Source organism: Misgurnus anguillicaudatus, chromosome 8 (assembly GCF_027580225.2).
Source record: "Misgurnus anguillicaudatus chromosome 8, ASM2758022v2, whole genome shotgun sequence".
Taxonomy (NCBI): domain Eukaryota; kingdom Metazoa; phylum Chordata; class Actinopteri; order Cypriniformes; family Cobitidae; genus Misgurnus; species Misgurnus anguillicaudatus.
In genome coordinates, this window is record NC_073344.2 from 45,044,472 (window position 1) to 45,116,560 (window position 72,089).

The 72,089-nt window shown below is 39.9% G+C and overlaps 1 protein-coding gene and 1 long non-coding RNA gene across 2 annotated transcripts; one reads left to right on the top strand and one right to left on the bottom strand.

Moving 5' to 3' along the window:
- Positions 1-7,155: 7,155 nt before the first annotated feature.
- Positions 7,156-26,478, bottom strand: LOC129451269 (uncharacterized). Its single transcript, XM_073870094.1, has 3 exons — positions 24,798-26,478; positions 16,727-17,728; positions 7,156-7,279 (listed from the first exon to the last, which is right to left on the bottom strand). Exons 1-3 carry the CDS (start codon positions 24,866-24,868, stop codon positions 7,156-7,158), a joined length of 1,197 nt encoding a protein of 398 aa, XP_073726195.1. The 5' UTR covers positions 24,869-26,478.
- A 2,021-nt stretch (positions 26,479-28,499) lies between these two features.
- LOC141365936 (uncharacterized) lies at positions 28,500-47,971 on the top strand. The gene is made up of 2 exons (XR_012370902.1): positions 28,500-28,837; positions 45,934-47,971. It is a non-coding gene; the product is annotated as an uncharacterized lncRNA (long non-coding RNA).
- Positions 47,972-72,089: the final 24,118 nt, after the last annotated feature.

Genomic DNA, 72,089 nt, shown 5'->3' on the forward strand with positions numbered 1-72,089 from the left:
TCTACTTTTTCCTTTATATATGTTGATTTTACTGTTCTCCTTTAAGACTACATACACATTTATGATATGTAGATAGACATCATAGATACATTTTGAAGAAAATAAATGAAACAAATTAGTAAAGATAATACTTGAATGAATGAATGAATGAATGAACGAATGAATAAATGAATGAACGAATGACACAAATAAAAAGTAATGAATAATTTAAAAAAGAGAAAATAATACATTGAACAATAATTCAATGCTTGATTAAATGTTAAGGTTATTTAATAAACTACCTTATTAAATTAAAGTGAAAAAATATGTCTACATGGCCTTAACAACCAGTAATCATAGAAACAATAAAAAACCCATGCTGCCTTCACATGCTACCAGAAATGTGCTAATTTAGCTGCATTTTCACTGCACATGTTAAACAAAAAAGAAGTAATAATATTTTTTAGTTCACATGATTATTTGATTGGAGTAAAGGATAATACTTTACTTCTGGGCAGCAGATCGTATGCAGTAAAGTTACTTAAGTTCTGTTTTTTATAAAGGCTACATCCAAACACCAGATCAAATCCAATAAAGTCAGTTATCACACAAAAGCTGTATGTGATTTTTATAATGAATGACTTTTGTTCTATCTGTTGTAGTTTCTCATGTGCAGTGAAAAGATTTTAAATGGATATTCACAATTCATGTCTTTAAGCAATGAAGTTCATTATTTTAAATGCAGATGAAGATGCAGACACAGATGATCAAATATTAAATAAATCAACAAAATTATTATCAGATTTACATATTCTTATTCACAGCAAATGTAACTTATGGTTGTTTAGCAACAACAGGGGTTTGATATAAAAGAAACTGGCAGCATAATCTCAGTTGAAGGGAAAAAGTTAATGAATGCTCTGCAGAAGCTGTGTAATTGATGTCATCTGACACGGATACACAAATGATTTTAAATGATAATTATGAGGGAATATGAATTATAAAAAAACTCATAGTACATATTAAATATTGTACCATTCCATAAAAATTGGGCATTACATTTAAATAATTAAATAAATAAATAAATAAATATATTAATACTAACAGTAATTCAGATTACATGTGAAAAATAAGAAAATAAATAAATAAATTCATACTCACAATAATTCTGATAACATGTGAAGGCAGCAAAAACTCACACAGGGGCCGTCCATATTTTAAACCCTACCCCTGTATCCCCCTCCCCCCCATTCTGCTGGACGATTCTTTTGCAATGATTCTAGTGCAATTGTATGATGTATGATTGGTCCAAAACAAAGTTTTCAGATTTCTACATTATCTACATAAACTTCATTAGTGGCATAAATGTGTACAGTCTAACAGCATCATAACCTGTTTCATTTAAGATTAAGATTAGTAAAATTTTCTTAAACTGTTTCATGGCCTTTAGCTTTATATGATTTCATATGTCTTTGTCTTTCTGGAACATTAAAATAGCCACTTTAGCACAATGCAGTCATGGTCACTAAAGTATGTGGGCATTAAGTAAACCTTTATTGTATCCAGCTCAATATCTTTTATGTAAACATGGTCAATCAATGTGCCGTTTTCAGTTGTTACACTTTTAACAATTTGTGTAAACCCAAACTGTTGCATGACATCATGAATACTTGATTTATTGAGAAGGTTTTCATTGAAATCTCCAAGAATTATTTTGCCACCTGGTAATCTGTTGATTTCATTGATCAAATTAGTCAAATTCTCTTTAAACAATGGCACATTATATGATGGAGGTCTGTACATGACTGCCACAGTTGTGTTTAAATGTTCAATCCTGCACATTACACATTCAATGTTAATACATGGTAAATCAACTACAGTAACATTTACATTTTCTCTGTGATATACACCCACACCACCATGATTTTCTTTTTTAAGTTTAGCAAAAACATCTTGACTTGTGTCATATGCAACACTTCGTGCTTTGTCATGAAAATAGTATCCAGCAAGACTGATATCATTCGGAAAATGGTTTGGTTTTAGCCATGTTTCTGTCACACAAAACATATCTGCTTGAAAGTATCTATTGTCATGTCGAATATCTGAGATATGTGGAATGAGCCCTTGCACATTGTGTAACATCATTTGAAATATTAAACTTTCTGTTGTTTCACATGGAACAATAAATGGTGGCATACTCTGCAAAGTTTGTTGAATGTTATCCTTTGCAAAAATAACTTTCTCTTTGAAATCTTCTATTATCAGTCCATCAAGAGAAGTCACACGACTTAATGCAACATAAGCTTGTCCTGGAGCAAATATCTTTTTCATTGACACAACAGCTTTGTTCATTGTCAAACCTTGTACTTTGTGAACTGTACATGCGTAAGCGAGTTTCAGTGGATACTGTATTCTCATGCCCCCAGCACTAGTGACTTTTTCTTCTGCAGGTTCAATTGCTGTACTTTTCTCCAGTTCCGGTTTTAAGCATATGTTTTTACCTCTGGCTTCTTTACCAATTCTTTTATCATCAAATTCAATATATATTTTTGATGGAAATGTTTCATCATCCTCATAACAGAATTCTTTAATTGTCCCAAATATTCCATTCACAAGACCATCAGAAACATTAATATTCTTCAACAGCATTACTCGAGCATCAACAGCTAATTCAAGAGATTTCTCTAATGAACTATTTTGAATTCTGACATGAAACCCATCTTTTCTTTCCATTCGGACAGTTTTAGCATTTCTGTCAAAGTCTTGAGCATTTACAGTAACTGTGTCAGGGCACAATTTACACAACATCTTTATGTTATGAACATCAACTTCATTGTTAGTGGCATAAATGTGGATATCTGAGCTATCATCTCCATCACCAGTTTCACATTGTTTAAGCATAGCAACGTCTTCTTCAAGCAGTGGTTCACCTTTTTTATGTACTCTCAAACGATTTAATAATTCTGCAAAGCCTTTGTCCTTCTGTCTCATAATCTCTGTAAGCTCAACGAAACTGAAGTTAGTTTCCCAAAGATTGACACTGTTCACTGGTTCATTGTAAAGTGGTTTTCCTTTAACAGGAGACAGCTGATAAAAATCTCCTACTGCTATGACACAGACTTTACCAAATGCAGAATAATCCCTAGTTTGTTTGATTTGTCTTAGTCTTCCATGAATGTATGCTAGAAGTTTATGATCAACCATTGATATTTCATCAATTATTAATATTTGCAACTCTCCAAATTTAGCTCGCAAAGTATTAATTTTTTCATCTCCAAGAGGTTGATACGGCAGTGAAACGTTTGTTCCGATAGAGAAAGTGTTATGTATTGTAGCAGCATTGATATTGTATGCAGCAACACCAGTCGGAGCTGTTAACAGCACGTGTGTCTCATCTGGATTATCTGACAGCTTTGAGAGGATTCGACAAGTTTCATAATACATCGCTTTAATCAAAACTGACTTTCCAACACCTCCTGGACCAGATATGAAAACATGAAATGGATCTGGATTTTCACCTTGTACTTTTGCTAAACACCATTGACGTACTTTATAAAAGATTTCTGACTGTTTTTCATTTAAAGAACGTAACAAAGGCATTGCATCTTGTTTTGTCATAGCAGATGGATTTTTTTCTATTCTGGAAACACCTTCATTTGGCAATAGATCAGGTATGACATTATCACCTTCATCTGTTTCTGTTTGTTGTTTATGCTCGAGACATTCTAAATGTTCAAGTTCTGTTTCAGGACAGATTTCAGCCCAAGCATCTTCCATTGGTCCATGTTGTTGTAAATCATCTTGTGCTCTTTGTAGTGTGTCTGCTTTTTCAAATTTTGCCATGTTTGTGTCCACTATCAGTTTTACAGAATGAAGCTCATCATTAATGCTTACAAATCCAGTCTCATAAAAATCCTTATGGGAACTGAAATTTTGTGGTTTCAATTGGTTTTGGAAAAAATGAGGCAAAAACAACTCCAAAATACTTTGATAATAATTTTCTGGATTCTTTGTAGGTGAAAAGCGAGCATAACGTACAACAGCAAAGTCTGAGCGAGTTCTTTTTCTCACAAATCCCATGTCATTTTCCAGTCTTACTCTCTCTAAACACGAGCTTTCAGATTTACACAAAACTCTGTATTCTGATACAAATGTTGCTAAACACATTTCAGTAAATTATTTTGTATTTGGTCGTGCTCTGTATCTGTCAGCGATGCTTTTCATCCATATGTCATCACAGTCATTTTCTGCACATTCAGCTTTTTTCTGTATGACGCTTAAGGGTAAACTCATTTTTACTGTATTAGGACCAGTTGGAATAAAGACAACTTTCCTTGATGCTTGTTGTAATTTCATGTTTGTCAATCGATAAACACTCTCTTGTGCGGAGACTTCACGATTATGTAAAAACACACTTCCAAGTTTCCTTAAAGCCTGTTTTGCATCCATATTGTCCTGATTGTATGCTTCTTTTTGAGCATTAGCCAGCAGCAATCCCATTTCTCTCTCAGCTTTGGAAATGTAGGAAATTATATAAACAACACAAGAGTAAGCATCAACAACAAACTGTATGTCCATGTTTGCATTCCAGCATCGTAAAAGATCTGGATTATATTGATTTACCCATACATCACTTGGCTTTCTCTTCAACAGAACATTTGTTTTTTTTTGTCAGTTTGCTGTACGCTGCTTCAAATATTTTTTGATTTATACCAAGCGAATCAAACATAGAGTCAACTGAACCAAATACAGCATCACTATTCAACAAACATTCTTTTACTTGTTTTAATATAGCTTCAGCTAACTCATGAGATATTTCATTACAGTTGTTTGTATTTTTGCATTTGCTTTCATGTTGTTTATCATCAGCTTTCTTTTTATCTGTATCAGTGCATCTGCTCCTTGTAATGAAAGTATTTTTGCTTGGCGGACGTGGAAAGTTAAATCTACACACAGTTCCTTTCTTTTTACATGTTTTTGAATGTCTTTTGCTGTGCTGTTGAACACTGCTCACAATTTCATACATCTCATCTTCCTCAGATGGCATTTCACAAGTGATATACTTATCAACAAATGCTACAACATCTTTATCATCATCTCTGTCCACTTGAGGTGCATTTTCAATCCAAAACAGACAATGTGTATGAGGAGATCCACGTTGCTGAAATTCTACACGATAGAAATAATCAACAACTTTTCCGATTGGTTGAGCTGGTGACATAATCACATCTTTAAGAAAGCAATGAAACCGATGATCAAACATACGAGCAGCAATTACTGGATTACGTTTCAGCATTCCGCATCTCTCAGACCAGTCCAGTTCATCAATAGGAGTTTCACATCCCTCATGTCTAGCAATAGTCTGCAATAACTCTGGCCATCTCAAATCAGCTGATGAGAATGATGCAAAAAAAGAAGGCAATCCACATTGTCTCAAAATCGCAAATAAATTTTTCTGTATTGAAGACCAGAATACAGGGCTTCCTCTAATTGGCTTCAAAAATGTGTAACCCTGATCAAAATTCAAAATCTTTTGAAGTGATTCTTTATTTGTCAAAGTTTCTGGAGCAATTTGTGTTTTGTTCTTGCTATCATAGCCTTTCCTTAAAGCAATAGATACATTTGAAATAACTTGATTCAGCTCAGATAAATATTGCCCATAAAATATATAGTCTAGGTTTTGAGCAAAACGACCATCTGCATTTAGAATTCTATTTTTCAAGTATTTACAAAGTGTTATTTTTTCCTGTCTTGATTCATGAAATGTTCCTGTTCCTTTTGGGAAGAGAACTGGAAAACATTTGGCTTCATTAGTTTCATCCATTAACATTCTCACAGGACTGCTGCCCTCTGCTGGTGCAAGTGACATAATGCCTTCAAAATGCTGATCACACATTTCCTGTGCAATATCAACTGGTTCAAGACATGTGTCCATATATAAACCATGCTGTTGTCTATCATGAAGTGTCTCATCAGTCATCTCATCATCTTCATTTTCAGTTTTGTTCTCTGTATCAACACACATCTCTTGACAATTATCTAAATGTTGTTCATTATTGTCAATTTCACCAATGATCTCTTCATCTGTTTTACTCAGAGGATTAATCCAACTTTCATTGAAATTCACATCTTCATACCACTTGTTATTATCCTTCAAGTATGCCAGTGCTGTCTTTATCTTATCAGTATGTACATATTTATACTCATAATGTCCTTTATATGTTAATTTCCTCTTCAACTTTACACGAATCATCAAATCATCATTTTCCGATCTTGGTAACATATTTACCACATCTGTAACATTAGATGGAATACAAGTCACAGGTCCATGAACACCATTCTGGCCCCCTCGTGGTAATGCCAACATTTTCATGAATGGTATGTGCTTTGCTATCAGATGTTCTTCGAGAGAATTTAAACAGCTCAGTTCAGGAGGAATAGGATCCAGAGCAAGATTATTTGCTACACTTTCAGCAGGCATTTTACCATTAGAAATCTTTCTATCACACGTGTGACAAATCCACAGAGATGAAGCAGGGCTGTTTTTATAAACACAGTCTTCACAACATTGTTTGTTACACTCATGCAGATAATTAAGTGTTATGCATTTTTCTGCAATATTGCCAGCATGGACAGATTTTTGAAAATAAGTGTTTATTTTGCAATGTTTAACCTGCATTTTAAAGCAACAGCGGTGGCATACTGAACAAACATATTCAGGACCTGTAGATATTTTTTCTTTAAATTGTTCAATCACAAAATCAATCTCTTTCCTTTGGATCTGTACCTTTTTATATTTCTGTATGTTATATTCAATTACCATTTTTTGGTGTATTTCATTGTCATGGTATTTGCTGCAGCTAAATTCTTTTACAGCCTGTTTGTGTTTTGCATTGTCATGGTATTTGCTGCAGCTAAATTCTTTTACAGCCTGTTTGTGTTCTGCATTGTCACGGTATTTGCTGCAGCTAAATTCTTTTACAGCCTGTTTGTGTTTTGCATTGTCACGGTATTTGCTGCAGCTAAATTCTTTTACAGCCTGTTTGTGTTTTGCATTGTGTTGGACTTTAAGGCGTCCATCTGCATGTTCATAATTGGAGGAAAGACACAAATATCTAAATTGAATATTTATTGATCAGATATGAAAAAGTTTACAGCGCCGGGTTGTCTCAAGTCTTAACAGCAAGATTCGACCAACAACCAGCTCAGGACAAAAACATGGGTATTTATCGTCGTTCTTTCTTCAACATTCTCCTCCCCCAGATGGCTGTTTTCCTTATCAGATTCCATCACCACATACCTGTGGGGGGTTGCATAGCAAACAGACAGAAAGACATACACAGACCATTCTGTTCCCTGGGGCATTATGTCCTTATTTGGACATCTTTGTAACTTTGTAAAACATAATTATTCAACAACACAACAATACTCCATTGTTCATAAATTGGTTAAAGTGACACCATGTAATTTTTCAACCTTCATAATACATTTTCAAGACCCTTGTGATAGTACATCGACTTTAAATAGGTTGAATGACATGTCTACCATAGCCTGACGGGGTCTGTATCACTTTTACTCGTATTTTAAAACATAGGGTTTGTGGTAGTAACCAGAGCACAAAAAAACTACAAAATTCGACTGCTTTACGGCATACGTCACTTCCTCCACACAATTTGTTTTTAACGTGAATTTTGCTGGGGGCTACTTAAGGAGTGTAGAGAGCAGTTTCTATTACGTGACTCTGTGGCACAGTCTTTAGTGACACGGACCTATGACACGGGCGACCCGGGTTCGATTCCCCTTTAAGGCAATTTTTTATATAAACTGTTGATTCATACATAAATGCGATGTTCTTTATAAATTACGGCGATTATATTGCATATAGTTCCCTGTATTCAGATGCTGTGTTCACGTATTTACCTTTCTTTTTACTGTGTCTATGATATTTACATTACAATCCAGGATGCTATAGCACTCAAACTTGCTCACAGTGTAAAACCAAACCCTATTCATTCACCAATCAGATCCGAGCGTTTCTCTCTTCTCTCTTCCTCATTTGCTGCGTTCCGCTGTCACTCGCGTGACGTATTACAAAGCGGCAGACCTAAACGCATCGGTTTACTTGGATTTGGAGCGATTTTCACACAAAAAAGAGGAATAACGAGCGCCATTGCGGAAAATCCTGGTGGCGAGGGAGAGAGAGAGGATGCAACAATATTTGTTTGGAAAAAGGCAAAGAAATACGTCTGGTCGTTTCTCAATTGGAAGGCTGCAGCCTCCGGAGGTCAAATATGCAGGCTGCACACGTCATCAAGCCTGGGTTATTAAGGTAAACTGAGCATTACATTCGCAAGTCATAAGCATACTGCAACAATTTACGATTAACTAAGTATAATAGTCAACTTTGTAATTGTTAATATTGTGAAATAAGACAGTCTTGATGACGTATTAGAAATATGACATCCGGAGGCTGCAACCTTCAGATTGAGAAATGGCTTCTGCCACGACGAGTTCCTCATCAGAAAGTTGTAACATGACTGCGTTTCTCCTGTTGTCTCAAAATGTTGATCGTTTAGCATTTTAAATGTTTAGTTTTTAGTTTAGTTTTAAGGTTGGCCAGTTCCTTTCCTTTGCGACAGTGCTGCGGCGCTTGTGGGCTCTAGGGGCGCTAGAAGTGAAAAATACGTGTCTAGCACCCCCTAGTGGCCAAAAGTTTCATGGTGTCCCTTTAAATGAATTCATTAGTTAAACATACTAATTTTCACTTTCTCTAAATGTAACATAGTTATAAAGCAAGCAACTTGTTTATTGAAACCATCTGTTCTGTGTGTTTTCCCTTCAGGGCTTTTTCTATAGCCCCCCTGGCTCCCACACACACATCAGCCACTTTGTGCCCTCGAGCATTTCATCCCTACATGTCAATGTCTTATTACAGGGCAATCTTCTACATTAGTCATGGGCACAAAGGCATAATCATTTATATATTTTAACACATTAATATTCATAGCAACATGTAATTTTATAAATCCAAACACCTCTACATGTAACAATCTGGAAATGAATGATTGCCAGTGAACTAATATCAAAAGCATGCACTTCTTTGTCTGTGTGTTTTCTCCTTAAAGCTTTGCTCTTATCTCGGCCATCACCAGCTGGAAATTCCTTCACTCAAGCTACCTCCCCCCAATAACCCTCCACACACAGACAGCTCTCTTGTACTCAGCACAGTAATCATTGTTTTAAAAATACACATGAATTAAGATTATAAACAGCACGACTAATAAAATAAAATCAAATCCCACAATTGTCACGGTATTTGCTGCAGCTAAATTCTTTTACAGCCTGTTTGTGTTCTGCATTGTCACGGTATTTGGTGCAGCTAAATTCTTTTACAGCCTGTTTGTGTTTTGCATTGTCACGGTATTTGCTGCAGCTAAATTCTTTTACAGCCTGTTTGTGTTCTGCATTGTCACGGTATTTGCGGCAGCTAAATTCTTTTACAGCCTGTTTGTGTTCTGCATTGTCACGGTATTTGCGGCAGCTAAATTCTTTTACAGCCTGTTTGTGTTCGGCATTGTCACGGTATTTGCGGCAGCTAAATTCTTTTACAGCCTGTTTGTGTTCTGCATTGTCACGGTATTTGCGGCAGCTAAATTCTTTTACAGCCTGTTTGTGTTTTGCATTGTCACGGTATTTGCGGCAGCTAAATTCTTTTACATCCTGTTTATGTTTTGCATTGTTATGGTATTTCAGACAGCTAATTTTTTTCACAGCCTGTTTGTGCGTTTCGTTCTCACTGTACTTCTGCCTGCTGTATTGTTTAACAAATTGTTTGTGCAGTTCATCATTAGCATACTTCTCTGTGCTAAACTTTTTCACATTGTCACGATGCAAATCATTAAATTTGTATCTATCTTTACTGTATTGTTTGATCTTTTGTTGATGCTGTTCATTTTTGTTGTATTTCTCAGTGCTGGATTTAATAATTTTGTCTCTGTAACTTTTATCCTCATGATATCTTTTCTTAGCAATGCTGTTTTTCTTTTGTTGCAAGTCATTATTAGTTATGTATTGTAATTTCTCCCTATACTGCTTACGTGAGCATGGTGTATGTTTTAATGATCCATCTTCAGATAGCGATTTACAAAAGGAGGGACAACAACCATCTTTATCTTTTACACACATGACAACTTCATAATGACAGCTTTTGACATGTTTCAGGTAAATGCCATTGCTTTGAGATTCACGTCTACTTGATGAGAGATTTGAAGATGAATATTTAATCAATTTATTATCACTGTATGTAAATATGTCAACACCGATTAAATCACTTGTGGCCTGAATCTCAAGTTCTGTTGCCCAAACACCGAGATATTTCATTCTTGATGTGGAAATATAATCCGCTACAGAACTGTGTCCTTCTCGGAGATACTGAGTGTACTTTGATTCATTCTGCAGTATGTGTGTAACAACAGCTCGTCCTACGATGTTCCCTTTCAGTCGGTCACTACGACGTCACGTCGTGACCGACGAATTGGGAACTCGCTTAGAGAGACCAATCTGCTTCGAATACTACTAAAACGCCAATGAACTTGGCATTGAGATATTTGCATAATGCTGGCGCCGCCCCGCCAGGTGCGTATATAAGCCCCAGGTGCAAATATAGAAATCAGCTTTTTATCGCTTCGAAAGCCGGCTTTATCTGACTGAGAAGCTACTATCTGCTCTTCTGGGAACGGTTGCTGAAGTTGATTGACAAGCAGTACTAACACAGCGGACGCTCGCAGTATTCCACTGCTCTGCATATTTTTTGTTTTGAGTTTAGTGTGTGCGTTGCCTCTCCCTGTGCGCATCATCAGCTGAGCACCAAAAGAGTGATTTCCCTAAAGAGTGATACGTGAGAGCTCTGTGTCTTTTTAAAGACAGCCACTCTCTCGTATATTCGGAGATCAGCGTCCTTTTCAGGATAGCTTTTCCTCCGTGCGATCTTGGGTGCGAGATGTACAGGATTCCAGTGACGGTCACGAGCGCTGTCTTCGTGCTTGCGCATCGAGCACTCCGAGGCTGCGTTCGTGGGGAGCTTTTGTTCTCTCTGTGAGAGCATAACTCTCTTGGATTGCGGAGCCGACTGTCGTTTCTATGGGAACGACGTCCGCGCCTTTGCAGTGCTGAACGCCGCCATGGTGCGGCTGTCAAGCGCTCGCAGGACGCTCTTCGCATCACTACGCGGAGTAGGACGGAGGATGCGTCCTTCACCTACCGGCCTTCTCATCCTCAGCCGGTTGAGGCTCCGGTGGAGACTGCAGAGTCGTGTTCTGCGATTTCTGCCGAATCCACTGGGCCTCCTTCTGGTCCCGTCACTTCTGCAGCATCAGAGGGGTGCCCATCTTTTCCCTCCGAGGCGGAGTCGTCCCGGAGATGGCGGCCGTGCCCGCTCGAGCGGCGGAAACGGTAGAGTTGGAGGGGTTAATCCCTCTCCGCCCGAACCGTCCCGCCCATGTGATTGGTGTTTCGGAGCTGCTCGGGCCTATACGGTCCTCACCTCCTGCCTTTCCCGACGGCACGAAGAGCTGACGTGATTTGCGGCCGTCTCGGCCGTTCAGCTTTCACCCCTCACCTCCCTCACCAACGGAGCCGATAAGGTCGGGGATCCCTTCAGTTGAGCGGGGGGTTGCGATGCAGCTGCGTTCCTGGAGGGACCACCCAACCCTTCCCTCCCGTGTTTGTATAGACAGTCGTCCGGTTACGGGCGCTGCCCATCAGGCATGCGGAGACGCGGCTTCAGCCCTGCACGTAATAACGTCACTGCAGGTTCACCAAGCGAAGGCTCTAGAGGTTTACGAGGGAAACCGCGACCTTCAGTCGTGCGATGTCCACCACAGTGTTCAAGATCGCTACCTTTGGCTATGTCTGGCTTACATGACGGACGCAGACGAGAACAACTTCTTGAATGCTCCTGTCTCACAGACCGGCCCCTTCGGCGAGCCCGTGGAGTCGTACAGCTCCGCTGTGCAGACTGAGGCGATCTCCTAGGTCATGCCGGCGAAAGAGAGCTGCCCTTGGTCCACCACGCCGGCTCCTCAGTCTGCCTCTCGCCGTCGGCGTCCTGCGGCGGCCACCTCTGTTCCCCTCCTCGGACCCCATCTCGGCAGCGCATGGGAACCGGTCGTCAGCAGCTCGCCCCGCCCGCTTAGCCGCTTCCCGTGAAAATCGGGAGCTTAAGTGGCCAGTAACGGGCGACCCGGATTGGCAGAGGATCACTCTTCAGGAGACGGTGATTCGCTCCTTCCCCCGGTAGAGGGTCGGGTGGAAAAATTCTTGGATCTGTTCCACCGGCTGTCCAGCCGGTACCCACTTAACCACACTTAAGAGTGCATTCCTCTTCCCTCTCCAGGTCTCCAGAGGATCGAAAGAGCCGTGAGCGGGCACACCAGCTCACCCTATCTCTCCTCTATCGCCAGCGGGTGTTTTTCCGGAGTCTGCGCTCTCCGCGCAGGAGACCAGACGACCGCCACCCTCAGCGGGCTCAGGTCAGTGTCACACACACACATACTGTAGATGTTTATGCTGTCACAGCAGACGCACCGGCAGTTTCACCTGTCTCGCTTCGCTGCCCCACCGCGGGTACTTCGGTAGTGTCGTTAATTCTCCTCGTACGGTCCCTGGATGCTTCGCTTCAGTTCCCAGCCCGTCTCGTTGAGTTTTACGCACTGTCCGCCTCGGTTACGAAATACAATTACCGGCACTCCCCCAAATTCTACGGGCTTTCGTTTCACTATAGTGAAAGCGTCCGATGCACATGTACTGCGTGCAAAAGTCGATGTCCTGCTGGCGAAGGACATTTCGAGCCGGTCCCTCTTACCGAGAATGATGATAAGGTTTTTTTTCCAGCCTTTATCTCATATTACCCAAAATACGCGGTGGGTTACGACCGATTTATTTACGCACCGGCTCTACAAATGTGATCCTTTAGGATGATACGCCGAGGCTCGTATTTCAATATTCAGATCGGTTTGCAGCCTTAAACCTGTAGACGTGTACTTCATGTGTCCATCTCCCCTCGCCTTAGACCGTTTATTCGCTCTGCGTCATGGGGTGGGCATATTAATACCAAGTACACCATTCGAGCTGTCTCTCTCTCCCCGTGTCTCCATGAAAATGCTAGTCACGGCATTAAAATCTCCGAGAGAGAGCGTTGTTCGCATTCTGCTTATATTTACGTCAACTATAATGGCTCGTTCTTGGCAGACGTGCGCGAACACAGAGATTTAATGCTTCAGCATCTCGCTCGTTTAAGTCATCAGGTCAGCTGGGAAAGGAGCAACTTTGCCCCGTGCAGAGGATCTTTTTCTCAGTATGGAAATAGACTCGGTCGATTTATTGGCGTGTTTTACAAGAGCGCGCAATCAGTCAGTTCTGACTTGCCTCGGTTTAATTCGAGGGAAGTACGCGGTCTCTCTGAAACAATTTCAGAAGCTCCTGGCATATGACAGCATGCTGCAGCTGTGACACTGCTCGAGCTGCGTCATATGAGACCGCTTCAGCATTGGTTTTACGATCGAGTCTCGAGGAGAGCGTGGCGCAACGGCATACACTGTGTAACCATTACACCTGCGTGTCATTTCAATTTTACCCCGTGGCAGACCCAGCATTTCTTATAGCAAGATATGCCCCTGAGTCGGGTCTCCTGGCATTCTGTAGCACATACGATGCCCCCAGCACGGGATGAGCAGCCACGTATGACGGGCTTGCAGTCTCAGGGGTGTGCATAGCACCCCAACTGCCGCGAGCGGTGCGCTGTATATCTGGGACTTGTACGCTCCGCTGTGGAGATGCGAGGGAAGGATGTATTAGCCGACACCGACAACATTGCGACTGTTGCGTTATTTACCGTTAAGGCGGTTTTTGCGCTCTCGTCACCTGTCGCATCTCGCTCGTCATCTCCTCCTTTGGAGTCAGAAGCATCTGAGGTCCCTTCGTGCCATTCACATCCCGGGTACGCTCAATACAGCGGCAGACGCGCTTTCCCGAGCTGCGCGCACCGGCGAATGGCGACTCCACCCCCAGACGGTTCAGCTAATTTCGAAGAAGTTCGGTCGTGCGCAGATATATCTATTTGCGTCACCGGACGATACCCACTGTCGCCTGTTTTATTCACTAACCGAGGGCAGCCTCGGCGTGGTTGGCACACAGCTGGCCGCGGGGGACGCGCAAATACGCATTCACTCCAGTGAGCTTAATCGCACAGACACTGTGTAAAGTCAGGCAGGACGAGTAGAGCCTTTTATTAGTCGCCCCGTACTGGACGACCAGGAATTGGTTTTCAGAGTTAATGCTCCTCGCGACAGCCCCTCCCTGGCGAATTCCCCGGAGGAAGGACTTTTCTTTCTCAAGGAAGGGGCACATTATGGCACCCGCACCCCGACCTGTGGGATTTCCATGTATGGTCGTTGAGTGCGCGCAAGGTTTGGGTGATTTATCGCAAGCGGTATCTAACACCATCGACGCGGTACGAGCACCGTCCACAAGACGGGCTTACGCGCTTAAATGAAACCCTTTTCGTCACCTGGTGCTCTTCGCAACGCGAGGACCCCAGAGAATGCTTAACATTGTGCTTTTATATATCTTCAACATAGGTTAGATGGTAGGCTGTCACCCTCCACCATTAAAGTTGATATCGCCGCTATTCTGCTCATCACTCACTTATTAACGGCAGAACAGTTGGCCAGCATGATTTGGTTATTAGATTTTAAGAGGCGCTCGCAGGCTAAACCCCTCGCGCCCTCCCTCTATTCCTCCTGAGACCTGTCCATGGTGCTGAAGCCCTACTACAGGTTCCGCGTTCGAGCCTTTGCAGTCTGCGAGTCTGAAGTTTTTGTCAATGAAAACTCTGACCCTGCTAGCATTGGCCTCCGTGAAGAGAGTAAGGGATTTATATGCATTCTCTGTTGACGATTCGTGCCTTCAGTTTGGTCCTGCTGTCTCACTGAGACCCAGACCAGGCTACGTGCCCAAAGTTCCCACCACTCCCTTCAGAGATAAGGTGGTGAGCTTGCAAGCGCTGCCCCCCGGAGGAGGGCAGACCCAACCATGGCTTTGTTATGCCCCGTACGAGCGTTACGCATCTACGTGGTTCGCACACAAAGCCTTAGGACCTCAGATCAGCTCTTTGTTTGTTATGGTGGTCAGCAGAGAGGGAAAGCTGTCACTAAGCAGAGGATGTCTCATTGGATAGTTGATACTATCGCCCTTGCTTATAATCTGCAGGGCATTCCTTGTCCATTTAATTTGGGAGCTCACTCTACTAGAAGTGTTGCCTCATCTTGGGCATTCGCTCGTGGTTCCTCGCTAACAGACATCTGCAGAGCTGCTGGTTGGGCGACACCTAATACGTTCATTAGATTTTACAGTGTTCGTGTCGAGCCTGTCTCCTCTCGTGTTCTTTCCTCGTTAGGGGAAGCACAGAGAACAGGCTCGCAGGTCGGCTTGCAGCCTCCGACTGCTGCTCCAAACTGAGCTCAGTATGGAAGGCCATCGAGGCAAAAACGCGTAATAATTTGTTTTGCCTTCCTCCGCTGCCTTGGCAGCCTGATGTTGCGGAGCATCCGCTGCCAGCCTCTCACTAGCTGTATCCTCGCGAACCTGTGTTTGGCTCGGGCATCCACATTGCGTCCCACCGGGTTCCTTTGTGAGTATTTTTCCGTGGGGTTAATCCTACTAGCCCACGTTTCCCTCAGCAGAGCACTGCTTTGCTTACACAGCCACGGCTGTCATTTATACCTCAACTATGGTTGACTTTCGCCCACCAATAGCCCTTAACGGGGCGGTGGCTTCCGCAGCGTCCCTATACCGCTCAGATAGGGCGCTTCCCAGTCGCTGGCACTACTGTGGGTTAAAGGAACATCTAGTGCCCGGCCTTCTGCCTTAAAACCTAATTCTCCTTATCCTTAAGTGGAACCGGAGGGCTTTACGCAGACACTGGAAGAGGTCAGCCCTCAGTGGCGTTTTGGTAGGGATTCCCAATTCGTCGGTCACGACGTGACGTCGTAGTGACCGACTGAAAGGGAACGTCTCGGTTACGTATGTAACCCTCGTTCCCTGAAGGAGGGAACGGAGACGTCACGTCCCGTCGCCACAGGGCTGCTCCCTGCTGTTTATCGGCCGGTCACACTTTCCGGCTTTCTCAGCGAAAAAGAAGCTGATTTCTATATTTGCACCTGGGGCTTATATACGCACCTGGCGGGGCGGCGCCAGCATTATGCAAATATCTCAATGCCAAGTTCATTGGCGTTTTAGTAGTATTCGAAGCAGATTGGTCTCTCTAAGCGAGTTCCCAATTCGTCGGTCACGACGTGACGTCTCCGTTCCCTCCTTCAGGGAACGAGGGTTACATACGTAACCGAGACGTTCCCGGTCATCCTGAGATACAGCATAGGTTACTCCTCGAAAAAAACAATTTCCATCTCCAACAATACTTTTAGTTTCACAAGGCTCAGCGATTTCAACAGCCACACTTGCGTTGTTCTGTTCTTTCACAATGTTTACAATGTTCAATTTTAAACAAATGCTTTTTTGTTGCTGCACAGTTAAAGGACTAAACTGAAAAGTTTCATTGACAGTTTGTGAAATAAATTCAACATCAGTGGTACATTCATTTGTTATCTCCTCATAAAGTACATCTGGTGTCTGTTGAACATGCGATTCATTTAATGATTGTGTATCTGTGCATGGGACATTTATGGCACACTGTTTGCAGCTTAGATCAATTTCCATTTCAACTTTTATCTCTTGTTCAGCTTCAGCATTTGTCTGGGTTACTGGACTGCACACAGAGACAGAAGGCATGTCAGTCATGTTTGCATTTACCCCAGTTACTTCAAAGGGAGTACCGTCAGCTTTCATTGATACTCCAAGGTTCTTAAAATGCTTGCACAGAGACCTCATGTTACGATGAAAAACCACTACACTCTTACCGTCACATGCTAAAGTTCCATCAGGATTTCGTGAATGTGGATCAAACACTGCATACCAGGAACCTTGTTTCACTGCTGCACATATGTTTCTCTTAACATTCACTAAACATGCATCACAATTCTGAAATACTCGTGTCAGTGCTTTATCTAGAGACATGTAAACTTCACACACAGATTTCTCATATCTAGACACACCAAAGAAGCCACTTAACGTTGTACCATAGTTTATTGTAAAAGTACAGTCATTCAGTGTGTGTGTGTCAGGCAGCTCCTCGACGTACATGTAGCCATTGATGAGGTCACTGATCTTTCCAGCAGCTTTCATGTCTGAATAAAACTGATCACCATGCAATAACACAGAATTAATGTCACTAGTGGTTAACTGAGACACACTTTTCATTTTACACATGAGAATTGCAGTTAAACTATTAACAGCACATTGCTTCCCATAATTGTCAACATAACGAGGATCTCCTTGATGAAAAGAGCCACTGATGTACGATTTCTGTGGAAACAAATCAAAAATAGCATTCATGTTTACGTTAGAATCATGCAAAGACGAGGTTTGTTCAGAGGTTTGTTCAAAATCATTAGCACAACCATTAGTACAAGCATTTGAAAAAAGTTTTGTATTCCCGCTGCGATACACGCAGCGTTCTGTTAGTTGTGCCATTTTTTTAAGAGGTGGCACAACCTCCGCAGCAACAGCAGCCATCTGCTCCGCCATCCTCTTTTTGGCTACCTGCGACCGCACACTCTTCTTGGTACGGGGCATTCTGCGAACAAAAACAAACAAATACAATACATTACTATAAGAATAAAAAAACAATACACGAGTACACTATAAAAAAACTATCACAACACCACTTCAACTTTATTTCACGTAGTTTCATTTGGTCTTTAGCATAAAGTGCCCAGACATGCCTATTCCTGAGGAAACTGCCTGCACAGGATTTCATCTGTAGGTTACATTTCCACTAGAGCTGTCAAAAAATAGTATTCTAAATTCGAATATATATTCGAATCGTTTAAAAAAATGAATTTCGAAGGTGAAAATTAATATTTGATTTTTTTAATGTGAAAAACGCCTGTGGTAGTAGAGGCATGGATGTCTGCTTTGTGAGTTGGCGCCCTAGTGTGCCTGGTTCAGGGACAGATCACAGGAGTCACACTGTCTGCATATTAATTTGGTTGTCACTTCACCTTTTAATGCTTGATCCTGTTCTGTACTATACACACACAGTTCAGTATTTTACGTGACTACCAATCACATTATACAACCGAATTAACTCCTGCAAAATGCAGGTAGTAAACTGCATTTACAGAAACTGAACAACTATAGTTAATAAAGTGTGTAAACATCCATCATGGACATGACAGGTCTCTCTTCTGATAAAATAAATTACTAGAAGGGGAAAAAGTCTTCGGACAGAGGTACGAGCATTTGCTGCCCAGTGTTGCCAAATTTTGCACAAAAAACAGCGAACAAGAAAAATCAGTTAAAAACAGTTAAGCGCCAAAACGGTGTGTAAGTACAAAAGACGAGGACCTGGCAACAGTACAAGACAGCGCGCTATGAAGCAGCCTAACAAAAACGTTCAATACACAACACCAAGATGGAGATTTATTGCGAAACATAATGCTGTTCAATTTCTGTCAAAGCTGTGAGTGAGAAGCATGCAAGAACGTTACGTTGCCATGGTTATCTTTGTGTCAATCATCACATTTAAATGCGGTTATCATCTCGAAAGTTTGCAGTGTGTACGAGACCACAATGTGTGGAACTTCAACTAAACAGTTACGTCTTGACACTTACTTTGCATCGTCCACCACAAGCTCTTTGTCTGCAACACGACAAGAGGCCAATACAGAGAAATTAATTTTGTTCATTTGTAAGGACATGAGATCAATCAATGTTGTGGATGGGACAAGCTTCAGGGAGTTCTGTCAAGCAATGTAACCAAGGTAGTACATCCCTTTACTGTCTCTTAATTTACTTGTTTTTGTTTAGTTAATACGTTGTAAAAATATGTTTAAACTTAATGGACTACCTATACAAGTAGTTATGTCTCTTTGTATTAATGTGTCCTGTTTTTGATGTAATGCACATCATTGACAAAATCCGCAACCAGATAGAATTGTTTTAATATTGGGGGTTGTTTTTGTGGGAATATTCAAACGTCATTTTTGACAGCCCTAATTTCCACATATGAAGAAAGGCAACATACATGTTTAGCACATTACATGCCATCCTATGTGCATTGTGTCGAGATATGTACCTGATGCTATCATGTCAAAGGTGTTTATGATAAAATAGATAATCGTGTTCAAAAGGTAATAGTAAAACAGTCACTTAGCACATCTCTGATTATACACAAGACTAATCACATATGTAGTAGGGATGGGACGATTACCAGATTTCACGATTAACCATGATAAAATGTCCTAATGGTTACTATTATCATTTAAAATGTAATTATCATTACAACCGTATTTGATTACCGTGATTTTGAAAACTCGTGGTAAATCCTGTCCAGTCAGAATCAGCTTGACGCAGGCGTGTGCATGCAACATTGGGTGTTGCACGAGAAGGCGTAGCGGAAGACAGTAACGGGTGCACTGTGTTTTAATGCGTTGCTTATGTGTGCATTTGATGTTCTTATTTAAGCTACTGTTCATTAAAACAGGTTCATACATCTCAAGGATCCATGTTAATGTTCATTTAATGCAGGGGTGTCCAATAGAGATGAGCCGGATACTCGGCTGAAACGAGTATCCGGTACGGATAAAGCACTTCTGCCGAGTACGAGTATTATACGAGTAATACGAGTCAATATCTGTGCTCGGATTAAATGAAAATCATCATTGGATAGCTGATTGTGTCAGCGTTCTGTGATAGGCTAGTAGTAACAGCGCCGCCCCTCCCCTACACAAATACAGATGTATTGTGTTGCTGTGTGTCCCGCTGCTCATTCACACACAGAAAAGCTCTCTGTCTCTCTCCCTCAGTCACTCGGGTTCGCGGTTCTTTTCCGTTAACGTTTAGGGTTTCTTTAGCTTTTTACTTCGGGTTGTAACGTTCAAATACGTACTAACCAGCAGAGTTCTGGTAAACGTGGGTTCGTTCAGACGTGAATGCGACGCGCATCGCGTCTCTGCTTGTCGGATAATTTTTTTCTTTTTTTAAACCTTCAGCTGGGAGCTGTCTGTGTCCCGCTCTGCACACTCATATACACAGAACAGCTTTCTGTCTCTCTCTCCCTCAGTCTCTCGGGTTCACGGTTCTTTTCCATTAATGTTTAGGGTTTCTTCAGCTTTTTACTTCGGGTTGTAACGTTCAAATACGTACTAACCAGCAGAGTTCTGGTAAACGTGTGTTCGTTCAGACGTGAATGCAACTCGCATCGCGTCTCTGCCTCTCGGAGAATTTTTTTCTTTTTTAAACCTTCAGCTGTCTCTAACCAGTAACCAGACACTGAGTGTCTGGCACGTTTTTGCTGTATTTCATACAAAAATAAAGGTATTAAGCTAGTGTACTCTCTCTCGCTATCTCTCTCTCTCTCTCTCTCGTCAGTTTTTTCTCTCTGACACTTTTTTGCTGTATTTCATAAAAAGTAAAGGCAGTAAGTTAGTGTTATAAATATTATAAATTAATTAAGCTACACACACTCTCCCTCTCTCTGCCAGTCATCTGAGTTTTTTTCGTTTTAACCATCAGCTGGCTCTAACCAGTTTTTTTTTAAGTGTCTGACACTTTTTGCTGTATTTCATAAAATATAAAGGTAGTAGTGGTATAAATAATACATAATATTACAAATTAAGCTACACACACAAACAAACACTCCCTCTCTCCCTCTTATGATCAGTGATACAGAAATATAACAATTTCTGATCAACCCATATATTAACTGCATGCTTAAAATAACATACAGGTTAAAGCCCCGCCCATTCCAAGACAACCCCCGCCTACTTCCGGGTTAGGCCACACCCACTCCGAGTACAGATACAGATACAGATAATTCATATGGTTAACAGATACAGATACAGATACAGATAATGCTGTACTCGCTCATCCCTAGTGTCCAATACGACCAGTCGTAATCGCAAATGCAATGCCGGTAGATCGCACATTAGTTAATAACTGTGTATGCTGCTCCACGCCTCCACGAGCTTCGGAAAACAAAGCGCCAAATTGGAATTATGGTCTTAGAAACAACTCTTTTTGAGTTGCTGCGCATTTCTTCTCAAGTGTGTTTTTATAAATCTTATGCCTGCTGCTGCAGCTGAGTCGTCTAACTTCCGAAATTTAAATGCACATTCTTGCCTTCATGCAGGAGTTGATCCACACACATGGTGTATGTGCGCGCGATCGACCAAACGCGCGAGAGAGAGAGAGAGAGAGTTCTGATAATGTTGTCATTTTCTAGTTTATTTCATCAAAACCGCATCTCCGCTATTCCGCTATAAGGAGTACTTGGCATGTACTCAAGGATTTTTTTAACTCCTCAAAAAGAATGGAGTAGTGGCGACAGCCCTAAATTCAACGTAGAGATAGTCCTCTAACAGCCATTTAGAGTATTATTAAAAAATGTAACAGTGTTTTGTTAAAAAATGTTTTTTAGCAGGTAGGTCTTGTCAGCTTTATCATTTTAACTCTTTCCCCGCCCTTGACGAGATATCTCGTCAATCAAGAGAAAACGCTTCCCCGCCAATGACGAGTATTTCCGTCTTTCCGCAACTTTTTAAAACCGGAAGTATCGCCCTATGGCAAGCTGCTGCATGTCCGTGTCTGTTTTAAAGATCGCTCTGAATGGGATCTCTATGAAAAGTCCGTCACAAAAATGGAATTACCTCTGCTTTTTGCTCAAAATGTGGTGTTTTTGCAGAAACCTACCCATATTCAAAAGCTGATTACAAAAGTGCCAAGTGTGTTTTAAACAGTAATGACTTGGAGAAATTTAACAGAAAGCAATTAAATATTTAAAAAACACACTGTTGCCAGACTGCACTGTCACTCTGCCCAGCATAAATGAAATCCTCTATCTATCATTATCTTAATAATCTTCAGAGAAACAGATTTGTGCCTTGGGCTTTTAATGTCTATAATTGTGTCTATATCTGTCGTTGCACGGACCAGAACAGCACGAAAACAATGTGGATTAAAAAGCGTCTTGAAGAGGTTTTGCTCATAAATGCATGTAAAATAAAGTAATGCAAACTTGAGATTTTTATACTGTTATTAAACTGCGCCATATGCGCTGCAAACGCATCCGTTGTAAAAGCACAATGGCCACGTGCGGCAAACATTCTCCGCATACGCGCATTTGAATAAACTAAACACTGATTAGCTACTTGCTCTACGTTTATTTACAATTAACAGCAAGACAACTAGCAGTGAATGTGCTTTCAGGAGAGTTAGTAGATTAACATGGGAGGATTTGAACTTGAAAAGCGGGCCGAGCCTTTCCGCGGTTAAAACATTACGGTCATTCATGTTTATTTCATTCTATAAATTAAATAGAAGGAAGAGATGATTTGAAAGGTGAGACTTTGTTTAATATGTTTAATCTCAAAAGTAACCAAAAAGTGCCCTGGTCTCTCCTGTATGTAAGCACGTTGTCAGTGTCTGCTCCGCTCTGTATTTTTCATTGCGTGCCGTGATAACATGGTGGGGCGTGTAACACAGACTGTTGACAATTGTTTTTAATTAGTATTTAAACATTCTTTATGATATATATTTTTTTATATTTTAATAACACGGTTTTGTCGGTTATAGAGTTCTAATGACGGTGTTCAACTATAACCGTCGGTCTCAGGGTTATATAATAACCGTCACACACCTATTGTAAACAACTCCAACTGAACTTGTTTTTAAAACATCTACAATAATGCACAAACACTCCTATTAAAGTAACAGAGTGAAAGTGTAGAGATAGACCAATATATCTGTTTTCCGATATTTTCCCACGATATTTCAGCATTTTCCAATTATCGGATATCGGTTTTGTAATACCGGATTAACCGATAAACAAGAGAATTGCGCGCTGGACGCATCTGAGGAGAGGAGCACAGAGTGACGCGACTTCATTAAAAGGACTTTGAGTATACTTACTTTGCATATGAGGCATTTATAACACATCTTATTTGTGCATTAATGTATGTTATGTTAAATAAGTTGATATTAAAAGCAATGTATGCAGCTTGTCCAAGAATAGAGACTAACTCACAGAGTCACGCTGGCTGATCCATAAAATCCGGTCCCAATAATGACATAGCTTTGCATGAATAAAACAGCCATGAATTAATGCTTGGTGGAATTAAAAACGCTAAATTAAATTAGTTTTTCTGTTATTTATGCTTATCATTAGCATCGTAAAATCACGTTCATATTGCTGATCACTTACCGAGGTTGAAGGCTAAAGCACATCTACCACTTTTAACAAGATTTACCCTAAGTTATATTAACATTTACCAGATAAACCTTATTTTGCTAAAATATCTAAATAAATGTCTGTGGATATTAATTAATTATTACCTCCGCAAGCGGTCACAGTTTGATACAGTTAATGCGTGAGTAAATGCATAGATAAACAGCGCTGTCAACAGCCATTTCATAAGCTAAAACAACTAAATATGAATTATTCTGACATCAAATAACATTACCAGTTAAGAAATTTAATGATATATAAGCCGTTTTGTTTGTTGCTTTCCTGAAAGTATTATTCCAGTCAGTGATATTATTTGTAAAATCTCTTTGCTAACTACTGGTTGGATTGCTGAAGGCTACATGTTGCTGGTCAAAACAACGATATTATATCCCAAAAAAGGCACTTAATCCACCTGTTTTACTCCATAAACTATGTATAACAAGCAGCCAACTCTGCTATACTTTTCTCTCTCTCCCGCTGCGTTACCTGGAAACCACAGCGCGAACTTTGGATCAGTCCATTTCTGACGAAGTGATGGGGTGTTTGGAATAGTCCATGTATTGGTAATATAGTTTCTACATTATTCATTAAATTAATATTATTCTTCACTCTTAATTATTATTATTCTTCACTCTTTCAGACCCCTTTATTTATGACTTTGTATGCAAAGAGGGAGTGATTGTGATGAAGATGATGATTATTATTATAAGGGTTTGTTCAGTTCAGTAGTGTTGTAGTAACTATTATGTCAAAAACAGAAGTATAACAATAAATAAAAATCGGTTCAGCATATCGGTTATCGGGCACATAAGCATCCAAATATTTGTTATGGGCATCGGTTTAAAAAAAATGAGTATCGGTAGATCTCTATGAAAGTGCCAAACATATGCAAACACTAAACTACATAATTTCCCTTAATCAAATTCCCGCCATTTTAACAAACTCTTGGTGCAAAACTAACACTGATTCAATTAAATGAAAATTGACAAAACAATGTTTTTTTTATTAGGGCTGCACGATAAATCGCATGTGTTTTCAGGCGCATCTCCGCAGTAATTACGGTTCCTTGATTAGTATTAAATCGCCATCAGCTGGTTTCAAGTGGAGCAGCTTTAACTACACAGAGCCGTAGTTCACTGACAATCGGGGCAATTTCGCCTTAATTATCGCGGACGTATCGCCTGCGATATGGCCCAGCTTGTCAGGGAACTATGGCCCTGTGTAGTTAAAGCTGCTCTATCTGAAAACAGCTGAAAGCGATTTACTACTAATCAAGGAACCGGCATTACTGACGTGATGCGCGTGGTATCGCATGCGATTTATCGTGCAGCCCTATTTTTAATTGATTAAATAAATGTTTACTAAAAGTCAGGACTTGACGATTACTTACATTATCTTTACAAAGATTAACTCTTACCTCAAATCCACTTTCACTGAATTCTGCAACATAACAGAATTTTTTTTTAGAACCAACACATAACATAACATTTAACAGAACTTATTTTTAAACTATTGTTTTCCAGTTAAACATGTTTTAAAATTAAGTGTGCCCATTACCAGAATTTGTTTTAATTAACGTGAAAAACCGACACACCCTATACAGCGACTAATTATGACATGCCCTATACATAAGCTTTAAATCTGATGTAAAACAACCCCAGGTTAACTTGTTGTTAAACATCTCTTCTGCATTAATGCACAAGCACTCTTACCAAAGAACCATAGAGTATAGAGTACAACTAAAGCAATCATAAAGCTCTCATAAAATTTCATAATTTTAAAGTAATACCGATTACAATACATTTTTAGGGCTGTAACGATATATCGCAATCGCATGTCACATTAAAAAGACCTGTCTAAAATCAAAACGGCATTGCTGCATCGCGAATCTGTGTTTCATGTGCAGCTTGTGTGTGTACTATGGCGTTTTGGTCAGCAAGAAGTCCGTTATCAATCTAAAATCATTATTAGTCGGAGTCGTTTATAATGTGCATTTAAAAAAGCAACACTTCTTAAACAAAATCATTCAAAATATTCTTTATTATCATGAAAATACCTGAAACAATCTGAAGAACAGAGATATAAATATTCCTGTAGACATTTCCTGGAATAGTGTTTGTAATACTACTTCTTCTGTGGCACAAAGGGTGTTTCTGCACGAGAGCACCCTCTGGCTTTTGGATGTGACGACATTTCACCGTTATTTATTCAAATTCATCCATTGAGAAAACGCGCATTTGCACGATAAATCGTTACAGCCCTATTTTTTTTGCCACAATAGGCAGAACAGTCAATTGGTTACAATATGAAACTATCTACAAACACAGCAAATACAAGCATTAAATGTTACCTCAAAATCCGCTTTCACTGTCTTCTGCAATACAAGAAAACAAAGTTTGATAAACAAGCAAACACTGTTATGAGCTCCCTTATCACCACACGTGTTTAAAACGCATCTAATAGCCTACAAATCGCACGTAAAGTTACTTGTGCACGCGTGTGATCCTCCGCCGCCAAAACGTCTTAATATATTTGCTTCTATAACAATCAGCTTTATAATTACAGGAATTAAAAAACATAATGAGTCGTTCAAAACGCTGCAGTAAAACAAAGCAAGCAGATAAGCGTTAAGCAACACAATTCATGCGCCACGCTGAAGACGAATTTAGGCACTATGGAAAATTACATTCCAACACGGAGCAGAGGGTGTAAACAATTAAACAATTAAATATAACTTTATTTTTAAAAATTACATTCCAACAAACTTTGCAAATACTCAGCCCGTGTCTTTGTATGTTTTAAATTTGGAAATGCACAATTTATGCTTACATTTTACTGACAATAAAAAAATGAAGAGGAAACACTTGCTCGTACTTTATCTAGTCTAACGGAGTTTACAGATGGACCCTAACAAAAAACAACGTATATTTAAAAGACGAATTACACAAATAGGCTGTCGTCTGTGTCTAAATCTACATAACAGTACCTTAAAAACAAGCTAATACTTATACAATCTAAAGTTCTTTAGACGCCAACGCGTCTGAACATCCGTTTACGCAACTTTACATGTGTGCACATGTGACTACGTTGTGCTCATAAGAGACTCTTATGAGCACAACGTAGTCAAAAAATGACTGTCAAAACAATGTCATAAATTATTCAATGTAAATATTAGAATAATTATTATATAATAATAAAGCTAACAAATGATAAACGTAAATATATCAACAGGGTTTGTGGGTAATATTTTATATGTATAATAAATTACATGTAGCCCTGTATAATTTAACTAATTAATTATTAATGAACAAACTCCATCGCACACCTGTAGTGAATAGTGCGTAGGAAAAAAGACCAACAATTAGGTCGTATCAGAAAGGAAAAAAACTCCCGCACACTGTCATATACTTGCAATTTAAAAAATTATTTATTCATAACGTTTCGGTCTCACGACCTTCATTATTTATGAATAAATAATTTTTTATTAAAATGAAATAGTTTAAGAGTTTGTTAAAATAATAAACTAACCAGATGAGTAGGAAAGTAAAAGGAAAAAATTATAAAATCAAAGATAACTGCATGTCAGTGTGATGATTGACATGTCAGTAACTGTCCAATTATGTGAGGGTTACAGTAGATCTGGCTTTAAAAGCCTAAATATTAAAGAGAGAGACGCGCACATCCAAACACTAGCAGGTGCCGGAATCCAAAAAATACAACTAAATAAGACAAAAATGAAATCCGCACACTGAACTCACAAAAAATATTGATTTATTAACTCGAAGTAACGGGCTACCGCCCTTCTTCAGTCTGAAGAAGGGCGGTAGCCCGAAACGTTACTTCGAGTTAATAAATCAATATTTTTTGTGAGTTCAGTGTGCGGATTTCATTTTTGTCTTATTTAAAAGCCCAAACCTTTAGTTTTTGTTTGTTACAATATTAAACAACAATGGAAAGAATTACTTGCTGTTCTTGGCTGATAAACATTTTTAATAAAGATTAATCTACATTTAACGCATACAATGATTGCTGTTTTTTTAATTCACAATATAATTTACTTTCAATTTAATTTCCTTTCAATTTAAAAAGTAGCTATAGCCTACTATTACATAAATCTGAAAAACCTAAACTGTTTTATGCAATTTGTATGTTTGTTGTGTATTTATGTTACTGATATATATATTTTTTTCTGTTAACAATATTTGAAATTTATTAGACGACTAGTTCATTTAAAAAATAAAAAAAAAATTACTTTATTTGTGTAGGACTAATTTGTGTAGTGTTTATTTGTGGTGGGGCAAGTGACCAGGGGCATGATAAACGTTTCTTACCCACAAATTGTGCATAAAAATATGCGTATGCAATTTTCTATGTATATCAGGATTTATATAAAAAAGCCTTAAATAAGTGCCCACCTGTGCTGCGTCCGAAATCGCCTACTACCATACTAAATAGTATGCAAAAAGCACTACTTTGCCTACTATATAGTATGGAAGTGTCAATGTCCTGCAGAGTTTAGCTCCAGCCCTAATCAAATACACCTGAACAAGCTAATCAAACTCTAAAGAGTCACCTGAAAATAGTCCAGCCGACATAAGTATTAGAAGAAAAATCAAACACACGAGAGCTTCAGAGTGAGAAACACGTTGTTTTGAGTGCTTAGAAAAACTCACAGAAAATGGAAAAAATAATGCAGACGCCGAGAACGAGACCATTGCAGGATACTTTCATTCAGTATCTCCAATAAAAACTTCAAAGAAAAACCATCGATATTTCAATGCAATGCTACAAACTTCAAGAGAGGAATATCATCACACGGTGTTTTTTACTCCAGAAAAACACAACAGCATCCTGGCTGCAGAGCGAAACAAGACTCCAATCAAACTGAAAAACGCAAAAAAAACAATTGGTATGTATATCCTTAGACGTTTTAATTACATATATTTTCCACTGTAAAAACGATGCATGAAGTTAAAAGAACGTGGTTATGCAAGTGAATTCAACCTACTATTTTATGTTTTGGCTTGTGATAAGTTTACTTAATTTATAAAATCATGTTGTTTACTTCGTTTTAAAGTTACAAAATGTTGATTTGACAAATGCATCACATTTTCTACAGTGTAACGTTAGAGTTTCGATATCTTATTTAATGATGCACTGCAAACTGTACGCTGAAATGTAGCAAAAGTTCACATTACAATTTCATTCTTAAAATGCCATTCCATAAGGAATACATTTACAAAATGTATTATTCCCAAATCTTATTATTTAAAAAAATGCATGCACTAATACATATGCTGCTTTTCAGGTTATAAAAACCAGCAAATGTATGACATACAGTGTAACAGAAGCACATCTGTCGAAGTCACCACCGAGATCAATTTTCCGAACAAACCACCCGAAGATCCGAATCAGCTAACCATAGCTGAAATCGGTAACATGGCAACTCACCAATTTGTAAGTAACTATTAAAATATTGGTATTTGCTTAAGTGATGATGTAATTCTGTTTACATGTCCAAATATGCAATTGTTTTTGTGCTATGATCTCAACAACGCTTTATAAACCTTTTGTAGTTGTGACCCATACGGCAAAAAATATATTTTTAAATATATTTTTAAATGTATTTCAAAATGTACAAAAATGGCCAAAAAATATATTTGCTAAAAATATTTTGGAATATGTGTTACACAAATATTTCACCAATATATTTTTTAACTTATTTTTTTTAAATATATTATAACAATAAATACATTTTAAAGAATTACAAATATATCTACTGTAGCTTACTATATCCATTTTGTTTGTTATGAACCTGTAAACATAAGTTTTAAAAAACATTAAAATTAATTATTAATTGTATTCAGCATATATTTCAAATGTATTTTGGCAAAGAATACTTTTTTTGCCATATGCCACGTGTAAAATTTGAAATGGATTTGCTTGCTCTTGAAATGCATTTTAAAATATATGTTGATATATGAAGGTTTAAACGAAAATATATTTCCAAATTCAAAAAATTTATTCATTTGAGCATTACTTTCTACAAAATATATTTAGCATATATTTATAATCTATTTCTGGTCAGAAAAACTTTATTATTTGCCGTGTGGGGACGTACAATTAATTTTCTTAAGGGTTTGCAAATTGGTCCAGCTGAGTCTAGTTGTAACTCTAATCAATCTGATTAAATTCTTATGTGCATAGTACATACTCGTTTCCTTTTCTAGCTTCCTTTCCTGGCGAGGACGGAGGTGACGAAGCATTAAGTGAAATGGCATATCTTCTTTCCTCACTCTTTGTATAAAGTTAATTCTGTTATCAAATAATAAAGTACATTAAAAACCAAAAATATTTAACAAGAAAAATAGTTAAATACACACTTGAGTTAGAGCTCATATTAAAATAAGGACATTCTTAAAATTGCTGTAAAATTAATGTGTCTAACACTTATAGATCAGTGATCCATATATGAATATTGAACATATACTGTCTGAAAGTCTACATTTAGAGTTATTTCATGATTAACACCAACATTTATGCGTATTTAAAGATGTGACGATGTGAAGAGGGAGGATATTTATATGTGCGTCAGCTTATTTGTTAAAACAGTTCTTCTCTCCTCATAAATCCTCCTAACTTATCGTTCCTCGCCGGTGGTGCAATTAAAGAATTTAGATGTCATTCAAGTTGGCGAAGCTCGATCGGTTTCCGACTCGTAGGACGTAGGAAGCATAATGAGAGGCACCCAAATCTTGATGATTTCTGAACCTGCGCCCGAAAACGCCTACTTCTCGCTAACGCGGCTACATTCAAATACAAAAACATAGGAAACAGCTGTTCCGTGTGGTTATATTGCCCTTGTTTAACAACATCTAAGTTTACAGCTTAGCTATTACCATAGACATTAAAAGAATACCTAACCGCGCTTTGTTCCCCTGTTGCGTTTTCCCTTTCTCATCCAACTTTAATTATTTTTCATATGTGTTTAGTACATAAATGTTTACTTTACAGTTGCCTAAATATACTTTGTTTGTATAAATCAAATACTAAAAGTGTAACACACGCGCCACACACACAGCCCTAGTAGGGTATTGTAGTGGTATTGTTTCTGTAGTTCTAATTACAGTAATGGATAAGTTGCCACATTTAATATGGTGGTGCTGTACACGGTCCAGCAGGCAATGCACAGTCTAGGTACTTGTCTAGGATTATGATAGCCTCCTTCACACATTAATTACGTTAAATTATCATGGATTTACCAGAATGAATTTAGCAGTAAATTCACAAATACGCTATTCACACATGCAGTGACGTTCCTTTTTTTCACCAGTAAAGACATCATTCACACATCAGTAACAAAATACCGACAGACTCTGAAAAAGCAATATTAGGTACCTGTGGCCCGCGGCGAGCTCAGTGTTGTATTTGTAAACAATCCACATCATTCATATCCACGACCCGTATTTTGTTGTTTTTACAAATAGGCAAACGCTGATGGTCGCTAAGTTTCTATATTTAAAGGAATAGTCTACTCATTTTCAATATTGGAATGTGTTGTTGCCTTGACTGGGAGTTGTTGGTGCATCCCTCTGTCATCTGTGTGCGTGCGCGTGGGCGCTGGAGCGTGCTGCGACGCTTCGGTGGCATTTGGCTTGGCCCCGTTCATTCAATGGTGCCATTTGGAGATGAAGTTGGAAGTGACCAAACACAAAAACGTTTTTTCTATTTAAGACGAGCAAGTTTGGTGGTACAAAATAAAACGTAGCGCTTTTCTTAGCGGATTTAAAAAAGGAACTATATTTTATGGCGTAATAGCACTTTTGGGAGTACTGCGACTCGCCTGAAAAGTCCGCTCCCCTTCTCCCTCTCATAATGGGAGAGGGAGGGTGTTACTGCACCGATTCGAAGTACTCCCATAAGTGCTATTGCGCCATACAATATAGTTCCTCTTTTAAATCCGCTTAGAAAAGCGCTACGTTTTATTTTGTACCACCAAACTTGCTCGTATAACTACTCACTTAACAGAACTACTCACTTAACAGAACTTTTTAATAAACATTTAAGATGACCATGGACCAAACTCTAATTTGCATAGTCATTGATATAAAAAGCTTATTTTTGCATATACAAGCATTGTCTAAAAATAAAAATAGGCTTTTACTTAATTATTATTACAAAACCATCATATAGCCTAATATTAGACACCCAAACCAAAGTGAAGAAAATGATCTTTAATTTGCAAGTCTGAACTCAACATCAACGCAGACATGAATTTTCTCACATAAGTTTAAGATCATATAGGCTACATCTTGAAAGTAGATATATAAATAAACACAGGGAAAGGAAGTTTAACACTGTGAAGCACAAGCAAACATGCTGGAAGGCAGCTAAAAAACATCAGGACATAAACACCGGCTTATTCTATTTTATTGGAGCCTTACCTCCAGATAATGGATTGATGATTTAAATGTTGTTTACTCACATGTGCGTTGTACTCTCCGGATTTTATGTTTTGGACTTCTCGTTCATTTCTCCACATGGTCTGTGTCTGTTTGTTTACAGTGTCATGTGAGCAGCTACACTGTCTGCAGGTTCGACTTCATTTGGCGCTAAGCAGACCTCTTAGTGATATCAAAGTACCGCGAGAGCGATTCAAAGCACATTTCTCCATGTGATAACTGGAATCGCTCTCGCGCTACTTAGCTGTCACTCGCCTGTGGGTTCTCTGCTCCCCAGTCACTTTCGCGCCGCTATAGTAATTTGATTTCATACGCTGATCGGATCGCGCAGACACCTGCGTATCACGTAGACTACACCACTGTTTATACTTTACATTTTCTGCGTTTCTGATGTCATTTTCCTTTAATAATTTCCGCTTCGCGCTCCCACTTAGCTTCTCTGTGTCTAGTTTTTTTCTGTTGTACCAATGCCTTGCATCACGTAATGCTCGGCGAACCTTTGACCCACCTCATGCGGACTGACCAATGAGGAGAGGGTCTTAACCTGAGGCCCTCTCTTCATTGGTCAGTCCGCATGAGACTCAACCGCTCTCAACTCACGTTCAAAGTAATAGGCAGCACAGTGTCTCTCTTTGCAGCACATTGAGCGCAAAAGCCCGCGTTGAAAGTTTGTTTAGTATAAAGCGGCCAGTGGGAGATTACCACATACAGTATTTTGCTCGTGCCCTACTGCCCTGGGCCCTTTAATTCAATTCAATTCAATTTTATTTACATAGCGCTTTTCACAATTGGTGATTGTTTCAAAGCAGCTTTACATTAATAGAAGCAGTGGAAAGCACAGAAAAACGACAGATAGCACAACATAATACACGATAGCACAAGCAGCTAAATTTGATGCGGCTATGAATCAACATTATAAGCGTGCGTATTGCTAATGTAATGTAAAGAAGAGGGTGCTAAGTTAAGCCCAAGAGGGCTGCCTCCCCGGGTTGAAAAACCCCCTAGGAGAAAAAAACCCCAGGCTCAGCCGGGGAAGTAAAAAAAAGTCATAGGAGGGAAAAACCCTTGGGAGATATATTTATATTGAAACGATTAAGGAGATTAGGCGGAGGTTAAGCGGGTTCTGCCGGTGGTCGTGGTCATGCATCAGCTGGGCATCACGTTGAAGGTCTGCCGGTGGGTCAGAGGTGTGCCGACTTTCACATTTACCGGAACTGGGTCTGTTTGTCTCATTGTCCTCGGAGAGGAGGACGAGACATAAAGAAAGAAAAACAAAACCCAATTAGCGTAGGGGCCATTCATATGTATACACCTGTACATATACACAAACATATATCCATATATATCCACACATATCTATATATACATATATACACATATATACATACACATACACACACATACACATATATATATACACACATACATACACGCACATACACATATATATACATATACACATATACATATATACATATACATATACATATACATATACATACACATACATACACACACATGTACATATACGTATTGAAGATACAACGTCATCCTAGTGAAAGACTCTGCACAGTTTGGTTTAGGGAGAACGAGAAAAATGCACGGGACGGCGAATGTTTGGAAATGGGTGCAGTGACACCCTTTTAAGGACTGAAGTCCCGCCCCCGACTAGTGGGCTTAACACCACAAATCTATACCCATCGTGCTTTATTGAAGTCCAGACGAGCAAGGGAGTAAAGGGGAGACGGGGACGTGACTGCGCCAGCCATCTCCCTGATGCCTGTCTGGGCTTCACAGTACTCCCCTACTCGACTCAGAAACCTCAGGAGAAGGGACGAGCAAGTGATAACATAATTCCATACATAACTTTCAATCACTCCTCTGCGCTTGGCAATTAATGGCCCGATTCGGGGATTTATTGGTGTAGTTTTGAAGTTTTGGCCTTGTATTGTGGTTTGTATGTGCACAGAGTAGCGTTTCTTTTCCTTGTATGTAGCCTTTTCTATTTTATACGTGACCTTTGTTTTAAAAGTTTATGCCCGGCTCATGTTTTGCTGCACATATGTAAACGAGTAAGGAGAGATTAAACATTTTCTTAAGAATATTTAGTTTATTTATTTATTAGGTTGTTCAAGCTATCTATTGTGAGATGAGTACCATTAATAAAACAATTATGTGAATGCCTTGTTGAAGAGAAAAGTTTTAAGTCTAGATTTAAAATTATCGACTGTGTCTGATTCTCGGACATCGGTTGGTAAATCATTCCAGAGCTTAGGGGCTAAGTAGGAAAATGACCTTCCACTTTTAGACACTTTTGATAGTCTAGGGATAATCAAGAGACCAGAATTTTGCGACCGTAGTGTGCGTGATGGATTGTATTCTGATAGTAATTCTCTAAGATATGAGGGTGCTAGGCCATTTAAAGCTTTGTAGGTGATTAGTGATATTTTAAATTGTATGCGATATTTAACTGGTAGCCAGTGTAAAGATGCCAGAATTGGGCTTATGTGGTCATACTTTTTAGATCGAGTAAGTACCCTTGCGGAAGCGTTTTGAACTAGCTGAAGCTTGTTTACTTGATTTGCATGGCATCCCCCGAGTAGCGAGTTACAATAGTCTATTCTAGAGGTCATTAAAGCATGGATAAGCTTCTCTGCGTCAGATGTAGACAGTATATGGCGTATTTTCGAGATATTTCTAAGATGGAAGAATGCTGTGCGGCAGACGTTGGCGATATGACTATCGAAGGATAAGTTGCTGTCGAACATCACACCTAAGTTCCTAACCGTGGAAGATGGCACCACAGTGCAGCCATCTATGTGCAACTTGTAATCTGACATATTATGTTTGTAGCGATTCGGTTCAATAATAAGTATCTCTGTCTTATTGGAGTTCAGCTTAAGAAAGTTATGTGCCATCCAGTCACTAACATCGCTAAGGCAGTCTGTTAGCTTAGAAAACGTGTGTGTTTCGCTGGGATGTGAGGAGATGTAAAGCTGGGTATCATCCGCATAGCAGTGAAAACTTATGTTATGTTTCCTGATAATGTCTCCTAGAGGTAACATGTATAACGAGAACAGGATAGGACCTAAAACCGATCCCTGCGGTACACCGTATTTAACCAGGGAGTGATATGACTCTTCCTCGTTTACATAAACAAAGTGATAGCGATTGGTTAGATACGACCTAAACCAGGCTAGCGCCTGACCACTGATACCAACATAGTTTTCTAGTCTATTGAGTAAGATTGTATGATCTATTGTGTCAAAGGCTGCACTAAGGTCTAATAATATAAGAATTGAGATTTCACCACGATCGGATGTTAATAGGAGGTCATTTGTAACTCTAAGCAACGCTGTCTCTGTGCTATGGTGGGGCCTGAATCCTGATTGGAACTTTTCATATGTACTATTATTTGTCAAGAATGTGCGTAACTCCCTGATCAAGCTGCGGTTTTTTAATCAGCGGTTTAATAACTGCTAGTTTGAAAGCTGTTGGAACATATCCTATTTCTAGCGATGAGTTAAAGATATTTAGAACCGGGGTTGACACTACAGGGAATACCTCTTTAAGCAGTTTTGTGGGAACGGGGTCTAATATACAGGATGATGATTTGGATGATGTAACTAGTCTAGAGAGCTCATCTATTGTAGTAGGTTTAAATGAATCAAGATGTTCGTATGGTGGTCTAGTGTTAAGTGAACTAACGGGTTGAGTGGTGGCTGCCTGGGTAGCTACGATGTTTTCCCTTATAGACGTAATTTTGTTAGAAAAGAAGTTCATGAAGTCGTTACTATTGTGTTGAAGTTTACTATTGGTTTCTGTTTGTTCTTTATTTCTAGTCAGTTTTGCAACCGTGCTGAAGAGGAAACGAGGGTTATTCTGATTCTCATTTATAAGCCTGCTAAGATAGGTAGATCTGGCGGTTTTAATAGCCTGTCTGTATTGTTTAATAGCCTGTCTGTCTGCACTCTCTTTCCATGCTGCACGCCATACCTCTAACTTTGTGCTTCTATAATTTCTTTCCATTTTCCTAGTTGCCTTTTTGAGTGCTGCGGTGTGATGATCATACCATGGAGCTGGCGGTTTTTCTTTGATTCTCTTTTTTCGAATGGGAGCAACGGCATCCAATGTGTTAGAACAGACATTGTTTAGGTTTTCTATTACAATATCTAGATCGTCAGAGTTATCTGCTACATGTTTAATTTGGGACAGGTCTGGAAGAGTGCTAATAAATCTATCTTTAGTGGTGGAAATTATTGTTCTGGCTAATCTGTAGCATGTTGTGGATTGACTGATCATATCTAGAAGTACAGTGTATGACACAAGGTAATGGTCAGAAACTGCATCACTCTGAGGTGATATTCTGATGTCATTAATATTGAGCCCGAGTGACAGAATTAAGTCTAATGTGTGCTTACGAGTATGCGTTGGCCCTGTCACGTTTTGTCTAATATTGAGAGAATTTAGAACATCCATAAATGCACGTCCTAGTGCATCTTTTGGGTTATCCACATGAATATTAAAATCACCAACGATAAGAGCTTTATCTACAGTGACTACAAGCTCAGACAGGAAATCTGCTATTTCTTTAAGGAAATCTGCATGGTGGCCCGGAGGTCTATATATTGTAGCTAAGGCAAAAGAGAGCTGTTTGTGGTTACGATCGGTTATTTCCATATTTAACAACATTAGTTCGAATGATTTAAATTTATAATAATAGTCTTGTGGGGTGGATTCGTTTAAACTAATGTAGTCGTCTGCTTTAAGCCAGGTTTCTGTTAAACAGAGTGCATCTAAGTTTTGGTCTGTAACTATTTCATTGACAATAGGTTCTTTATTGGTAAGCGATCTAATGTTAAGAAGGCCGAATTTTAATATTCGAGGTTCATCTGTTAAAGTATTGTTGTCTAATTTTATATTAATCAGATTTGTACCAGATGTGGCAAGCGGTGCTCTGTATTTATTTGTTCGGGGAACAGATACAGTTGAAATGTGTTGATATTCTGGTAAGATTGACTCGAAGTGCTGGGATATAAGTGATCTTGACATATCACGGCAGCTAACAGATGGACGGTTAAGCCGATCCGTCTGTTGTCTGACTTGTACCCTGGATAGTCAGACTGTATTCGAAGTAAGACTATTGGTCAGATTTATAGAGAGAATCGCACTTCCTTCCTGAGATGGATGGAGGCCATCTCTCTTTAGCAGGTCAGGTCTCCCCCGAAAATGCTTCCAATTGTCTATAAACCCTACGTTATGCTGAGGGCACCATTTTGACATCCAGTCGTGAAGAGACAATAATCTACTGTAAATTTCATCCCCCCGGTAGGCGGGGAGGGGACCAGAGCATATTACATTGTCTGACATTGTTTTAGCAATTTCACATATCTCTTTAATATTATCTTTGGTGATCTCCGACTGGCGGAGTCTGGTGTCATTCGTGCCGGCGTGAATAACAATTTTGGAAAACTTACGCTTAGCATTAGCCAGCACTTTAAGTTTTGATCTAATGTCTGAAGACCTGGCTCCCGGTATACAATCGACTATGGTGGCTGGTGCCTCAATGTTTGCGTTCCTAAGTATCGAATCTCCAATGACCAAGGCACTTTTAACAGACGTCTCAGTCGGTGTGTTGCTTAGAATATCGACCCTGTTTGAAATTACCAGGGGGGTCTTGGGTGGGCACCGGAAACGACTTTGCCGCCTGACAGTCACCCAGTTAGTCGGCCCCCTTGACTCAGATGATGGAACCGAGCTATGTGTATTACGTTTAACACTAGGCGCACCCGAAACAGTGTTTGTAGCATTAGCGGTATTAGCGTTTGTAGCATTAGCGGTATTAACGTTTATAGCATTAGCGGTACTAGCGTTTGTAGCTTTAGCGGTATTAGCGTTTGTAGCATTAGCGGTATTGCTGTCATCAACTAGCGTTTGGATGCGCGCTTCTAGTTCTGCAATCTTCTCCGTCAGCCTTACTACTTCAATACACTTAGCACAAGTAAACCCCTCTGTGCTGATGGAAGAAGCTAAACTGTACATGTGGCAAGTAATGCAGGTTACAATAACAAGCGGAGTCTTACCGCTTTCATGTTGGGTGATGGCGTCTTCGGTCACCTGGACGCGGTCCGTGAAGCTACATCGCGAGGGAAGCTCACTCGCAGCACGCCCCGATCGCCTGCGGACGTCTGTAGCCAGTGTGATGTGAGGCAAGCTGAATCTGCGACGGCCGGGCAGCGGCTCCTCCACGGCTTCCCGATCGCTTTCATTCTGGGCGATGGCGTCTCCGTTCCCTCGAGCGCGGTCCGTGAAGCTGCACCGCGTAGGGTGTTCGCTTTTTGCACTTCTCGGCCGCTTGTGGATGTGTGGAGCCTGGGTGAACTGGGCGCTGTACTTCGCATAGGATCTGCGATAACCGGGTATCAACTGCTCCACAGCTTCCCGCTCAGGTGAGGACAGGTCTGAATAGCATACAGTGGATGAGTCCGCCATTAGATCGGCTGTTTGTTGATGCTAGCGGGCTATATCAAGACCTTTAGAGGTCTTGGGCCCCTGGGCAATTGCCCAGTTGCCCGTATGGTTAATCCGGCCCTGTACAGCAATATAAATGGTCATTTTAAGACACTTCACAATAAGATTTGTACTGTCAATACATTATGTGAAAAATCATTGTAGATTGTAAGTTCAAAACTTAATTCTGTGTTGTGTTAACCACAGTGGTGGACGAATTACACAAATCGGGTACTTGAGTAAAAGTAAAGATACCCAGGGTAAAATATTACTCAAGTAAAAGTAGAAGTACTTGCTTAAAATTTTTACTTGAGTAAAAGTACAAAAGTATCTGCCTCAAAATGTACTTAAGTACAAAAGTACTGTGATTTATTATGGCCGTATCATTTTTGTCACAAAACTCAAATTATGTGAAATGACTCTCTTGGCTAACCAATCAATTAATAGAAGGACATTAATAAATCAGACAATCTATTAAAATTATCATAAGCCTAAAACCTTAAAAACAAAAAAATTCCTTTAGCATCAAATGAAATAACAGGATTTGAGAGCAGTAAGTCTCATTTCAAGATTTATTTGTTAAATAATTTAACAGTTTAAGTGTAATAAAAACTTGTCTTAAGCACGGGTTCACAATAGTTTTCAAAACATTAAATACATAACGTTATCTAGAAATCACTCTCCCTTTCTTTGACAAATAAAACAAGCCTTACAGAATATAATTTCAGAAACGTTTCATGTGCTTTAGCATGTCATATGTATATTTTAATACATAATTAAATGTATTTATATATTTTGGAAGCAAAACTTTTGAAAATATTAATAACAATCTCAGTTAAAGGGAGCACTCCAATCCACCTGCCTGTTTAAGCATCATACACTGCATGGCTAGTCAAAATGTCATTTATATTTTACAACAGTGTTGATAGTGATTAATTGTCATTTCAAAATAACAGAGCACTGAGCTTCAAATACAATGAACTTAAGTGAAACAGCTAACTATACGGCTAAAAATAGCTTCAGCCTGCATAGCTTAAAGTTCATTCATGATAACGTCGTATATATTTTTGCAACACAATTAACAGTTTTCTGCAAGCTACTGTTAAGATTGCTCATTTAAAAATATAACCAGAATAAAAATGGCTTACCTCTACGCGTTTCCTTAGATTTGAAAGTATTCTTTTAAAACGAAATAGCACAGTTTCAAGGCAGGCAGAGAAGACACGAAGGACTCGTTCTTTTATTCAAGGACTTAAAAAACGCGCGTAAATAAGTTTTTGTGACGGGTCAGTTATCTCCTCCGTTGTTTTTAAATGCAGTTTCATTCTCCAAACGATGCATTGGCTGGCTGCTGCAGGGACTCGCGTGACTCGCGTAGCTTACGAGAAACAGCGCGGCAACCAAAACAAGTTCAAAACGAAGCGCATGCGTACCCTGATTGGTGGTTTGACGCATCACGTGTGCATCTTAGTTTTTTTTTTGTGCAGCTTTAGTTTGCCCAGTTACGTTTTTTATCCACTGATAAATAAAAAGGAACGACCGATTTTTTTAAAATGTAGTGGAGTAAAAAGTAAGATATTTGACTTTAAAATGTAGTAAAGTAAAAGTAAAAGTCTCCCAAAATATAAGTACTTGAGTAAAGTACAGATACGCGAAAAAACTACTTAAGTACAGTAACGAATTACATTTACTTCGTTACTGTCCACCACTGGTTAACCATCAAATTTGGACTAATACTGTAATATCTATGACTAACAATTTCGTTTTGAACATAACACATAAACTTACATAATGAAATAAACTGTCATCAAACGCAACATTTATAATTACCTTATCCGTCAACGTCATTTCTCGTTCTCATCTGATTGGTGGCCATCAGCGGTTGAGTTAAAGACTACAAATCCCATAATTCCACGCTGCTTCAGAGCGTCAGTAAACAACATCATTGTTATTGTTTGATCTGGCACCATCTAGCGGCGCATAAATACAAATTGCATCTTTAATAAAATTAATCTCTTATGATGTTGTAAAAGAGAGTTTCAAAGCATAAGTGCAGGGATGGAACTACAGTAACAAAAGAAAAACGAATGCATATTTTGAGAGGATGGTTTTAAATGTTTATTTACAAGGTAATCAGTACTTCTCATACCCTGTGATGGTTTATTTGTTGTGAGTTTGTATTCTCTTTCCACATATGATACTACATTTTGATATTGTTTGTTCGTTTCTTACCTTTGTTTGAACAAAACTACAACTAAAATTACAACAAAACTATTACCTTAAGAAAATAAATGTTAATTTACTATTTTAGATTTGTATTCTCATGATTCATTGTGCTTACAGGATATTTGATATTAAAATGTGATTTCACAAAATTAAAAATGGCGATTTTCTAAGCGGGTGATGTTATTGCACCAGAGGACTGCTGCAAATTAAAGGTGCATCCTGCAAAGTGGACTTCACAGGGTATTCCGCCATCTTAACTGAGATTCCAATCCGAAGGGAGCGAACATGTTCAGTTCAAAAGGCACTGCACACAGCACAGGGAATTAGGAAACATTGATACATCACTTCACAGGAAGTGGAGAGTGATAATTACCCAACTGTCATTGCATGATCACCAGTCAGAACGGTCAGACCGCCATGCCATTATATGACCATATGAAAAAAAACATGCACATAATTAACGGAATATAATTTTATTTTTATATTTACATGACAATTCTGTTAACAGTCAAGTAATTGCAGCAATGGTCTAATAAAGTGTATAATAAACATACGTCTCTCGCCCGTCATTCACTTTCGTTGATGACGTTTGCAGGGTGTTCCAAATGAAAAAAGTTACAAAAGTTATCTTCAAACCTCGGTTATCTTCAAACCTCGGTTATCTTCAAACCTCGGTTATCTTCAAACCTCGGTTATCTTCAAACCTCGGTTATCTTCAAACCTCGGTTATCTTCAAACTCTGTTTTAAATCTCAGTGAGTGATTTAACTTTAAATTGTAAAAAATAACACATTTAAATCTCTGCATATGCAAGTTTAATGTCTGGCTAAATGATTAGAGACAAATACCGCAAGCGTGGTGGTGCTATTTAAAGATGCTTTTATTATAACATCTCAACAAAGTGAGTTTTGCAGCTCAAAAAGATTATTAACAGCACCAGTGACGGCTACCGATGCTCATTTGTGCTTCTCCCCTATCAGATGAAGGGTTTAATACAGTTTAAAGTTTAATCTAAAATTTGTTAATCTGTGTTTAAATTTAAGTGGTGCACCACAACTGAAATTAAAATTAAACTGAGATCAACAAACCCTAGATTAGCTCTAAACTCTGCTTAATTTAATCCTTGTTGCTGCAACCTACCCTAAGTGTTCACCTGCCATACAATATAGTTCTCATTTTTTATCCACTTAGAAAAATCGCTACATTTTATTTTGTGCCATCATATTTACTCATGTAGCTACTCATGTAACAGTCTTTAAATAGACATAAAATTGAAGTGTTTCATGACTTTCTAAACATAAAATTAGAAAACAATACGTTTACAGATGAACCTCGAATGTTAAAATTCGGCCTTCTTAACATTAGATCGCTTACCAATAAAGAACCTATTGTCAATGAAATAATTACTGACCAAAACTTAGATGCACTCTCTTTAACAGAAACCTGGCTTAAAGCAGACGATTACATTAGTTTAAACGAATCCACCCCACAAGACTACTATTATAAACATGAACCGCGTTTAAAGGGGAGAGGGGGTGGTGTAGCTACAATATACAAAATATTTTTTTTTTTAAAGTAAACCATAAATCCAAACTAAAATTTAATTCATTTGAAATAATGCTATTAAATATGGAAATAACTGATCGTAACCATAAACAGCTCTCTTTTGTCCTTGCTACAATCTATAGACCTCCGGGCCATCATGTAGATTTTCTTAAAGAAATATCAAATTTCCTGTCTGACCTCGTAGTCACTGTAAATAAAGCTCTTATCGTTGGTGACTTTAATATACATGTTGATAACCCAACAGATACATTAGGATTAGCATTTATGGATATTCTAAATTCTCTCAATATTAGACAAAACGTGACAGGGCCCACGCATACTCATAGGCACACATTAGACTTAATTCTGTCACTCGGGCTCAATATTAATGAAATCGAGATATCACCTCAGAGCGATGCAGTTTCAGACCATTGCCTTGTCTCATACACGGTACTTCTAGATATGATCACTCGATCCACAATACGCTACCGACTAGCCAGAACAATAATTTCCACCACTAAAGATAACTTTATTAGCACTCTTCCAGACCTGTCCCAAATGAAACATGTAGCAGATAACCCTGAAGATCTAGATATTGTAATAGAAAACCTGAACAGTATTTGTTCTAACACATTGGATGCCGTAGCTCCAATTCGAAAAAAGAGAATCAAAGAAAAAACGCCAGCTCCATGGTATGATCATCACACAGCAGCACTCAAAAAGGCAACTAGGAAAATGGAAAGAAATTATAGAAGCACAAAGTTAGAGGTATGGCGTGCAGCATGGAAAGAGAGTGTTAAACACTACAGACAGGCTATAAAAATCGCCAGATCTACGTATCTCAGCAATCTTATTAAAGAAAATCATAATAACCCTCGCTTCCTCTTTAGCACAGTTGCGAAACTGACTAGAAATAAAGAACAAACAGAACCCACTAATAAACTCCCACACAATAGTAACGACTTCATGAACTTCTTTACTAAGAAAATTATGATAATTAGGGAAAACATTGTAGGTACCCAAGCAGCCACCACTCTACCCAGTAATACATTTAACGCTTGCCTACCATACTAACATCTTGAGTCATTTAAACCTACTACAATAGATGAGCTATCTAAATTAGTAGCATCATCCAAATCATTGTCCTGTATATTGGACCCTGTTCCCACAAAATTACTCAAAGAGGTATTCCCTATAGTGTCTAACCCAGTACTAAATGTCTTTAACTCATCATTAGAATTAGGCTACGTTCCTACAGCTTTCAAACTAGCAGTTATTAGACCGCTCATTAAAAAACCAAACCTTGACCAGGGAGATCTAAATAACTTTAGACCAATCTCAAATCTCCCTTTTCTTTCCAAAATATTAGAAAAGGTAGTGGCAAGCCAGCTACGCACATTCTTAGCAAATAATAGTACGTATGAAAAGTTCCAATCAGGATTCAGGCCCCACCATAGCACAGAGACAGCGCTGCTTAGAGTTACAAATGACCTTCTCCTAACATCCGACCGTGGTGAAATATCACTCCTTATATTATTAGACCTTAGTGCAGCCTTTGACACAATAGATCACACAATCTTACTTAATAGGCTAGAAAACTATGTTGGCATCAGTGGTCAGGCGCTAGCTTGGTTCAGATCGTATCTAACCAATCGCTATCACTTTGTTTATGTAAATGAGGAGGAGTCACATCACTCCCTGGTTAAATACGGCGTACCGCAGGGATCAGTTTTAGGTCCTATCCTGTTCTCGTTATATATGTTACCTCTGGGAGATATTATCAGAAATCATAACATACAGTTTCACTGCTATGCAGATGACACACAGCTTTACATCTCCTCGCATCCTAGCGAAACACAAAATTTTTCTAAACTATCAGACTGCATCAGCGATATAAGTGACTGGATGTCACATAACTTTCTTATGCTAAACTCCAATAAGACAGAGATACTTGTTATCGAACCGAATCGCTACAAATATAATATGACAGATTACAAGTTGCCCATAAATGGCTGCACGGTGGTGCCAACCTCCACGGTTAAGAATTTAGGTGTGATGTTCGACAGCAGTTTATCCTTCGACAGCCATATCTCCAATGTCTGCCGCACAGCATTCTTCCACCTTAGAAATATCTCAAAAATACGCCATATGTTGTCTGCATCAGATGCAGAGAAGCTTATCCACGCTTTTATGACCTCTAGAATAGACTATTGTAACTCGTTACTCGGAGGATGCCATGCAAAACAGGTCAACAAGCTTCAGCTAGTTCAAAACGCTTCTGCAAGAGTTCTTACTCGAACTAAGAAGTATGACCGCATAAGCCCAATTCTGGCATCTTTACACTGGCTACCAGTTAAATATCGTATACAATTTAAAATATTACTAATCACCTACAAAGCCTTAAATGGCCTAGCACCCTCATATCTTAGAGAATTATTATCAGAATACAATCCATCACGTGCATTGCGGTCACAAAATTCTGGCCTCTTAATTATCCCTAAAATATCAAAAGTGTCTAAAGGTGGCAGATCCTTTTCCTACTTAGCCCCTAAGCTATGGAATGATTTACCAACCGACGTCCGAAAATCAGAGACAGTAGATAACTTTAAATCTAGACTTAAAACTTTTCTCTTTAACAAGGCTTTCAAATAGTTGTTTTAACAATGGTACTTATCTCCTAATAGCTAGCTTGTACAACCTAATAAATAAATAAATTAATGAATAAATTAAAACCTTTTTTTTTATCAACACTTCAAAGCATGGTAAATCTCATTAATACTCTTTAGTAATATGCTGAAACTTTGAATTGGTTTTCGACTGAGTCTTAACTGCCAAATATGGCCGGCTTGCAATTTTGGCCTTTTCCCATGACCTTAAAATAGTATGTCATACAGAACCGTTTGCCACTGTACGTTAGCATTAACGACGGCAGTGGGGCCTCTGGCCTTAGTCAAACGAGTTCTGTTTCCGTTTCTAAAATCATTAACTATATGTAATACACTTAACCAGCAATAGTTAGCCTGTCCGGAACCGAGCTGACTAAAACCACATTACTGTGTGACACTTGTTTTCTATGTGAACGGCCCCTACGCTAATAAGATTTTGTGTCTCTATCCCTGTCTCGTCCTTGATCCCGAGGACGAGACAAACAGATCCAGTTCCGGTACATGTGAAAGTCGGCACACAACTGATCTACTAGCTGTTCTTCAACGTGATGTCCAGCTGATGCCTGACCAAAGACCACCGGCAGAACCCGCTTAATCTCCGCTTAATCTCCGCTCAATCTCCTTCCATTTCAATGTGTATATATATATATATATACCTCCCAAGGGTTTTTTCCTCCTATGACTTTTTTTACTTCCCCGGCTAAAATTCCGGGGTTTTTTTCTCCTAGGGGGTTTTTCAACCCGGGGAGGCAGCCTTTTTGGGCTTAACTTCTATACGTTACATTAGTAATACGTTTGTTTATAATGTTGATTTATAGCCGTAGCAAATTTAACTGCTTGTGCTATCGTTTATTATGTTGTGCTATCTGTCGATTTTCTGTGCTTTTCACTGCATCTATTATGTAAAGCTGCTTTGATACAATTACCAAATTGTGAAAAGCGCTATATAAATAAAATTGAATTGAATTGAATTGAATTGACTTTTAAATTCATCCCTGATTGAATCCTAACATATGAATATGTCTCGGCTAAATTAATGTGCTGTACAAAGATTAAGTGCACACATTGAGAAAAGGTCTTGGTAAAATATTTGAAACACTTGTTTTCCTTTTAAATACATTTTATTAACTGTTTATTTTTTACAGGTCTGCAAACTGATAGCAGCAGTTTCCTCCCTTGATACTTCAACCACTGTGAACGTTCAAGATACTGACACTGAAGTAAAGACCTGCCAGCTTGGAGACCTAACAGGGACAATTCAACTTTCCCTATGGGACCCTCACATTGACAGCGTTGAACTTGGAAGAACATACATTTTCAGCAATCTTTCAACAAGAATGTTTAACTCAAAAACCACTTTAACTACAACTAGCTGCACCTCCATAACAGAACACCATACATCAATTACATTGCCCACCACAACAAACGCAAACAATTACCAACCAGAAACACACACACTTACCCAACCTCTTGAAGGTGCAACAATCAACATTAATAAACAATGCCCCAAATGTCACACCCCACAAAAAAACTTTAACACAGCAGACTCTTTTCACAAGTGCCAGACATGCAAAATTATGCGCCGAAAGACCAGTTACGTCACAAGATACAATGGCTACTTGGTCTTCTTAGTTGACAAAAATGAGCTAACACTAGCGATTACCAATTCGGTTTTTTCAAAATTTATAAAAACAAACCAGGCCTGCAGTTCCCTGGAATCACATGACATAGAACAGTTCTTACTGGAATCTGGTCCTCTTACAGTTGAGTACACAAACGAGAACCAGATCACAAACATGAGTACACCAACCTGCAGTCCTCAGCAAAACACTTCAAATGAAACACGTGCCATTGATGACAAACTAAGTTCAGTACATGAGATGTCATCTGGAATTGCACAAACTTCATTCACTGATATGATGCCACGTCAAAAAAGGCATGCTGCTAAAGAACAAATGCAAGCAAAGCAACCACGACCACCAAAAGATTGACACTAAATCACACCACAGAACTATGTTCAAAAACTTCTCACTATTACAGAGATCACGTGCTGTGTTTTTGTTTTACTTTGTGTTATGTCTTTCTTTGTTCTATTTAACACATGGGAACAGTTTTTTTTTTGAATATCTATGACCAGAGTGTAGACAATACATAATTTCTACAGAGACACACCTTTTCTGAAACCTGTATTTCTATGCAAATGTTGCATTTCTTTGATAAATTGCAGGAGCTTTAATACTTTAACTACAAATGTAGCTTCTTTCTTTTCCTCAACTGCAGCAATTAATGCAATTTCCTTATTTATTGATTGTATGTTGTATACAAATATTTGTGACCAGAGTGTAAATGGTACATACTTTAATTTCTACAGACACACCTTTTCTGAAACCTGCTAATTTACTTTCATGACCCTATATGCAAATGTTGCATTTCTTTGATAAATTGCAGGAGCTTTAATACTTTAACTACTGATGTAGCTTTTTCTTTTCCTCAACTGCAGCAATTGATGCACATTCTTTATTCATTGATTGTTCATTTAGATGAATGCATATGATAAACACCAAAGCTGATATCTAATGTTTATTGCACAAAATGTGAATTTTCTTTTTTGAATTTTGAAGAATATTTGTGACCTCAGTGTAAATGGTACATACTTTAATTTCTACAGAGGCACACCTTTTCTGAAACCTGCTAATTTACTTTCATGACCCTATATGCAAATGTTGCATTTCTTTGATAAATTGCAGGAGCTTTAATACTTTAACTACTGATGTAGCTTTTTCTTTTCCTCAACTGCAGCAATTGATGCACTTTCCTTATTCACTGATTGTACATGCAGATGAGTAGATATCAGCTTTGGTGTTTATCATATGCAATGTTAATTGAACAAAATGTGAGTTTTCTTTTTTGAATTTTGAAGACTATTTGTGACCAGAGTGTAAATGGTACATACTTTAATTTCTACAAAGACACACCTTTTCTGAAACCTGCTAATTTATTTTCATATCTTTCTATGCAAATGTTGCATTACTTTGATAAATTCCAGGAGCTGTAACACTTTAACTATTGTAGAATTTTTTTTTCTTTTGCTCAACTGCAGCAATTGATGCACTTTCCTTATTCACTGATTGTACATTCAGATGAGTGCATATAATAAACACCAAAGCTGATATCTAATGTTAATTGCACAAAATGTGAGTTTTCTTTTTTGAATTTTGAAGAGTATTTGTGACCAGAGTGTAAATGGTACATACTTTCATTTCTACAGCAGGGGTGGGCATCGAGGGCCACAGTCCTGCATAGTTTAGCTTCAACCTTAATCAAACACACCTGAATGATATTTTCAAACAGTCCTGAAGGCTTTAATTTGATTTTTCACCTGTGTTTGATTAGGGTTGGAGCTAAACTCTGCAAGGACACTGGCCCTAAGGACCAGGAGTTGCCCACCCCTGTTCTACAGAGACACACCTTTTCTGAAACCTGCTATTTTACTCTCATATCTTTCTATGCAAATGTTGCATTACTTTGATAAATTGCGGGAGCTGTAATACTTTGGCCACTCTGTATTGTAAATTTCCTAATTTACATGTCAATGTCAAAATTGTGCAATTACTACACTAAATGCCCTGCAAAACTTAAAGAGCACCTATTTCACCTATTGCTAAAAACATTATTTGTGTATTTTGTATAATACAGTGGCTCTCAACTCCATTCCTGGAGGTCCACTGCTCTGCACATTTTGTATGTATCTCTCATAGGGTGGCCATTCATGCCAGTTCCGCCAGACACATCCCGAACATGTTTTCAAGTTCGTTCTACGGAAGTCGCATTTGGTCGACCACATACGTCATCAAGGTTTAATATTTCGGGTTTCATTTCAGAAAAGCAACCATTACATTTCAATGTAAGAATGAAACTACAATGATTGTATATTTTAAAAGAAATAAATCTTCATTTTCTAATGTATTTTAATTGAAATGTGAGAACATCAATGACGTATGCAGTCGAGCAACACAACTTCCAAAGAACGCACCAGAAAACATGGGGGAAATGGCACTTAATACTCTGATTATGCAATAGTTACAACTTTCACGCCTATAATTTTATCTGTGGTCAAGAGATTTTCATGGGAGTTGTTTTTTATCATCCTGAATTGTTTCCAAGTCCTACGATACTAAACATACCAGGTTTTGCCTTACGGTTAGTTCTGCGCTTACAAAACATGCGTGAATAACTTCACGAGGGTTATTCCGATCGACTCAAAAACACCATAGGAAGAACATTACATTACCTTCTAAACAAAAAACTCTATTGGCGTTATGTTAAAATTTCCATCAGAAATGGCCCAAAATTGCACAAAACTAAAAATTACATTCATTTTTGGTGTTTTCTACACATAAATGGTTATAACTCCGCAATGAAATGACATTTTTTCACCAGATTTGATACGCTGATGTCTGAGCAGAGTCTGAGGCAACAGCCAAAAAATAATATGCCTGCACCACTAGTTCGCCTCATAATTGAACAAAACCTTTGACATTGAGCGAGCCCAATGGTCTTACAACTGTTTTTTCATCAAAGTGTTTAGCCATGATACTAGCTAAATGTAACAAAGTCATGACCTGACGTTGCATGCACAATTTTGTCGTAGCGCCATCCTGTGGTTATTTGTTATTTTCACTTAAAAGTGAGTAGAGAGCGGAGAGATTTCACTGAATGAGAGCCATTTTTTTGCTGATAACTAATGTATTTAAGGTTGTATCTTCCCCAAATGTATGCGTAATGACACGGTACTTGGTAATTCTGATGGCAGTCAGGACCTGAGGGAGCCTACAGTTTCGTTGCAGCGCCACCTAGTGGTCCGACGCATATTTTACACGCCTACAACTTTGGCTGCAGTCAACTTATTTTCATGGGACTTTTTTTACAGGAGTCCTGAATTGTTGCAGAGACCAACGATACCAAAATGCCAGGTTTTGCCTTATGCTTAGTCCTGGGGTTATCATAGCACAATGCAGGAGGACATTAAATAAGTCAAGCATTATCTTTCCAGCTGTGTTTGCTGTTCACTGTAGGTCCTTGCGGTCTGCTGCGCTGCTGTGTGTGTGTGTGTGTGTGGGTTATGTACACGTGTGCAGTCTGTTTTCACCATTGCACCATACCACGACTCAATGGCCTTGTAGTTCATCTAAACACGGCCATTTCTGAATTGTATGTTACGTTATAAATCTGAAAAACAAATTCTCGTTAACAAATTATACTCATAACGTCACATTGAGGACATTACATGTTTGTCTTATAGGTGCACGTGTGTGTAAGCATACATAGTATGTATGATCCTTTTTTGACCATCTCTTTCGTTTTTCTGGAGTGAGATGGTCTATCATTCATTGTGGCTGTGTTCGGGGTTTTACTGCTCAGCCTGGTAAGCGACGTGTGAGGTTTCTGACGTTGCCTTAAAGCTCAAAACCCGGCAATTGCTGCTTGCAGCTTTAATTATTATTATTATTATTATTTTTCCGCCATAAAACGCGTCGCCCAGCACAAACCGTAAGTCGTAGAAACTTGCCACTTGGTCAACTGGTTGTATATCAGCACGTTACTCAGATACAGTGAATCAGCCAAATCGGCCCATAGGTGGCGCTATAGCAATGCCCGACGCGTTGGGGCTCATAACTCCTAAACCGGACATCAGACACTCAAGTATTTGGTACCATTGTAATCCCTGGCTCCAAACTTAAAAAATGTATATCTCCGATTTCATTTCCGGTATGAAATTTTTCGCTAATTTGCATAATATGCATTTCTAGCCAAAATGAACTAGTCCTAGGTTTTTCGCCCGATCGGAATCGTTCCAATGCAGGAGAAATCTGTGGAGTGAGTAGGTAAATAATTATCGAACAGAATTTGAAATTTTGCTTCAGGGTCACTAAGGGCGCCAAAACTCCATACAGGAAGTAGCCTATTGTCACTGAAATGGATATAACTCGTGAACGGTTTGAGATATCTTAACGAGGTTTGGTACACATGTGTACCAGCTCACTCCGGTGTAACAGTAAAAAAGATGCAGATTTTGGCCACTAGGTGGCGCTATAACAGGATTTAGCTCGGGAATGGCTATTACTACACAACCGTTAGCCCGATACACTTAATATTTGCTATGGTGTGTCTTTGTGCAATGTACCATGAGGGTCTGGAAGGACATTGGCGTATCTCCAAAAACATGGCCGTCATCAGCCAATGAAAGTTGAGGACTGATTTGACAGGGTTAACGAAGGTCGATCGGAACGAAACGCACTGTGCTTCTTCGTGTACTGCTCATGAAGGTCTGTAAAAATTACAGTGTCATTTGGCCACTAGGGGGCGTAATGCCATATTTCGGTGCCTGTATCACGTGACGTTTGACATACACACACAAACATGACATCATATGATAGATCTGCCCATGGTGAACAACTTTGCCTCTTGAAGCGTTGCTGTCAATCAAACGGTTCGTGAGTTATTGGTGATAACCTTCAAATCCTACTTTTGCGAACTACTCCTAGGTTTTTTGCCCGATCGGAATCGTTCCAATGCAGGAGAAATCTGTGGAGTGAGTAGGTAAATAATTATCGAACAGATTTTGAAATTTCGCTTCAGGGTCACTAAGGGGCGCCAAAGCTCCATACAGGAAGTAGCCTATCGTCACTAAAATGGATATAACTCGTGAACCGTTTGAGATATCTTAACGAGGTTTTGTACACATATGTACCAGCTCACTCCGGGGACACAGTTAAAAAGATGAGGATTTTGGCCACTAGGTGGCGCTATAACAGGCTTGAGCTCGGGAATGGCTATTACTACACAACCGTTTTCCCGATACTCTCAATATTTGGTATGGTGTGTCTTTTTGCAATGTACCATGAGGGTGTGGAAGGACATTGGCGTATCTCCAAAAACATGGCCGTCATTGGCCAATGAAGGTTGAGGACTGATTTGACAGGGTTAACGAAGGTCGATCGGAACGAAACGCACTGTGCTTCTTCGTGTACTGCTCCTGAAGGTCTGTAAGAATTACGGTGTCATTTGGCCACTAGGGGGCGTAATAACATATTTCAGTGCCTGTATCACGTGACGTTTGACATACACACACAAACATGACATCATATGATAGATCTGCCCATGGTGAACAACTTTCCTCTTGAAGCGTTGCTGTCAATCAAACGGTTTGTGAGTTATTGGTGATAACCTTCAAAACCTACTTTTGCGAACTAGTCCTAGGTTTTTCGCCCGATCGGAACATAACCAAAGCTGATTGATTCTGTGGAGTGTGACTATAAATAATTATCAAAAAAAAATTGAAATTGTATTCATACACGAAAGGAGTGGCCAAAAACATAAATGAGCGGAGCTTAGAACATTTAAATGGCCATAACTCGAGAGGGGTTTGAGATATCATCACGAGGCTTGAATAGTATATGAAGGCCATCGGTCTGAGGTCGTGATATAAAAAGCTTGCCGATCGGACAATAGGTGGCGCTATAACGGGAAAGATGGCATTAAATACTGTGATTATCCAACGGTTACACTTTATAAGCCTATAACTTTATCTGTGATCAACGAATTTCCATGGGAATTGCTTTTATATGATCCTGAATTGTTTTCGAATCCTATGATACCAAACATGCCTGGTTTCGAATTACGTTTTACCACATTAAAAACAATCACTAATAGCTTCGTAACCGTAACTCCTATCGATTCGAAAACACCATAGGAAGAACAATGCAATAGCTTCTGAACAAAAAACTCTATTGGCGTTATATTAAGTTATATTAGGCTTATCAAAAACCTATCCCCAAACATCACAGTACCTAAAGCTCACATCAAACAATTTAAAATCAAAAACACAGCTTTTAAAATAAACACACACAAAAAAATACATAAAAAAATAAAGAGAAAATCAAAATCAAAATCAGGCAGTAGCAGTTTTCCAACTCACCCCTCTCTTATATACTTAGCGAAAATAGATTTTTTAAACCTTTTTTTAAATTGAAATATATGAACACTTTCTTTTATCTGGTTGTTCAAAAGTTCACTGCATGCAACTGTAAGGCTTCAATATGCCTTTAAAATGAAAGTAAAGTTTGTCGCGTTGCCATGGGAACAGCGTTCAAGATATCAAAAATCCCTTCGCAATTTATCATCATCTATAGACATAGATGATGATAAATTGCGAAGGGATTTTTGATATCTTGAACGCTTCATGTTGACCACTTTTGGTGTCAATTGCATGATTATTCTAGAAGGAGTATTTAAAAGTTAACTGCATGCAACTGAAGGGCTTAAATATGCCTTTAAAATGAAAGTAAAGTTTGATGCGTTGCCATGGGAACAACGTTCGAGATATCAAAAATCCCTTCGCAATTTATCATCTACAATGTCTTGGCATCATGTTGACCACTTTTGGTGTCAATCGCATGAATATTGTAGAAGGAGTATTTAAAAGAACATCACATGGAACTGTCAAAGAAATCAACCTTTGTGACTGACACACTTCCTGGCGCCTGGTGGTGGCGCTATACACGAGACTTACAATAGGCACATCGATGCGATCGGAATGTTCAGACGAACAAACACCCCGCGTGTCATCACTATAAGACATTTTTTGCCTAAGATATCAGACACTTCCTGTTTCTCTGATTTCACCACAACTTTGTCGCCTTGCCATGTCAGAACCGTTCGAGATATCAAAAATCCCTTCGCAATTTAGCAAGTACAATGTCTCGACATCATGATCACCACGTGCGGTGTCAATCCCTTGTATTCCCTTTGGAGGAGTATTCAAAAGTTCACCGCATGCATTCTTTAAACAATCCAAAATGGCCGACTTCCTGTTGGGCGGAGCTAAAAGGTTAGAGTGCGAAAGTTGTTCAGGTCGATGAGATCTATATGTGTACCAACTTTCATGCATGTGCGAACATTTTTGCCCGATCTGTGCCCCAATGTTTGTTTTTGCATTACAGGGGGCGCTACAGAGCCCCCATGCCACGCCCGTGTTCCAGCCTTTGCCCAGACCTGATGGCCGACGACTCTGACATCTGTGTCAAATTTCAAGAGTTTTCGAGTATGTTTAGGCACCCAAAGTGCCCAAAAGTGTTAAAAAAAAATAATAATAATAAAAAAAAAATATAGCTGCAAGCAGCGATGGCGGGCCCTCGCACGTTTTTTTTTCCGTTACATGGTGCGTCCGAGAAAACGATGCACGATGGGCAAGGGCCTCAAGTGGGTAAATATCAGTGGGCTATTTAATGTTGTTACTGACCCATTTGGGGACTGTAGGTAAAAGAAATGCCACATTTTAGACAAACGGGGGGGGGGCTAGTCAGCCACTAAATAGACACGCCTTTATCTGACCTTTTTGTCAACACTTAACAGCCGACAACTCTGATGTGTGTGCTAAATTTCAAGTTAATCCAAGCATGCCAAAAGCCTTAAAAAAGCCTTAAATAAAAGTAAAGTTTGACGCGTTGCCATGGGAACAGCGTTCGAAATGTCAAAAATTATTTTGCAATTTAGTGTCTACAATGTCTCAGCATCATGTTGACCACTTCTGGTGTCAATCGCATGAATCCTCTAAAAGAAGTATTTAAAAGATCACTGCATGCAACTGTCAGCCTTAAATATTTGTAAAAATGAAAGTAAAGTTTGACACGTTGCCATGGGAACAGCCTTCAAGATATCAAAAATCCCTTCGCAATTTATCATCTACAATGTCTCAGCATCATGTTGACCAAAAAAATCCACCTTTGTGACTGACACACTTCCTGGCGCCTGCTGGTGGCGCTATACCCGGGAGTCACAATAGGCACATCAATGCGATTGGAATCTTCAGACGAACAAACACCCCGCGTGTCATCCCAATAAGACATTTTTGCCTTAGATATTAGACACTTCCTGTTTCTCTGATTTTACCATAAATTTGTCGCCTCACCATAGCAGAACCGTTTGAGATATCAAAAATCCCTTCGCAATTTAGCATCTCCATTGTCTCGGCATCATGATCACCACGTTTGGTGTCAATCGCATGAAACCCCTAGGAGGAGTATTTAAATGTTCACCCCATGCATGCTTGAAACAATCCAAAACAACCGACTTCCTGTTGGGCGGAGCTAAAATGTTTGAGTGCGAAAGTTGTTCGGGTCGACGAGATCTATATGTATACCAACTCTCATACATGTGCGTACATGTTTGCCCGATCTGTGCCCCAACGTTTGTTTTTGCATTACAGGGGGCGCTACAGAGCTCCCTTGCCACGCCCATATTCCAGCCTTTGCATGAGCCTAGTGGCACGCGACTTTGACGTCTGTGCCAAATTTCTGTTGTTTTCGAGCATGTTAAGGCACCCAAAGTGCATGCCAAGAGCTTAAATATGCCTGAAAATGAAAGTAAAGTTTGACGTGTTGCAATGGGAACAGCGTTCAAGATATCAAAAATCCCTTCGCAATTTATCATCTACAATGTCTCAGCATCATGTTGACCACTTTTGCTGTCAATCGCATGAAAATCCTAGGAGGAGTATTTAAAAGTTCACCACATGCAACTGTCAAAAAATCCACCTTTTGTGACTGCAACACTTCCTGGTGCCTGTTGGTGGCGCTATACCGGAGACTCACAATAGGCACATCGATGCGATCGGAATCCTTGTCCGAACATACACACTGCGTTTCATCCCAATAAGACATTTTTTGCTCTAGATATTAGACACTTCCTGTTTCTCTGAATTCGCCATAAATTTGACGGCTCGCCATGGCAACACCGTTCGAGATATCAAAAATCCCTTCGCACTTTAGCAAGTCCAATGTCTCGACATCATGCTCACCACTTTTGGTGTCAATCGCATGCATCCTCTAGGAGGAGTATTTTAAAGTTCATGACTGACACACTTCCTGGCGCCTGGTGGTGGTGCTATAGCCGAGCCTCACAATAGGCACATAGATGCGATCAGAATCTTCAGACGAACAAACACCCCGCATGGCATCACAATAAGACATTTTTTGCCCTAGATATTAGACACTTCCTGTTTCTCTGATTTCGCCACAACTTTGTCGGCTCACCATGGCAGAACCGTTCGCAAATCGCAATTTAGCAAGTCCAATGTCTTGACATCATGTTCACCACTTTTGGTGTCAATCGCATGCATCTTCTAGGAGGAGTATTTAAAAGTTCAACGCATGCATTTTTTAAACAATCCAAAATTGCCGACTTCCTGTTGGGCGGAGCTTAAATGTTAGAGGGCGAAAGTTGTTCGGGTCGATGAGCTCTATATGCGTACCAACTCTCGTACATGTGCGTACATGTTTGCACGATCTGTGCGTCAATGGTTTTTTTTGCATTACAGGGGGCGCTACAGAGCCCCCGTGCCACGCCCGTGTTCCAGCCTTTGCCCGTTCGCAATGACAGACGACTCTGACGTCTGTGCCAAATTTCAAGAGTTTTCGAGTATGTTAAGGCACCCAAAATGCCCAAAAGTGTTAAAAAAAATAAAAATAAAAAAATATATAGCTGCAAGCAGCGATGGCGGGCCCTCGCACGTTTTTTTACCGCTACACGGTGCCTCCAAGAAAACGATGCACGGTGGGCATGTGCATCAAGTGGGTTAATATCAGTGGACTATTTCATGTTGCTACTGATCTATTTAGGTACTGTATGTAAAAAAAACCCACATTTTAGACAAACGGGGGCGCTAGTGAGACACTAAATAGACACGCCTTTATCTGACGTTTTTGTCAACACTTAACAGCCGACAACTCTGATGTGTGTGCCAAATTTAAATTTAATCTAAGCACGCCAAGAGCCTTAAATATGCCTGAAATAAAAGTAAAGTTTGACGTGTTGCCGTGGGAACAGCGTTCGAGATGTCAAACATTCCTTGGCAATTTAGCATCTACAATGTCTCAGCATCATGTTGACCACTTCTGGTGCCAATAACATTATTTACCTAGAAGGAGTATTTAAAAGAACATCGCATGCAACTGTAATGCTTAAATAAGCCTTTAAAATGAAAGTAAAATTTGTCACGTTGCCTTAGGAACAACATTCGAGATATCAAAAATCCCTTCGCAATTTATCATCTACAATGTCTCAGCATCATGTTGACCACTTTTGGTGTCAATCGCATGAATATCCTAGAAGGAGTATTTAAAAGTTCACTGCATGAAACTGTAAGGCTTAAATATGCCTTTAAAATGAAAGTAAAGTTTGACACGTTGCCATGGGAACAGCGTTCGAGATATCAAAAATCCCTTCGCAATTTATCATCTACTATGTCTTGGCATCATGTTGACCACTTTTGGTGTCAATCGCATAAACATTCTAGGAGGAGTTTTTAAAAGAACATCACATGGAACTTTAAAAAAAAATCAACCTTTGTGACTGCAACACTTCTTGGCGCCTGGTGGTGGCGCTATACCCTAGACTTACAATAGGCACATGGATGCGATCGGAATCTTCAGACGAACAAACACCCGGCGTGTCATCACTATAAGACATTTTTTCCCTTAGATATTAGACACTTTCTGTTTCTCTGATTTCGCCATGGCTTTGCCGCTTCGCCATTGCAACACCGTTCGAGATATTAAAAATCCCTTCGCAATTTAGCAAGTCCAATGTCTTGACATCATGATCACCACGTTTGGTGTCATTTGCTTGAATCCCCTAGGAGGAGTATTCAAAAGTTCACCGCATGCATTTTTTAAACAATTCAAAATGGCGGACTTCCTGTTGGGCGGAGCTAAAATGTTAGAGGGCGAAAGTTGCTCGGGTCGATGAGATCTATATGTGTACCAACTTTCGTAAATGTGCGTACATGTTTGCCCGATCTGCGCACTACTGTTTGTTTTTGCATTACAGGGGGCGCTACAGAGCCCCCGTGCCACGCCCGTGTTCCAGCCTTTGTCTGTTCGCAATGACGGACGACTCTAACGTCTGTGCCAAATTTCAAGAGTTTTCGAGTATGTTAAGGCACCCAAAATGCCCAAAAGTGTTAAAAAAAATAAAAATAAAAAAAATAATAATAAATTCGAGCAAAAACAATAGGGCTTCGCACCTTTCGGTGCAGGCCATTCTGGCCTGCTCCTCGGTGCTCGGGCCCTAATAATAAATATAGCTGCAAGCAGCAATGGCGGGCCCTCGCACGTTTTTTTACCGCTACACGGTGCGTCCGAGAAAACGATGCACGGTGGGCAAGGGCATCAAGTGGGTAAAATATCAGTGGGCTATTTAATGTTGTTTCTGAGCCATTTGGGGACTGTAGGTAAAAGAAACCCCACATTTTAGACAAACAGGGGCACTAGTGAGCCACTTAAGTGTCACTTCTATATCTGACCTTTTTGTCAACTCTTAACAGCTGATAACTATGATGTGTGTGCCAAATTTAATGTTCAACTAAGCACGCCAAGTGCCTTAAATATGCCTGTAATTAAAGTAAAGTTTGACGCATTGCCATGGGAACAGCGTTCGAGATGTCAAAAATTCCTTCGCAATTTATCATCTACAATGTCTCGGCATCATGTTGACCACTTCTGGTGTCAATCGCATGAATCCCATACGAGGAGTATTTAAAGGTTCACAGCATGTAACTGTCAGCCTTAAATATGTGTAAAAATGAAAGTAAAGTTTGATGCATTGCCATGGGAACAGCGTTCGAGATATCAAAAATCCCTTCGCAATTTATCATCTACAATGTCTCGGCATCATCTTGACCACTTCTCGTGTAAATCGCATGAAAATACTAGGAGTATTTAAAAGTTAACTGTATGGAACTGAAAGGCTTAAATATGCCTTTAAAATGAAAGTAAAGTTTGACGCGTTGCCATGGGAACAGCGTTTGAGATATCAAAAATCCCTTCGCAATTTATCATCTACAATGTCTCGGCATCATGGTGACCACTTTTGGTGTCAATCGCATGAAAATCCTAGGAGGAGTATTTAAAAGAACATTGCATGGAACTTTCAAAAAAATCCAGCTTTGTGACTGACACACTTCCTGGCGCCTGCTGGTGGCGCTATACCCGGGAGTCACAATAGGCACATCGATGCGATCGGAATCTTCAGACGAACAAACACCCCGCATGTCATCACAATAAGACATTTTTTGCCTTAGATATTAGACACTTCCTGTTTCTCTGATTTCGCCACAACTTTGTCGGCTCGCCATGGCAGAACCGTTCGAGATATCAAAAATCCCTTCGCAATTTAGCAAGTCCAATGTCTCGACATCATGTTCACCACTTTTGGTGTCAATCGCATGCATCCTCTAGGAGGAGTATTCAAAAGTTCAACGCATGCATTTTTTAAACAATCCAAAATAGCTGACTTCCTGTTGGGCGGAGCTTAAATGTTAGAGGGCGAAAGTTGTTCGGGTCGATGAGATCTATATGCGTACCAACTCTCGTACATGTGCGTACATATTTGCACGATCTGTGCATCAATGTTTTTTTTTGCATTACAGGGGGCGCTACAGAGCCCCCTACCACGCCCGTGTTCCAGCCTTTGCCCGTTCGCAATGACGGACGACTCTGACGTCTGTGCCAAATTTCAAGAGTTTTCGAGTATGTTAAGGCACCCAAAATGCCCAAAAGTGTTAAAAAAAATAAAATAAAATAAAAAATAAAAAAAATAATAATAAATTCGAGCGAAAACAATAGGGCTTCGCACCTTTCGGTGCAGGCCATTCTGGCCTGCTCCTCGGTGCTCGGGCCCTAATAATCCGAGCAAAAACAATAGGGCTTCGCACCTTTCGGTGCAGGCCATTCTGGCCTGCTCCTCGATGCTCGGGCCCTAAATATAGCTGCAAGCAGCGATGGCGGGCCCTCGCACGTTTTTTTACCGCTACACGGTGCGTCCGAGAAAACGATGCACGTTGGGCAAGGGCATCAAGTGGGTAAATATCAGTGGGCTATTTAATGTTGTTACTGACCCATTTGGGGGCTGTAGATAAAAGAAACCCCACATTTTAGACAAACGGGGGCACTAGTGAGCCACTTAAGAAACACGCCTTTGTCTGACCTTTTTGTGCACACTTAACAGCCAACAACTCTGATGTGTGTGCCAACTTTTAGGTTAATATAAGCACGCCAAGAGCCCTAAATATACCTGAAATAAAAGTAAAATTTGCGGCGTTTCCATGGGAACAGCGTTCAAGATATCAAAAATCCCTTCGCAATTTATCAGCTACAATGTCTCGGCATCATGTTGACAACTTCGGCAGTTAATCGCATAAATATTCTAGAAGGAATATTTAAAAGTTCACTGCATGCAACTGTAAGGCTTAAATATGCCTTTAAAATGAAAGTAAAGTTTGATGCGTTGCCATGGTAACAACATTTGAGATATCAAAAATCCCATTGCAATTTATCATCTACAATGTCTCGGCATCATGTTGACCACTTCTGGTGTTAATCGCATGAATATCCTAGAAGGATTATTTAAAAGAACATCGGCGTCAACTGAAAGGCTTAAATATGCCTTTAAAATGAAAGTAAAGTTTGACGCATTGCCATGGGAACAGCATTTGAGATATCAAAAATCCCTTCGCAATTTATCATCTACAATGTCTCGGCATCATGTTGACCACTTCTGGTGTTAATCGCATAAATATCCTAGAAGGAGTATTTAAAAGAACATCGGCGTCAACTGAAAGGCTTAAATATGCCTTTAAAATAAAAGTAAATTTGACGCGTTGCCATGGGAACAGCGTTTAAGATATAAAAAATCCCTTCGCAATTTATCATCTACTATCTCTCGGCTTCATGTTGACCACTTTTGGTGTCAATTGCATGATTTTTCTAGAAGGAGTATTTAAAAGAACATTGCATGGAACTGTCAAAAAAAATCAGCTTTGTGACTGACACACTTCCTGGCGCCTGGTGGTGGCGCTATACCCGGGAGTCACAATAGGCACATCGATGCGATCGGAATCTTCAGACGAACAAACACCCCGCATGACATCACAATAAGACATTTTTTGTCTTGGATATTAGACACTTCCTGTTTCTCTGAATTTGCCATAAATTTGTCGCCTCGCCATGGCAGAACCGTTCGAGATATCAAAAATCTCTTCGCAATTTAACAAGTACAATGTCTCGACATCATGTTTACCATGTTTGGTGTCAATCGCATGAATCCCCTAGGAGGAGTATTTAAAAGTTCAACGCATGCATTTTTTAAACAATCCAAAATAGCCGACTTCCTGTTGGGCGGAGCTTAAATGTTAGAGGGCAAAAGTTGTTAGGGGCGATGAGATGTATAAGCGTACCAACTCTCGTACAAGTGCGTACATTTTTGCCCGATCTGTGCATTAATGTTTTTTTTTGCATTACAGGGGGCGCTACAGAGCCCCCGTGCCACGGCCGTATTCCAGCCTTTGGATTTCTGCGATGACGGACGACTCTGACGTCTGTGCCAAATTTCAAGAGTTTTCGAGTATGTTAAGGCACCCAAAAAGTCCAAAAGTGTTAAAAAATATATATATATATATATAGCTGCAAGCAGCAATGGCGGGCCCTCGCACGTTTTTTTACCGCTACACGGTGCGTCCGAGAAAACGATGCACGGTGGGCAAGGGCATCAAGTGGGTAAAATATCAGTGGGCTATTTAATGTTGTTTCTGAGCCATTTGGGGACTGTAGGTAAAAGAAACCCCACATTTTAAACAAACAGGGGCACTAGTGAGCCACTTAAGAGGCACGCCTATGTCTGACCTTTTTGTCAACACTTAACAGCCGAAAACTCTGATGTGGGTGCCAAATTTAAAGTTTAACTAAGCACGCCAAGAGCCTTAAACATGCCTGAAATTAAAGTAAAGTTTGACGCGTTGCCATGGGAACAGCGTTCGAGATGTCAAAAATTCCCTCGCAATTTATCATCTACAATGTCTCGGCATCATGTTGACCACTTCTCGTGTCAATCGCATGAAAATCCTAGAAGGAGTATTTAAAAGTTAACTGTATGCAACTGAAAGGCTTAAATATGCCTTTAAAATGAAAGTAAAGTTTGACAGGTTGCCATGGGAACAGCGTTTGAGATATCAAAAATCCCTTCGCAATTTATTATCTACAATGTCTCGGCATCAGGTTGACCACTTCTCGTGTCAATCGCATGAAAATCCTAGAAGGAGTATTTAAAAGTTAACTGTATGCAACTGAAAGGCTTAAATAAGCCTTTAAAATGAAAGTAAAGTTTGACAGGTTGCCATGGGAACAGCGTTTGAGATATCAAAAATCCCTTCGCAATTTATTATCTACAATGTCTCGGCATCAGGTTGACCACTTCTCGTGTCAATCGCATGAAAATCCTAGAAGGAGTATTTAAAAGAACATTGCATGGAACTTTCAAAAAAATCCAGCTTTGTGACTGACACACTTCCTGGCGCCTGCTGGTGGCGCTATACCCGGGAGTCACAATAGGCACATCGATGCGATCGGAATCTTCAGATGAACAAACACCCCGCGTGTCATTACAATAAGACATTTTTTGCATTAGATATTAGACACTTCCTGTTTCTCTGATTTCGCCACAACTTTGTCGGCTCGCCATGGCAGAACCGTTCGAGATATCAAAAATCCCTTCACAATTTAGCAAGTCCAATGTCTCGACATCATGTTCACCACTTTTGGTGTCAATCGCATGCATCCTCTAGGAGGAGTATTCAAAAGTTCAACGCATGCATTTTTTAAACAATCCAAAATAGCTGACTTCCTGTTGGGCGGAGCTTAAATGTTAGAGGGCGAAAGTTGTTCGGGTCGATGATATCTATATGCGTACCAACTCTCATACATGTGCATACATGTTTGCACGATCTGTGCATCAATGTTTTATTTTGCAGTACAGGGGGCGCTACAGAGCCCCCGTGCCACGCCCGTGTTCCAGCCTTTGCCCGTTTGCAATGACGGACGACTCTGACGTCTGTGCCAAATTTCAAGAGTTTTCGAGTATGTTAAGGCACCCAAAATGCCCAAAAGTGTTAAAAAAAAATACATTCGAGCAAAACCAATAGGGCTTCGCACCTTTCGGTGCAGGCCATTCTGGCCTGCTCCTCGGTGCTCGGGCCCTAATAATAAAAAATATAGCTGCAAGCAGCGATGGCAGGCCCTCGCACGTTTATTTACCACTACACGGTGCCTCCTGGAAAAGGTGCACGGTGGGCAAGTGCATCAAGTGGGTAAATATCGGTGGACTATTTCATGTTGCTACTGACCCATTTAGGTACTGTAGGTAAATGAAACCCAACATTTTAGATAAACAGGGGCGCTAGTGAGCCACTAAATAGACACGCCTTTATCTGACCTTTTTGTCAAAACTTAACAGCCGACAACTCTGATGTGTGTGCCGAATTTAAAGTTAATCTAAGCACGCCAAGAGCCTTAAATATACCTGAAATAAAAGTAAATGCAGAGGCGCACCTTGTCAACAGGCAAGGCAGGCAACTGCTTGGAGCCCCGAGCCACTAGAGGGCCCCCAAGTTTGTTTCTCGGATGGCCAGCTACACCCAGTAGATGAAAGTAGATACTCAACATGACTGCATATCAAAATTCCGATTGGATGGAATGTTGATTGACATTGGCTTAGCCCAGTCAAAATCCAACCCAGGTCGATAACTTGCCAGTTTCGAAAATGAACGTAGCGAATGGGTGACGGTGTATCGTTCAGTAGTGCTGTCGCAGTTGATCCGTACGGATCACGACCCATGGTTCGGCTCGCATGTGATTCCCAGATTAATACGCAAATTTAAATAGGAAAGGTTTATCATTTGCACGTGTTTCAAAGGCTTGCAAATGCTAACACTCAAGTGATTTAAAACAATTTAACCACAAAAAGGCGCTAAAGTGAGCAGCTTTCTGTATGCACATGTAGTTTAATGTGTCCGGTCCAGCTCCAGTCAGGCACTTGCCCACGTGTAAATCTTTTGTGCCCCAGTGTAAATCTCAAGTTTAAATTTTAGCAGTTAACTATTGCAATCCTTTACAAAGACAATCGCGGCAAAAACGGATCTATATGCAACGTAGTTACCCAATTTTACGTTTGTAAAAGCGACAAAGCAGTCGCAATCACGCGTGCACGCACGTATTCATGTCCGCGCGCGTCTTTGCGTTCATTCGCGCACAACCGCAATCAAAAAACACCACGCGAGTGAGTTAGCTTATGAAAACATGACGAGACTAAAGGAAGTTTCTAAATAACAATGCTTATCTTATTTTGACTCGATCATTATTGGCTTCTGAAGATGTACATCAGAAATGTTTTGTGCAAAGCAGGGAAAGGGAAGAAGAACGGAGAGATGATGAGATTAATAAGGGAGGTAAGACAAACTACATCCTCACCCTGTCAGGTCTCAAACATTATCAAACAAATCTCGGGAAAACCTTTTGTCAAGTCTATAGAATTGCATTGTTGCTGAGAAAATCAACAGATGTAACTTATGTGTTATACTGTTCTGTATTTTCAGATATATGAAATTAATATTTAGTTTACTAATATTTAACTCTAGGACACTAACTTACATAACAGTTAGCAGTAACTATGACTAAGAATATTTAGTATAGCTTCATAAAATGACTGGTTTCTTAAAATATTCTTGTAAAAATATTCTTGTAAAAATAAGTTATGAATCATTGCTATCATTGTATAATGTAGAAAATATTTCTCTGCTGTCAATATTATTTCCAAACACGTTATGCTATTTATGCATCCAAACATGTTAATAATGTTGGGTATGATGATGATTACACTTGTATATATGTATCTTTCGCAGTAACTGTTGCACTGTAGAATAGTGGGTTAAGCAAAGGACATTGTATAGAAGTTTTGCAGACTTCTTGCACACAGGGAATTTTCTGCTTGGGGCCCCCATAGACCCTAGAATCGCCTCTGAGTAAATGTTTGACGCGTTGCCATGGGAACAGCGTTTGAGATATCAAAAATCCCTTGGCAATTTACCATCTACAATGTCTCGGCATCATGTTGATCACTTTTGGTGTCAATCGCATGAATATCCTAAAAGGAGTATTTAAAAGAACATTGCATGTAACTGTCAAAAAAATCCACCTTTGTGACTGACACACTTCCTGGCGCCTGGTGGTGGCGCTATACCCGAGACTCACAATAGGCACATCGATGCGATTGGAATCTTCAGACGAACAAACACCCCGCGTGTCATCACAATAAGACATTTTTTGCCTTAGATATTAGACACTTCCTGTTTCTCTGAATTCGCCATGACTTTGTCGCTTCGCCATGGCCGAACCGTTCGAGATATCAAAAATCCCTTCGCAATTTAGCAAGTCCAATGTCTTGGCATCATGATCACCATGTTTGGTGTCAATCGCATGAATCCCCTCGGAGGAGTATTTAAAAGTTCAACGCATGCATTTTTGAAACAATCCAAAATGGCCAACTTCCTGTTGGGCGGAGCTATTAGGTTTGAGTGTGAAAGTTGTTTGGGTCGATGAGATCTATATGTGTACCAACTTTCGTACATGTGTGTACATGTTTGCCCGATCTGTGCCCCAATATTTGTTTTTGCATTACAGGGGGCGCTACAGAGCTCCCCTGCCACGCCCGTGTTCCAGCCTTTGCCTGTTTGCAATGACGGACGACTCTGACGTCTGTGCCAAATTTCAAGAGTTTTCGAGTATGTTAAGGCACCCAAAATGCCCAAAAGTGTTAAAAAAAATAAAATAAAAAATAAAAAAAAATAATAAATTAGAGCAAAACCAATAGGGCTTCGCACCTTTCGGTGCAGGCCATTCTGGCCTGCTCCTCGGTGCTCGGGCCCTAATAATCCGAGCAAAAACAATAGGGCTTCGCACCTTTCGGTGCAGGCCATTCTGGCCTGCTCCTCGGTGCTCGGGCCCTAATTAAAACTGCAAGCATTGATGGAAGGGCCCTCGCACACATGACAACGCCACACCATGGCATAAGAATTAAAGGGAACAGTAGTAAAAAGGCATTTAAGCATATAAACATAGGTGAACCATAAAGTGGAGTATAATGTGCCACATTTCCTGTTGCTTATTACAAATGACAGCGAGGTAGCATCGTGTAAGATAGCATGAGAGAGGGAGAGAGAGAGAGAGTGAGTGAGCGAGCGAGTGTGTGTGAGTGTGAGAGATTATATGTAAATATTGGCACGTAGATTTGTTCAGTCCAGAACTTTTATTAATCATGTAAAATGTAGGGCAGATCTGACATTGAATAATCAGTGTAAAACATGTCACTTCTAGTTGCCAGCAGGTGGCGCTATGGCCATAAGCGACTATTGGCACGTAGATGTGTTCAGTCCAGGACTCTTATTAATCATGTAAAGTTTGGGACAGATGGGACATTGCATAATAATTGTAAAAATGTCACTTCCTGTTGCCAGCTGGTGGCGCTATAACCATAAGTGACTATTGACATGTAGATGTATTCAGTCCAGGACTCTTATTAATCATGTGAAGTTAGGGAAAGATCGGACATTGCATAATCAGTGTAAACATGTCACTTCCTGTTGCCAGCTGGTGGCGCTATGACCATAAGTTACTACTGACATGTAGATGTGTTCAATCCAGGACTCTTATTAATCATGTAAAGTTTGGGACAGATGGGACATTGCATAATCACTGTAAACATGTCGCTTCCTGTTGCCAGCTGGTGGCGCTATGACCATAAGTGACTATTGACATGTACATGTGTTCAATCCAGGACTCTTATCAATCATGTGAAGTTTGGGACAGATCAGACATTGCATAATCATTGTAAACATTCACTTCCTGTTGCCAGCTGGTGGCGCTATAACCATAAGTGACTATTGACATGTAGATGTGTTCAGGTCAGGACTCTTAGCAATCATGTGAAGTTTGGGACAGATCGGACACTGTATGCCTGAGTTCCAGCAACCTGTTTCATAGCGAAACATCAAACTTTGGCTGGCCGAAACAGACACAAATTTTAATATAGAATCAAATCCTTTGCAATTTAGCATCATGAGACTCGCCAAATATGATGATGATCCGATGAAAACTGTAGGAGGAGTTAGTAAAGTATGACTGCTGGAAATGAGAAAAACTGAGCCAAAATCTGAGAAATAATTCAAAATAGCTGACTTCCTGTTTGGTGTAGGGCGTTGCTCCAAGATACTTTTTTGTAGGGCTTGTAATAATACATGAGCATACCGAAATTCGTAAATGTAAGTTAAACACAGTCCAAGGGCTGCTTCATTCAATATTTGAAAGTGGCGCTAAAACATGTTCCTTCAGGTTGCCAGCTGGTGGTGCTATGGCTATAAATGAAAATTGTTATGTAGATGTGTTCAGGTCAGGACTCTTAGCAATCATGTGAAATTTGGGACAGATCGGACATTCTATGCATGAGTTCCAGCAACTTCCTGTTTCATTGGAAAACATCAAACTTTGTCGGGCCAGAACCGACACAAATTTTTACGTAGAGTAAAATCCTTCGCAATTTAGCATCATAAAGACCCTAAGATGACACTCACCAAATATAAAGATGATCCAACGAAAACTGTAGGAGGAGTTAGTTAAAGTATGACGCCTGGAAATGACAAAAACTGCGCCCAAATCACAAAAATAACTGTGTATAGCTGACCTCCTGTTTGGTTTACGGCTTCCCTCCAAGAGACTTTTTTGTAGGTCTTGTCATGCCACAGAAGCGTACCGAATTTCGTAATTGTACGTCAAACACAGTCTGAGGGCTGCTTAGTTAAAAATTTGTAGGTGGCGCCATTTTCCCACGCTTAATTCCAAATCCTACACCACATGTAAATTTTCATCACTCTTGACATCTGTGCAAAATTTCATGAGTTTTCGAGCATGTTTAGGCCTTCTAAAGTCCCACTGAAGTCGGAGAAAAAAAACAAAAATATTAAAGCTGCAAGCAGCGATGGAAGGGCCCTCGCACGCATGTGCACCGCCACCCTATGGCATTAGTTAAGCAGTGAACCAGGGGGATATGAATTAAAGTGGGTAAATATAGGTGGATATTCAAAGGACAAAAAATGTGCCACACCGCCTGTGTGCAGCAGGTGGCGCTATGACTGTACCTGATTATTGTTATATTGACGTGTTCAGGCCAGGACCCTTAACAAACTTGTGAAGTCGGGGGCAGATCGGATAATGTATGCCTGAATTACAACAGCTTCCTGTTTCATGGTGAAATATCACACTTTGCCAGGCTGCCACGACACGCCCTTCAACGAAAAGTCAAGATCTTCGAAATTTATCACGGCAAAGGGCTTAACATCAGTCTGACCAAATATGATGATGATTTGATTAAATCTCTAAGAGCAGAAAATTCAAAATGGCCGACTTCCTGTGGGGTTTAGAGCTTCGCTCCAAGATACTTTTTTGTAGGTCTTGGAGTGCTAGATGACCCTACCAAATTTCATATCTGTACGTTTTTCGTAGTGGGGGGGCTGTTCTCTTGAAATTTTGCAGGTGGCGCTATCGAGCCATTTCTACACGCCCACTTCTGATGCCTATACTACATGTAAATTTTCGCCACTTCTGACGTGTGTGCAAATTTTCATGAGTTTTCGGGTATGTTTAGGCCCTCAAAAATGCGATCCATTTCGGAGAAGAAGAAGAAGAAGAAAAATAATAATAATTAAAGCTGCAAGCAGCGATGGAAGGGCCCTCGCACGCATGTGCACCGCTACCCTATGGCATTAGAAAAGCAGTGAACCAGGGGGATATGAATTAAAGTGGGTAAATATAGGTGGACATTCAAAGGGAAACTGATGCGCCACAATGGCTGTGTGCAGCAGGTGGCGCTATGACTGTACCTGATTATTTTTATATTGACGTGTTCAGGCCGGGACCCTTATCAAACTTGTGAAGTCGGGGGCAGATCGGATAATGTATGCCTGAATTACAACAGCTTCCTGTTTCATGGCAAAATATCACACTTTGCCAGGCTGCCACGGACACGCCCTTCAACGAAAAGTCAAGATCTTCACAGTTTATCACGGCAAAGGGCTTAACATCAGTCTGACCAAATATGATGATGATTTGATTAAATCTCTAAGAGCAGTAAATCACAGCGTAAAACATGGCATTTCCTGCTACCTCTAGGTGGCGCTATGACTGAAGCTGAATATTGGCATTAAAATGTGTTCACTTCAAGACCCTTATCAAACATGTGAAGCGTGGGGCAGATTGGACATTGTATGCCTTAGTTATAACAACTTCCTGTTTCATGGCGAAAATGCCGAACTTTGTCAGGCCGCCACGGACACACCCTCCAACGAAAAGTCAAGATCTCCGCAATTTAGCATCGCAAAGGCCTTTAGATGAGACTGACCAAATATGATAATGATCGGATTAAATCGCTAGGAGGAGTTCGTTAAAGTACAACGCTTGGAAATGTCAAAAAATGACAGAAAAAATTCAAAATGGCCGACTTCCTGTGGGGTTTAGAGCTTTGCTCCAAGAGACTTTTTTGTAGGTCTTGGGGTGCTAGATGATCCTACCAAATTTCGTATCTGTACGTTTTTCGTAGTGGGGGGGCTGTTCTCTTGAAATTTTGCAGGTGGCGCTATCGAGCCATTTCTACACGCCCACTTCTGACGCCTATACTACATGTAAATTTTCGCCACTTCTGACGCGTGTGCAAATTTTCATGAGTTTTTGGGTATGTTTAGGCCCTCAAAATTGCGATCCATTTCGGAGAAGAAGAAGAAGAAGAAGAAGAAGAAAAATAATAATAATTAAAGCTGCAAGCAGCGATGGAAGGGCCCTCGCACGTATGGGTACCGCCACCCTATGGCCTTAGTAAAGCTGTGAACCAGGGGGATATGAATTTAAGTAGTTAAATATAGGTGGATATTCAAACGAAAATTGATGTGCCACACCGCCTGTGTGCAGCAGGTGGCGCTATGACTGTACCTGATTATTGTTATATTGACGTGTTCAGGCCGGGACCCTTATCAAATGTGTGAAGTCGGGTGCAGATCGGATAATGTATGCCTGAATTACAACAGCTTCCTGTTTCATGGCGAAATATCACACTTTGCCAGGCTGCCACGGACACGCCCTTCAACGAAAAGTCAAGATCTTCGCAATTTATCATTGCAAAGGGCTTAAGATCAGTCAGACCAGATATGATGATGATTTGATTAAATCTCTAAGAGCAGTAAATCAGAGCATAAAACATGGTATTTCCTCCTACCTCTAGGTGGCGCTATGACTGAAGCTGAATATTGGCATTGAAATGTGTTCAGGTCAAGACCCTTATCAAACGTGAAGTGTTGGTCACATTGGACAATGCATGCCTGAGTTATAACAACTTCCTGTTTCATGGCGAAAATGCCAAAATTTGTCAGGCTGCCACGGACACACCTTCCAACGAAAACTCAAGATCTCCGCAATTTAACATCGCAAAAGCCTTTAGATGAGACTGACCAAATATGATAATGATCGGATTAAATCGCTAGGAGAAGTTCGTTAAAGTACGACGCTTGGAAATGTCAAAAAATGACACAGAAAATTCAAAATGGCCGAATTCCTGTGGGGTTTAGAGCTTAGCTCCAAGAGACTTTTTTGTAGGTCTTGGGGTGCTAGATGATCCTACCAAATTTCGTATCTGTAAATTTTTCGTAGTGGGGGGGCTGTTCTCTTGAAATTTTGCAGGTGGCGCTATCGAGCCATTTCTACACGCCCACTTCTGACGCCTATACTACATGTAAATTTTCGCCACTTCTGACGCGTGTGCAAATTTTCATGAGTTTTCGGGTATGTTTAGGCCCTCAAAAATGCAATCCATTTCGGAGAAGAAGAAGAAGAAGAAGAAGAAGAAGAAGAAGAAGAAGAAGAAGAAAAATAATAATAATTAAAGCTGCAAGCAGCGATGGTAGGGCCCTCGCACGCATGTGCACCACCACCCTATGGCATTAGTAAAGCAGTGAGCCAGGGGGATATGAATTAAAGTGGGTAAATATAGGTGGATATTCAAAGGAAAATTGATGTGCCACACCACCTGTGTGCAGCAGGTGGCGCTATGACTACCTGATTATTGTTATATTGACGTGTTCAGGCCGGGACCCTTATCAAACGTGTGAAGTAGGGGGCAGATCGGATAATGTATGCCTGAATTACAACAGCTTCCTGTATCATGGCGAAATATCACACTTTGCCAGGCCGCCACAGACATGCCCTTAAACGAAAAGTCAAGATCTTCGCAATTTATCACCGCAAAGGGCTTAACATCAGTCTGACCAAATATGATGATGATTTGATCAAATCTATATGAGCAGTAAATCACAGCGTAAAACATGGCATTTCCTGCTACCTCTAGGTGGCGCTATGACTGAAGCTGAATATTGGCATTGAAATGTGTTCAGGCCAAGACTCTTATCAAACAAGTGAAGCGTGGGGCAGATTGGACATTGTATGCCTGAGTTAGAGCCACTTCCTGTTTCATGGCGAAAACGCTGAACTTTGTCAGGCCGCCACGGACACACCCTCCAACGAAAAGTCAAAAGCTCCGCAATTTAACATCGCAAAGGCCTTTGAATGAGATTGACCAAATATGATGATGATCTGATAAAATATCTAGGAGGAGCACATTAAAGTACAAAGCCTGGGAATGCCAAAATTTGCACAGAAATCACAGCGAAAAATCAAAATGGCCGACTTCCTTTGGGGTTTAGAGCTTAGCTCCAAGAGACTTTTTTGTAGGTCTTGGGGTGTTAGATGATCCTACCAAATTTCGTATCTGTACGTTTTTCGTAGCGGGGGGGCTGATCTCTTGAAATTTTGCAGGTGGCGCTATCGAGCCATTTCTACACGCCCACTTCTTGCGCCTATGCCACATGTAAATTTTCGCCACTTCTGATATGTGTGCAAAATTTCATGAGTTTTCGAGCATGTTTCGCCCCTCAAAAATGCAATTCACTTTGGAGAAGAAACATAATAATAATAATAATAATAAACGGAGCAAAAACAATAGGGTCCTCACACCCCGGTGTGCTCGGGCCCTAATAATAAACGGAGCAAAAACAATAGGGTCCTCACACCCTGGTGTGCTCGGGCCCTAATAATAAACGGAGCAAAAACAATAGGGTCCTCACACCCTGGTGTGCTCGGGCCCTAATAATAATAAACGAAGCAAAAACAATAGGGCTTTGCACCCATGGTGCACGGACACGCCCTTCAACGAAAAGTCAAGATCTCCGCAATTTATCATTGCAAAGGGCTTAAGAACAGTCTGACCAAATATGATGATGATTGGATTAAATCTCTACGAGCAGTAAATCACAGCGTAAAAC

Coding starts and splice junctions, on each gene's coding strand:
- LOC129451269 (XM_073870094.1), bottom strand. CDS start 24,868: ATGTTATGTTATGTGTTGGTTCTAAAAAAAAATTCTGTTATGTTGCAG. Junction 17,729..24,797: donor TCAGTGAAAGTGGATTTGAG/GTAAGAGTTAAT, acceptor TTTTGTTCGCAG/AATGCCCCGTACCAAGAAGA. Junction 7,280..16,726: donor ATTGATCTAAGCTGCAAACA/GTGTGCCATAAA, acceptor AACCCCCCACAG/GTATGTGGTGATGGAATCTG.